The sequence below is a fragment of the Tenrec ecaudatus genome, chromosome 3 (genome assembly GCF_050624435.1).
Source record: "Tenrec ecaudatus isolate mTenEca1 chromosome 3, mTenEca1.hap1, whole genome shotgun sequence".
In the NCBI taxonomy this organism is placed as follows: Eukaryota; Metazoa; Chordata; class Mammalia; order Afrosoricida; family Tenrecidae; genus Tenrec; species Tenrec ecaudatus.
In genome coordinates this window covers 135,421,667-135,493,755 of record NC_134532.1, presented here as the reverse complement: position 1 = coordinate 135,493,755, position 72,089 = coordinate 135,421,667, and the positions used below count along the sequence as shown (strand labels likewise).

Below are 72,089 nucleotides of genomic sequence, written 5' to 3'. Positions count from 1 at the left end.
AGGGTAGAACTGCTCCAGTGAGTTTCTGAGACTTCAACTGTTCAGGGGCACAGAAAGCCCGGTCTTTCTCCCATAGAGCAGCGGGTAGTTTTGAACTGTTGACTTTTTGGATTGCAGCCCAACTTGTAACTACTCTGCCACCAGAGCCCCTCCTAGCAGAGGAGGATTCCAGAACAGAAGATTCTTTGGGTTCTGGAGACTACCAAGTTCAGTGCTATGTTACCTGAAATTTAGGTCTGTACCTTGGAGGACACAACCAATTTGCTCACTTCAAGTTAGAGGAAGAAATAGACATTTATTAGAGGGCGAATACGGTAAGGAGACTGATAGCAACATAGGCTTAAGTGGTGTCCCGACTGAGACCAGGATTTAGAGAGAATATATATCTTGTCCTTTGGCAGGTCATAGATACATATTTTACATTAACTCAGGTTTTGGGGTAAATATAAGAAACATTTGTTGACCATGAACAAGCAAACAGAATAAAGTTCTTTTCATTAGTCCAAGTTCAAGAGGTCTTTATTGGCTAACTAGATAGCAGAGTCCAGCTTTTAATCACTGATAGGAAAACAAGAGAAGATAATCAGCATTATTTGGTCCTTCTCAGTGACATCTGCATCCAACCGGTTTGTCTTTGAGCACTCTAATGAGTTATAAAAATTACAGAGACTGCATTAAGTAAAGCACTTTCAGCTAAGGGGGATTTTTTTTAACTACATTAAGTAAAATAACGTGGGGAAAAGTTATGCACTTAAAGTCCAACTAATAACCTTCACTCACAAGATTGCAGGGATATTAAATGACAAGCAGCCTGACATATTGTTAGCATTTAATAAAAGAAACCAATTACCATTCTGTAAGCATGGTAATGATATTTATCCAAATAGTTAATGTGAAAGTTCATTCAACTGTTAGTTTCTGACACCGTTGTTACGAGCCACAACAAGTTTACTGTGAAAGGGGAATGTGATTCGTTCACTTCAGGTCTGAATGACCTTAATGAAGTTTACTCAAAAGATTTCTTTCAGTTACTAACTCAAGATGATTGACAAGTTGACCTTGTCAACTTTGCTTAAAAAGATTAAACACTGGTGTCTATTTCATAGTTAAACTAAGGCATCTAGGTTCAACCCTCTGCTGAGAATTAAGTTTTAGGCATCAGGATCTAGTGACAGTACCAAGATTTCCAGATGACGCTTATGAATACATTGATATATAAGAAGCACCCAGGGATCTTTAAGACCTAGCAAGGGAATCTTGTTAATATGTAGATTCTAATTCAATTTATCTGGTGTGGGAAGGCAAATTTCAACCTTAGCAAGGGTTGAGTTGGCCCTGGTTCAAAAGAGACTACAGGGAGACTGAAGGAACCCTGGTGGGTTATGTGCCTGGCTACTAACAGCAAGGTAGGAACCCACCAGCTGCTTCTTGGGAGAAAATGAGGCCTTCTGTTCCCATCAAGATTTCCAGCTTCAGAATTCTACAGGTGCAGTTCTACTCAAAGGGGACTATGAGGTGAATGAGACTCAATTGCACTATTTGTTGGTGGTGTTTAAAATAAAATAACAAGAGGGAACACCTTCATTGTCATTCTCAGGGTATAGGATAGGTGTTTATGGAAATCTGTAAACTTTGTGGCAAGCCCCTTAAAGTACAGTCCTGATTAACCTTTTAATTGATACTAGAGGACAGTGTCTTTATGAATTAAATTCTAAGTGATATTATTCAAGGACAAGACTGTTTTTAAAAGCTAAATTTTTGACTGATATATATATATATTTATTAATAAAATGCAGAGTATAGTTAAAAAACAATCATATTTCAATGCTATGTTAAAAGATAATTGTTGCTAAGAAAGAAGGAAATTTCTTTTTCATCCTGAAAGTGGTGCCCCTTGAGGAATTTTTTTATTATACAATGGATAAGGAGTCCTAGTGGTACACCATTAGGCAGTTGGCTGCCAACTGAGAGTTGACTGGTGTCTACTCATTATTAGTGTCAGGAGAAAAGACCCAGTGATCTGCTCCCATATGCATCACAGCCTAAGAAACCCTCCGTGTAGTGGTTAAGTGTCTTTTTTCGTGGTAGGCTGAAATCTGCAATGTCAGCAGTTCAAAACCACCAAACTTCTGGGAGAAAGTCAGGCTCTCTACTTCCATTGGATTATAGTCTCAGAAACTCATAGGAGCAGTTTTAAAAAAAATTATTTTATTAGGGGTTTATACACCTCCCCACAATCCATACATACAACCATTGTATGTCAAGCACATTTGTACATTTGTTGCCATCATCATTCTCAAAACATTTGCTTTCTACTTAAGCCCTTGGTATCAGCTCATTTTTCCCTCTCTCCCCACTCCTCCTCCCTCGTGAACCCTTGAAAATTTATGTATTATTATTTTGTCATATCTTACACTGTTCGATGTCTCCCTTCACCCACTTTTCTGTTGTCCGTCCCCCAGGGATGAAGTTCTATGCAGATCCTTATCGGTACCCACTTTCTACTGCACCTTCCCTCCACCCTCCCAGTATCGCCATTCTCACCACTGGTCCTGAAGTGATCATCGGTTCTGGATTCCCTATGTTTCTAGTTCCTATCTGTACCAGTATACATTTTCTGGTCTAGCCGGATTTTTAAGGTAGAATTGGGATCATGATAGTGGGGGAGGGGGCAGGTGGGGAGGAGGAAGCCTTTAAGAACCAGAGGGAAGTTGTATGTTTCATCGTTGCTATACTGCACCCTGACTGGCTCATCTCCTCCCTGAAACCCTTCTGTCCTATTGCCTACAGATGGGCTTTGGGGCCCCAATCTGCACTCTCCCTCATTTACAATAATGTGGTTTTTTGTTCTTTGATGTCTGATACCTGATCCCTTTGAAACCTTGTGGTCACATAGGCTGGTGTGTGTCTTCCATGTGGGCTTTGTTGCTTCTAAGCTAGATGGCCTCTTGTTTACCTTCAAGCCTTTAAGAACCCAGACACTGTATCTTTGCTAGTCTGGCAGAATCAAATTTCTTCACCACATTTGCTTATGCACACATTTGTCTTCAGCGATTGTATCAGAAGGTGGGCACACAATCGTATGATTTTTTGTTCTTTGATGCCTTATACCTGATCCGTTCAACATGTCATGGTCACACAGACTGGTGGGCTTTGTTGTTTCTGAACTAGATGGCTGCTTGTTTACCTGCAAGCCTTTAAAAACCCAGCTGCTATATCTTTGATAGCTGGGCACGATCAGCTTTCTTCACCACATTTGCTTATGCACACATTTGTCAGGTAGGTGTGCATCATGGAATGCCAATTTAATAGAACAAAGTGTTCTTTCATTGAGAAAGTACTTGAGTGGAGTCCCAATATCCATCTGCTATCTTAATACTAAACCTATAACTATATGCACATAGATCTACTTCCCCATTATTATATATTAATATACTTACGTATGTACATTCCTGTATTTATACCTTTATAATTGCCTTGTAGTTCTTTCCTCTATTTCCTTTTACTTTCCCCTTGTGTCACTATCATGCCCAGCCTTCATTTGGGTTTCAGTAACTTTTCTTGGTTACATTGCCCTTGATCAATTCCTACCAGGCATCTCACACCCTCCTTGCCACTGATTTTGATCACTTGTTCCCTTCTCCTTGGATTGGTCAACACCACCTCCTTTCTCCCACCTCCCCGTCTCTCATGTCCTCCAGAACCATCAGTTCCATTGTTTTATCCTCCAGACTGTTCATCCAGGCTATCTTAGACCTGTAGAAATAATAATATGCACAAAAAACAAGACATAGCAAAACAAAGTGACAAAATAGAACAAAACAACAGCAGCAAAAAAACCCAACAATGACAATAAATTAAAATAATGGAAATTAAAAACGAGAAAAACCTGTAAATAGTTCAAGGTCTGTTTGTTGACCTCTAGGAGTGTCCTCCAGTCGAGTCCAGTCCAGCCATGCCCTGGTCCCAAAGTCTAGCCTTGGCACTTCCTCGGGACCTCCCTGCTCTGCCACACACCCTTAGTGTTTTGCCTCAGTGTGGTGGGGTCAGACAGGGCCAATCCTGACACTGTGTCTCCAGTGTTGTTCCCTGTAGGGCCATGGGTCAGCAAAGGATGTCGTGTCTCATAGTGGGGCCAGCCATATGGTCCACTCTGTGCACTGGCTGTTCTGAGCGGCGATATAGTCCTCCAGGCTTGGCGGGCCAGGAGGTGCTCCACTCTCTCTTCCTCCCCCTTCGTTTGGTCCCATGTGCTCTGATCAGACATGTCCCTCTCCCTGAGCTGTAGCTTCAGTGCTGTCCTCTGAAGTGAATTATTCTGGAGGGAGGAGAGGCTGTCCACGTAGTTGGGATTGGGACCGGGCCCTCAGACCCCTCCCCTGGTTCCCCATTCTATGCCAGCATTGAAGTCTGGTCCCTCTTTCCCTACGGAGATATAAACAATACCCTCTTCTTTGGTGAGTTCGTCGCTACTTTTTAGTGATGTGTAAGTACTCCATTGTATGTATGTACCACAGTTTTTAATGCATTCATGTTGATGGAAATTGAGGTTGTTTCCAACTCCTTGCAATTGTGAACTGTGCCGCGATGATCATTGGAGTAAGGATTTTGGCCGTGGTTTGTTTCTTGTCTCTTCTGAGTATATGTCCAGTAGGAGGATTGCTGGGTCACATGGTAACTCAATTTCCATCTCTTTTAGAAATCACCAAATTGATTTCCATAGTGGCTATACATACCTACAGGTCCACCAGCAGTGGATGAGAGTTCCTATCTCACCACAGCCCCTCCAACACTGAGTTTTTGAATTGGGCTATCTTTGAGGAGGTTAGGTGGTATCCCATAGTTGTTTTGATTTGCATTTCTCTTATGGCTAATGATCAGGAACATGTTCTCATATGTTCATTGGCCATTCATATTTCAGATTCTGTGAAACTTCTGTTCAGGTCCTTTGCCCACCTCCTCAGTGGGCATTTAGTTTTTCTCTTATTGTAAGCTTGCAAAGTATTGTCGATTTTAGTGATAAGGCCTTTGTCTGATGTGTCATTGCTAAAGATGTTTTCCCAGTCGGTGGACTCTCTAATTACTCTCTTGGTGAATTCTTTCAATGTACACAGGTGTCTTATCTTCAGTATATCCCACATGTCTATTTGTGGCTCCTCTGTGTTTGTATCCTTCCCTATTTCTGATAGCCTATGTATTCCCTGTGCCAAGGTTCTCAGGTTTGTCCCAATTCTCTCATTAATGGCCCTAATTGTTTGGGGTTTTATCTCAAGGTATTTGCTGTACCCCAAAGGTTGTGGTACGTTGTATTTTCATTCTCTTTGTTTTTTAGAAACTTCAGATTTCATCTCTGATCTGGGCCAATAACCACTCCTTTTGCAATAGAGAATTATTGATTCTCCAATTGTTTGCCTTTGTGTGTTTTTTAGCTCTTTTTAAAAGAAACCATTTTATTAGGGGCTCATACAACTCTTTTTACAATCTGTACATACATCACTTGTGTCCAGCACATTTGTACATATGTTGCCATCATCATTCTCAAAACACCCACTCTCCACCTGAGCCCCTGGCATCAGTTCCTCATTTTCTCCTCCCTCCTCCCTCACCGCTCCCCTCTCTCCCCTCCTCTGAACCCTTGATAATTTATAAATAATGATTATTTTATCATATTTTACAGCATCTGATATCTCCCTCACCCAGTTCTAATCTGTCTATCCTCCAGGGAGGAGGTTACGTGTAGACCTTGTCATCTGTTTCCCGTTTCTCCCTCACACTCCCTCCCTCCCTTCACCTTCCTGATATCGTCACTCTCACCACTGTTCCTGAGGGGCTCATCTGTCCTGGATTCCCCATATTTCCCATTCTTATCCATGCCAGTGTACATCTCCCAGTCCAGCCGGGTTATGTAAGGTAGAATTGGGATCATGATAGTGGGAGGGAGGAAACATTTAAGAACAAAAGGAAAATTGTATGTTTCATCGTTGCTACACTGCACTCTGGTTCATCATCTCCCCACAGCCCTTCTGCAAGGGGATGTCCAATTTTCCCCAGATGGGTTTGGGTCTCCACTTTGCACTCCCCCTCATTCACAATGCTATGATTTCTTTTGTCTTTGATGCCTGATACCTGATCCCTTCGATGGCTTGTCATCTCACAGGCAGGTGTACATTTTCCATGTGGACTTTGTTGTTTCTCAGATGGCCCCTTGTTTATCTTCCAGCCTATGGGACTCCAGAATCTATATATTTTGACAACTGCCACCATCAGCTTTCTTCACCGCACTTGCCCATGCACCCGCTTTGTTTTCAGCATTTGCGTCAGGTAGGCTGGTGTGCTTCTTCCTTGTGAGCTTTGTTGTTTCTTACTTAGATGGCTGCCTGATTGTCTTTAAACCTTTAAGACCCCTGATGCTATATCATTTGATAGCCAGACACCATCAGCTTTGTTTGCAACTTTTGCTTATGCACCCACTTTGTCCTTAGCAATCAAGTCGGGACAGGCCGGTGTGCTTCTTCCATGTGGGTTTTGTTGTCTCTCAGCTAGATGGCTGCTTGCTTTTCTTCAGGTCTTCAGCGACTTCAGGTGCTATATCTTTGGGTAGCTGGGCACTATCAGCTTTCTTCACCACAGTTGCTTGTGCACCCATTGTCTTCAGCGACTTCAGGTGCTATATCTTTTGGTAGCCGGACACCATCAGCTTTCTTCACCACATTTGCCTGTGCACCCATTGTCATCAGCAATCATGCCAGGCAGGTGAGCATCTCAGACTACCGAATTGTTAGAACAAAGTGTTGAGTGAGTACTTGAGCAGGGGCCCACTCTCCATCTGTTTCCTTAATACTAAACCTATAAATATATGTACATAGATCTATTCCCCCCTCGTAGTATATAAATATATTTACATCTTTATATATCTGTATTTCAATCTCTATGATTGCCCTTTGCCTCCTAGTTCTTTCCTCTGTTTCTTTGTTCTTTCCTCTTGTCCCACTATCATGTTCTGCCTTCATTTGGGTTTTAGGAATTCCTCTCAGTTACATTGCCCTTGATCCAGTCCTGCCAGACCTCTCATACCCTCCTTGAGACTGATTTTGGATCACTTGTTATTCCCTTGTCCCTGGGCTTGTTAACACCCTCTTCCTTTCCCCCACCATCCCTACCCCCATGTCTCCCTGGAACTGTTATCCCGTTGTTCTCTCTTCTGGCTTGTTTATTCCACCGATCCCTTCCAGGTAGACATGCTATGTACCATCACAAGATTGAGTACCATGAAGCACCAACAGAAAGTAAGACAATAGCTACAACAACAACAACACATATACACACATTAAACGTATGAATAGTTCAGGGTCTGTTTGTTTTCCTTCACAGGTGCTTTCCAGTCAAGTCTGATGGGGGTGCCATGCCCTAGCACTGCCTCTATCCCTGGGGACTTCATTGCTCTGCTTCCCCCCGCTGCTCTGCTGCATGCCCCCAGGGGCTGACTTAGGCGTGGTAAGCTCATGGTGGGCACAATCCCCACTGTGTGTCTCTATTGTTGTCCCTAATGGTGCTATGGGTCAATGAGAAACATCATGTCCCATGGTGGGGCTGGCCCTGTGGTCATCTCTGTACATTGCTTTTCTGAGCAGGAACATTGTCCTCAGGGCTTGGTGAGCCAGGATGTGCGTCACTCTTTCCTTTTTTCCCCTATGCTCCCTCGTTGGCTCCTGTGTGCTCTGAACAGACCAGTCCCTCTTCCCCTCTTCTTAAGCTGTAGCCTCAGTGCTGCCCTCTGAAGTGAATTCTTCTTTGGGGGAGGGTGGTGCTGTCCATTTAGTTGGTAATGTGCTGGCCCCTTGTTTGCCCTTGTTTTGTTCACCATACGTCTATTGATTTCCAGCCTTATGGCACAGTGATTGGAGAGAGATGTTTGCATAATCTCTATGTGCTTGAATTTACTCAAGTTCGACTTGTGTCCTAGCATGTGTTCTATCTTCAAATATATGCCATGTGGACTTGAAAAAGAATGTGATATTTTTTTAATTTGGAAAGCTCTGAAAATATATCAGGTCAAATTGTCCAATTGTGCTCTTTAAATCTGTAGCCTCTGTTGAGTTTCTTTCCCAGTGATCTGTATTTTTCAGAGGGTGGTGTATTAAAGTCACCTACTATAATTGTTGAGCTTGTGATTTCTTTTTCATCTTTTGAAGTGCTTGATTATGAATTTCGTGGGTTTCTCATTGGATATATATATATATATATATATATATATATATATATATATATATATATATATATATATCTCCTTGGTTCTTGTTCTACTGTTCTCTTGAGTATTATACAATGTCCCTCCTTGTCTCTTGTTATGGCCTGTACCTTGAGTTCATTTTTGTCAGATATTAAGATGGCTAACCCTGCTCTTTGTGCATTGCCCTTACCTTGGTATATTTTAATTCTCAACTTGTTTTTGTCTGCCAGCTTGAGATGTGTCTACTATGGACAGCAGATCAATGGGTTATATTTTCTAAGCCAGTCTGTTAGTCTCTGCCTTTTAATGCCTGAGTTCAGGCCATTGATTTTCAGTGTTGTTACATCCATCCATGCACTCTGTGATGTCATCTTGTACCTTTTGTGTTGGGTGTTTTCCTACCTACCTAGTTCATCCATTTGTGTTGTGTGTTTGTGTAGTTCATTTTTGCTCTCTTTCCACAATTAAGTCAATGCTATCTTGGGGACTGTTTTCTCTTTGTCGCCCTATCGTGGAGTTGTTGTATGTGATGGTCTCTTTTTTGCATTCGGCGAGTGTTGATATTCTGCCCATACTGGATTGGCAAGGATCTGTTGTAGGGCTGGGTATCGTTTTATGTATTCTTTGAGTTTTTTCCTTGTCTGGAAAGACTCTTACTTCTCCATTATCTTAATAGATAATTTTGCCATGTATAGTATTCTTGGGTTTGCATTATTTTCCTTCAATTTTTGGAATATATTACTCCATTCCCTCCTCTTCTTCATCATGTCTGCTGATAGGTCTGAACATACTCTTTTTGGGTACCTTTATACGTGACTATTTGCTTTTTCCTAACTGCTCTTATGATCCCCTTTTCCTCATAGTTGGATAATTTAACTATTATGTGTTTTGGTGACTTCTTCTTGGGATTCAATCTGGCTGGTGTTCCTTAAGCTTCCTGAATGGTTGCCTGATTTTCATTTATGAAGCTGAGGAAGTTTTACTCTAAGATTTCCCTTGCTATTTTCACTGTTGACTTCTTTGCTGTGTCTTGTTCTGGTAGTTCAATTATTCTAATAATGTTCCTCTTCATAGCATCAGACATGGCTCTCAGGTTTTCTTCAGTTTTTGATTGTCATATGTGACTGCTTTTCCCATTTGTTGAGGCCTGCTGGCTTATCCTCTAGGTCACTGGTGCGATTCTACGCCTCCTCAAGACTGTGGGCAAAGTCTGTCAATTTGCCACTGGATTTTATTTCATCCTTTAAATCTTGTCTTCCCTTTGGTGCATTGCCTTTATCTCCTCATTCTTGTTCTGTATTGCTTCCCTTATATCCTGTATGACTCCCAGCAGCATTCTGAAAATGTCTTTCTGTGGCAGGTCAATATCTGTTTCTGTGCACATTGTTAGTCTCATGACTTCTCCAGGCATTATCTTCTGTTGCTCCTGCTTTTTCATTGAGGCTGCTGGGGCGGAATTACCCTAGTCAGAGGGATCACTGTGGAGGTTAGGCAGATGTTCCTGCAGCAGCATGGAGCACCAGTAGCGCTGGGAAGGCGTTCCCCAAGTCACTTGTAGGGCCTTGAGGTTTACGCTGGAGTTCGCACAGATTTTTGAAGGGGAGAACCCGCAGCTGCTTGGGATATGGAGGAGGACAGGACTGGTGTGATTGCCCCAGCGGCATGTAAAGCCAACAAATGTGGGTGTGAGATCCCCTAAATGGGCCTTCAGAGTTGCCCTAAGCAGAGGGGAGTGGCCTGAAGTCTGATAGTGACTTGTGAAAGGAAAGATATGGAGAAGAGAAGAATAAGAGAAACGAGAAAACAAAAACAGGAGCAAAATACCAAGGAAACTAACACCCACTCACAAAAACATGCAAAGACTAAGGAAAAGTAAACCAGTAAAAAAATGAAAACAACAGAAAGGAAAACTGAATCTGCTGAGACTGTGACTGGAAAGAGAGCATAGATAGAAGAAGAGAAAAGAAGAAAAAGTGAAAGAACTACAAAATAAAGGGGGGAAAGCAAAGAAGAGAAAAAACAAAGCTAGTTGAGCCCCGTGTCATGCTATGTGCAGCACTGCCTCGTGCCGTGTGCAGCACTGTCACATGGGGCGGGCTGTAGCTCTCCTCACTGGTGCGCGGAGTTGCCCTAGGCAGAGGGTATGGGGCTGGAAACCAGCAGTGGCATGTGGAAGGGAAGAGACGGAGAGGAGAGAATCATAAAAGTAGAGATGAGAAGAGAATAAATAGCGAGAGAAGAAAGAAAAAGAAGGGGGAAAGCTCAACTGTGCTGTTTGACTGGGATGGTAAGAAGGAAAAAGTAAAGAATAAAGAGATAGCTGATCCCTGATTGCCTGAATGTGGAGCCGGAGGGGTTTAAACCCTGGCCCATGATGGCAGGTTGGCATGCCCTTTAAGTGCAGGGTTCCAGTGGTTCTGGGGAGAATTTCCCTAGTTGGCGAGATCACCTTTGAGGGAGGTCCGACGGAGGTTTCTTCAGCAGTGCGGATCAATGTAGATGGCTGTCACAGATTCCTTGTGTGATACGCAGCACTCGCACAGAGGCAGCCTGGAGTTCCCTCTGCTTTTGGGGTTAAGTTGCCCTAGGCAGAGGGTAGTGGCCTGGGATCCAGCAAAGGAGAGGAAGAGAAGAGGAAAAAGAGAGAAAAAGAAGAAAAAGAGAAAAAACAAAACAGCCCATTGAGACTGACTGTGGTGGGAGAGATAGAAAGGAGAAAGAATAAAGTAGGAAGAAATAGAGTGGTAAGTAAGGCGATAACTGAGGCTTGATCGCCTGACCATGGGGCTGGAGGAGTTCCAACTCTGCCTCGAGGTGGCAGGGTGGTGTTCCTGCTTGGTGTAGGGTCCCACAAATGCTGGGTGGGTTTACCCTCGAAGGCAAGAGCACAGCAGAGGTCAGGTGGCAGTTCCCACAGCGGCACTGAACGCTGGAGTTCACCTGTATACCTGCCTCGTGCTGTGTGTAGCACTACAGCAGGTTGGGGGTGTTTCCTCAGCCCTGTGTAGGGCCCCAGGACAGGCAGGACCTCCAAGTTGTGTGTAGAATCCCTGAGAGGGGAGCTGGGCTTATTGTCCTATCTAGACTCCTGATGCCCTACTAGCTCAGAGGGTTTTTTTGTTTTTTCCCTGGACCGCCAGAATAGAACTAAATTAAATTGGCTCCCTGGCTCTGGGCTTTGGATCTGGGCTCAGATCCAAACTGAGACTGAGACTTGCTCCAAGAGGGTCTTTGTTATGTTGAAAGCCTCCAGGCACGTGGCTAACTTCTGGCATTCCTTAGCAGGGGGTCCCTTTTTGTGCTAACGTATGTTAAGGGCCTCCTTCTATCAGATGCCTTGGAGTTGAGCAATGATCCTGGGATTTGCAGTTTTTACCAAGAAAATATTATTTCTCTTTTTTTACAATGGGCATATGAGGGGGGCTGTCATCCTCACCCCCAGAGGGGGAGATCCAGCTTATCAGGAAGATGATTTTCTTCTTAGCCTACTGGAACTGAATTTGCCCCCTGAACTATGAGTATCCACTTATTTTCTGCCACACCGCAACCTGACTTAGGTAAATTCCTGCTTTTCATTCTACTCCAAATTTACGGCTACCTGCCAACCCTGTTCCTAGGCTGTGAGCTCAAGGCCGCTAACTGTGCAGGGAGCTCTGGTGTGGGGTCCTGTGACTAGGTCTCAGAGGCTCTCCTCTTGTCTGTGATGATGTCCACTTTAGGGCATCAGCCCGGGGAAGTCGCTACTCGCCGAGGAACTAGGGCACAGGGAGCTCTTCAGCTGGAGCCCACAAGCCCAGCATGCCAAACCTAGAGTGATTTAATGTGTTCTTGGCTCTTTGTGAGTGGAAATCACAAAAAAGTGGGGTTCAGGATAGACCCTGGCACTCTAGGTCTAATTTCAGGACTGGGCCTCCCAATCTCCTTCACCTTACCTCCAAATTTTCTGGTCTGGCATCAGAAGCTCCAGGCGGGTGAGTCTTGGATGTGAAAACAGAATCAAAGACCCAATTAATGGAGTTTTAGAAGCAGGCTTTATTGAAAAACCAAGGGCATATGAGGGAGGGGGGAATGGGGAGGGAGGGGGGAAAAAAAAAGAGGACCCGATGCAAGGGGCTTAAGTGGAGAGCAAATGCCTTGAGAATGATTGGGGCAGGGAATGTATGGATGTGCTTTATACAATTGATGTATGTATATGTATGGATTGTGGTAAGCGTTGTATGAGTCCCTAATAAAATGTAAAAGAAGAAAAGAGAAAAAAATGATTAGTGCAAAGACTGTACAGATGTGCTTTATACAATTGATGTATGTATATGTATGAACTGTGAAAAGAATTGTATGAGCCCCAATAAATTGTTAAAATAAAAAAATGTAAAAAATTAAAAATAAATCTCTATCATAGTCATAAAAAAAATAAAATGAGTCTTACATACCCCCCCCCCAAAAAAAAAGAAAAGAAAAGCTTGCGGGCGGGTTCAGCAACTCAGGGTATTGAGCTATTGAAGCTGCGTGGGGGTGGGGGGGTGGGGGGAATTCTGGTGGCATTTTTATGCCCACTGCTGCAGGCACAGCTGGGGAGGATCAAAGCTGGGGAGGATCTGTGCACACAGGTGCTTCAGAAGGGAGAAGATCGTTAATCTTATCTATATGTCAGGGACAGGTGGAGTGAACATTTCTTCCGAAAACATTCTGGCTTTGGGACGAGCTGGTTCCAGGAATTTTGGGTTGAGCAGGGGAGGGGAGGTCAGTTAGGGGTCAGTCTTGAGAGCTAAGATAGAGGTGCAGGACTCAAAATGGAGTCTGTTGTGCCAAGACCGGACACTTATATCATATGAAACAGTGACAGGATACAGTCTTTCATTATATTTATTGAACTAAAAGCTTCAGATTCCAGCATTTTTGCACAAATAATGAGTATGCTACACCTTTTTTATATACCCCGGGCACTATGAGCTCATAAGGGCACTGCAATAATAATTTTTTACATGTTGCTGATTTCAGTCTCATATATTTTGTTATCCATGTCGCATCTTCATCTTGGTGCCTGTTGACATGCAGAGCTGGTTCCCAGCAGCAGACCTGCAGCTGCTTTCCATGAAGTTTCTAAAGCTGCCTGGCCGGATTCCTTCCTGGCTTTGCCAAGCGCCTTCTTCTATGAAGGAAGAAATAATTTTTCCCCTACCCTGGAAACAGTTCTCAGTAAGGTGGCAGTGTCCAACCCAGGAAATGGGGGAGTCTGCACACCCAGTTCAGAGAGGCCCTTCGGGGTGGAGGGTGGGGAGACCAGCTGTTGCTCTGGGATTGTGGGAATTTCCCACCCATGTGGCAGAGGCAAGGCAGGTGGGAGAGCCATGGGGACAGAGGGGACATCCCTTAGATGAGATTGGTCTGGCAAGACATCCAGACGCTCAACGGTCAGAACTGGAATGACCCTGCCGCCAGGCTTCAGGATCTGTGGGGCTGGGGCCCTTTATGACATGCTGTGTGGTATGTAGCATTCCACCCCTTCCCAGCACGACAGACTGGAAACATCACAGCTCCCGGGACCAGTGGCACCCTGGCCACAGCACATGCACAGTACCAACGATTTATTTTCCAGTTACTGGAGACTACCAAACTCACATCATGACTTCTTTGACCATGGCTCACACCTTGATTATACACATATGGTCAAAAGTAACCATGTTGGACTATTGAGTGAGGCCGACATTTAATGAGGCTGAAGTTCACTTGTGCATGATGTTTGCGTGGGCACGCTGAGCCAGAACTTTTGTCACCATTTAGATGCGTGTGCTCATTATTTGTTGCCGTGAGCTTTTGGAAAAAATGTGTAGATCGTGCATGTAGAACAGGAAAGGAAATATTTGAGTATTATGACATGTAAGTGTAATTAGAGATAAAATATATCTTTAACAATTGTACAATTATGCAAAGCATTCAGATGAGCCAGAAATCTTGGAAATGATTGCAAAAGAAAAAAAATTCCCCATAAAATCAATTCTTCTGGCATTTCTCTCTTGAAATCAGCTGTGTAATCAGTTATGAAATCAACTTCAGCTGAAGGGCAAGTGGTAGCAGTGACAACTGCCAAAGTCATGAGCGATGCTACGGAAGGGGGAAAAAAAGAGAGTTAGGAAAAGCAGAAGTCCACATGCATAGTAAGATTCTGATTAACTGATGAACTTAAAAATCGTGTGCCGATCCTTTTTCCAGAAAGGAAAATGCACTTATTGTCCTTTAGCTTTATATCCAATAACTGCATCAAACTTAATATTGATCCTTCGTCTTAAAAGTTTCAGGAAACGCTCAGGGAATATTCTAAAGAAAAACAAGATAGGCAAGCAATTAGAAAAGAACACATTTGTAAAATATTTTCTTTTTCTGTGTGTATGTTCAATTTCTATGGATCGATCCCATCTGCGTTCTTTCTGAACAGACCAGAAACAGTCATGGGGTGACCACTATCATCCTGCCCACGAGTCCCTTTCCTTCTCAAAAGGAAGGGTGACCCTTTTTAAAATAGTTGTGAGTGACCTAAAATACTTAGTTTAAAAAACAATTGTGAGGGTGCTTCCATGATCTTTTAATTCCATTTTTTCCCCATAAGCTTTTGGAAACTACCTTATATACTCTTTTGAACAATTGTTTTTAGACAAAGAAACCTGCTTGGAATCATCTTTCAACAATCTAGCAGAGGAGGAGTATAGAACTGAACCCCTGACCTGTTAGCACTTTTGAAAAAAGGGATCCTGACATTGAAAAGGAAGTGAGTGGAGAGCTAACTTTACATTTTATAACAAATATGGATATTAGTATACTCCCAGAAAAAGATGGGGAAGTAGAATTACTGACACTGCAGACACACATTTGGTTTTGAGCGTAATGCTGAACAAGGTATTTAACTTTTGAGTTGAAATCCCACATGCTTAAATGGAAGCTGTGGCCCCAGAGCCACAGGCAGCTCTTGGGTACATACAAGTGGCTCTGAAGTAAAGCTTAAAATAAAGCGATCATATTTTCATTTAAGGGATATTATTCAGATAATGGTGATTTCATTTGTTTGTAAAACTATATTTATGGCTCTCAAATACTTTTGATATTATTGTGAAGGATGGGATTGGTTCTTCTGCCTCAAAAGAGTGCCAACCCCTGGTCTACACATTGCTTTATCTTCGCCCACTGCCTTCCCCCTACCCCATTGGCAATATCCAAACTGAATTCCCTTTGGTATGAAAGTCTTTCATCTTGGATTTTGTTTTGCTTTGCTTTCTTCTCAATAATGCTGGTCTCATAATCATATCTGTCCTGTTGTGATTAAAGGCTAGGAATTACAATGCATATTTTGGGTGGACGTATTAAAATCATAACATCAGGGATACTTTTTTCTCCCCCCTCCCGCCCCTATACTTAAGGATATTTAGTAACTTGTCATGTTCTAATTCTCCTGAGAAAGCACATAAGTCCCTGTAACCCCGAGATATATACTCGTGTTTACAGAGAGAGCCAGATGGCATTACAGTAGGATTTGCAAATGGAACATCAAACTCTTGCAGTCAGAGGAAAAGTCTCACGCACTGCCGTGGGAGTCAATTCTGACTCACAGCGACCCTGTAGCACAGGGTAGAACTGTCCCTATGAGTTTTCCTGTGGAGCAGCTGGTGGTTTTGAACTGCTTACCTTGAGGTTACCAGCCCAATGTGTACCCACTACATCACAAAGGAGACCAGGACAGTGATAATAATGGTAGAAATTATCTTACCAATAGTATTTGGTATGATAATATCCATTATCATACTAATTGCCAACTCAAGGTGAGTCCATGGGTTGCAGAGTGGAACTGGTCATGAACTTTCAAAACAAGATCGACAAGCCTTGCTTTGGAGTCATCTCTGGGTGGATTCAAACCCCCAAGCTTTTTGGTTGGTGACTAAGCTGAGTGCTCAGCTGTTTGCACCAATCAGGGACTTGTAGGATTCATTGTATTACATATTGGCATGTGACATTGACTGGGTACTCACGGAGAATTCAGGAAGCTTGCTGGTGAGTGAATTGGGCTGTGAATCCAGCCTATTCTTATGGATCTCATGTAATCAATTGTTCTTTATCAACTACAGGATGTGGTCAGAAATCCCCCTAAAGACGTGATCTAGTTAAATCTTCATGTCTAACATTAACTGACTCTCCCCCATTTACTCTTACCTTTCCACTATTGTTAAAAGGCACACTGAGAATGGAATATAAATCATTTTCTTCTCAGTCAGGATTCCGTTCATCAGCTTATCGACCACTTCCTCGGGTTCTAGAGTGGGTCCCAAGCTGAAAGCAGAGACAGCCATCAGAAGAAGAGTTGGGTGCTAAATCAATATTACGAGCCATACGTATAATGGGCTTGTAGCATCATCCACACTTACCGCCATGGAGTCGATTACTGGTGCCCAATAAATGGCAGATTGCCTTGAGTAATTGTTATCACTCATTTAGTGCTTATTATGTACTGCACACGGTGCTAAGCATGCCACACAAGTTATCCCATTGAAGGCTTATTCCTGCGAGGGAGATACTTTTTCCCAAAGGACAATTTTAGGAGTAGCTAGGTCTCCAGAATCTCTTGGCAGCACCTGTCCAGAGCTCACAGTGTCTCAGTGGTTGTCAGGGGAGGAGGGAAGGGAAAGAAGGAGCCATCGCTTCAGGGGCTTCTGAGGGGTGCGAAGTGTCTCTTACAGGTGAGAAGAAAACTTTGGAACAAATCATGATGATAGGTGCCTGGCATACTGAACACAATAAATGCCACTAAATTGTACATTTATGAAATGTTAAGATGGCCTTCAGTGGGGGGCGGTATATATTCACCCAATAAAACCATAATTTAGCTTGATCAGAACCGACTAACTCAGTCTTAGACTTTTATAAAATCAGGAGAGAAAACACCACACATTTTCTTTGTGGTGTTGTTGTTGTTAGTTGTCATCAAGTTGTTTTCAACCCAGAAGAAGATTCTGCCTGGTCTAAAGGCATCCTCACAATTGTTACGTTCGAGCCCACTGCTGCAACGGCCATGCCAACCTCTCTGACGGCCTTCCTCCTTCCTGATGCCCTGCGACTTTGCCCAGGGACCATTCTCTCCAGACAGCAGGTCCACAGTATGTGAGACGGATTCTTGCCATCCTTGCTTCTAAGAAGCCTTCTAGTTGTATTTCACTATAAAAGCTTTATTCTACACTAAGATTCTATGAACAATTTCTAACATGACAGAGGGTGTAAGATAGAACAGGCATGTGTCCAGATCCTGGTCCTTGACCTTCATAACCAAACAAAACCCAAACCCACTGCCACCAAGTTGGTTGCAACCGTAGGTAGGGTTTTAGGCTGTGCAACTTTCCGGGGCAGACAGCTCATCTTTCTTCTGGCGATGTCTAGGTGTGAACTGATGACCTCACAAAGCACACCTGAGATGATGTGTGGGGAGAGGTGGCCGCAGCAGAGGCAGTGCACCCAAAGCCCAGCACACGGCCGAGCACATGCAGAGGCTTTTCTGGTCCATGCAGTGAGTTAAGCTGTGTGCCTTGGGCTCCGGGCAGCACCTCACAGAGCCTTTTTACACTTGTCCAAGTAGGACAGGCCGCAGGGCCATGTGGCTCAAAGGCTGAGGGAATCACAAAGAGAACTGCCCGCTGGTATGAGTGAAAGGAGACCCTGTGGACAAAAGAACTGTATCCTTCACATCTCTATCCTGATTTGCAACTTGTTAAACTCCCCTAAATAACGCCAAGATAATGAGTGTTGTCACTAGGTCCACAGGAACAGATTCTCACATCCAGCAGAGAATAGGGTGTGGCGGGAAGGTAGAGATACTTTTGGTGTAAGAAACAGAAGGTGTCAGGTATCAGGCATCAAAGGGAAAAAAAAATCACATCTTTATAAATGAGGGGCACTGAAGAGTGGAGACCCAAAGCTCATAGGTAATGAGACACCCCCATACAGAAGGGTCGCAGGGGGGAGACGCCAGTCAGTGTGCACTGTAGCAACAATGAGACACACAGTTTTCCTCTAGTTCTTAAGTGCTTCCCCCCGACCACTATCATGATCCCAAGTCTACCTTACAAATCCCATTAGACCAGAGGATGTACACTGGTACAGATAGGAACTGGAAACACAGGGAATCCAGGACAGATGATCCCTTCAGGACCAGTGGTGAGAATGGCAATACCGGGAGGGTGGAGGGAAGGTGGGGTGGAAAGGGGGAACCAATTATAAGGATCTACATATAACCTCCTCCCTGGAGGACGGACAACAGGGTGAAAAGAGACATTGGACAGTGTAAGACATGACACAATAATAATAATTTATAAATTATCATGGGTTCATGAGGGAGGGGGGGAGTGGGAAGGGAAGGAGAAAATAAGGAGCTGATACCAAGAACGATGAGGGCAATGAATGTACAAATGTGCTTCACACAATTGATGTATGTATGGACTGTGATAAGAGTTGTATGAGCCCCAAATAAAATCATTAAATAAAAAGAAAGAAAGAAAATATTTGGGAAGTGTTGATGGCGATATATGTACAAGAGTGCCTAATACAATTGAATGATGGATTGTCATAAGATTTGTAAGAGCCCCCAACCCTCAATAAAATGATTTTTTTAAAAAAGGCTGGAAGGTAGAGGTACTTTTCATTTCTGCCTCAAAGGCGCCATCCTTGGGCTGATGTGGAGTTGGATTCTCCACCCACCGTGTGTAGCAGCAAGAGGTCAGACATGGCCTCCAAGCTCGTTCTCCAAACGTACACAGAAACCACCCGCTTAGGTCATCTCAAAGCGAACATAATGTTTATCATATAGGTGACACAACTGCCTTAAGCATTTTGCTCATTAAAATCATTATGGACATGAGATCCAGTTGGCAAGCGCACTTTGAAAGGTGAGCTGTGCAGCAGGGGGGCAGTGGGTTGATATAATAGCGAGGGAATACTTTGGCAAAGGACATGAGGATGGTGGCACAGGTTCGAGAATGGGGTCAATGTCACATCCATGTACATGTGGGCACTACTGAACTGGTGTGTGGTTACCTGTGGACTTCAAAAAAGAAAAGGCAGCATTGCCTTTAGGACGAATACAAAAACACAGAAAGAAAAAATCTTGTAAAGCCAGACAGGAAAAACTGCAAAGTAGCATTGTACAGAAAAGTGGATGTAATAATTGTGTCCAGGAAGAACAACATAGACTAACAATTAATGATAGAGGATGTCCAATTGTCTACAAAACCCCTCACGGAGGGTCACAGGAAGAGATGAGTCAGTCAGGGTACAGTATACACCAATATAATGCTTCCTCCATCCTCCCCCAACTATCACAATTCTACCTTGCAAACCCGGCTAGACCAGAGCATGTACACTGGCACAGTTAAGAGCTTCCAACACAGGGAATCCAGGACAGATAAACCTGTCAGGATCAATAATGAGAGTAGTTATACCAGGAGGGTAAGGGGGAGATTGGCAGGGAGAGGGGGGAACTGATCACAATTATCTACATATAACTACCTCCCTGGGGGACAGACAACAGAACATGAAAAAAAATTATCAAGGATTCATGAAGGAGATAGTATGGGGAGAGGGAAAAATGAGGAGCTGATACCAAGGGCTCAAGTAGAAAGAAAATGTTTTGAAAATGATGATGGCAACATATGTACAAATGTGCTTGACACAAATGGATGGATATATGGATGTGATAAGAGGTGTAAGAGTTCCCAATAAAATGGTTTTTTAAAATTTAGTCTTTCATCAAAAGTATAACAACTTTTATGAAATGAAACACACATATTACAAGCAAAAAAAAAATCAAAGCTAGAGGCAAGCAAGAGGAGGGGCCATGTGGCAGCCAAAGCAGTTGCTTGCTCCTGACTCCAAGCCAGAAACCAACAGAACCAATTTTGGCAGGGCTCTGGAAAACAATCCAAGTCTCCAGCTACCAAGTGAATGCTGCATCACAAAATGGGCCAAGTCAAATGGTAGGGACACTTCAGTTTCCTATGAGCTTGTACCGAACTCTCTCCCTGACTTCTTGTGGTTACTGGAGAACCACTCACTGCCAAATTCATTGCCATCTAGTTGATTCCGACTCCTAGCGACCCTATAGAACAGGGCAGAACTGCCCCCGGTGGGTGTCTGAGATTGCAACTCTTTACAGGAATGGCAAGCTTGTCTTTCTCCCTCCTCGTAACCACTGTCCCACCAGAGGTCCTTTGTCGAGCTACAGTGATCAGTCTTTTCAAGGAAGGAAGCCTGAACCTGGTCTCTGGATAAAGAGGGAGCAAAGCAGGTGTGTTAGACAGGGTTCTCTAGAGAGACAAAACCAGATTGTTAGTAATTATATATATAAATATGTATTTATATATTGTATATTTATATAAATATATTTATTTATAAAGATAGATATATAATAAAAGAAATGAACCATTAAATTATATACAGATAGATAGATAATACCAGAAATGAACAGTTAAATTATAAAGCAGTGAGATACTAGCAGTCCTTTAAGTCTTAAGGGCCGCCAGTTCCTCTTCTGAAAAGAGAGCTGGGCTATATATACCCAGGCAGCAAACAGCAAGGCATGTCACCAACTGTCGGTCCCCAGCTCCAGAGATGAACATTCCAACTGTGTGGGCTTAAAGGGACCTTAACTTACAGCGACACAGTCCACAGACTAGGCGTCCCACAGGTAGTGTACCATTTAAATTGAGGCACAGAACAAGCAAGGCAGCCGCATGGTGGTCCGATGATTAAAGAGTGAGAGACAAGCAAGGCGAGGCTCACCAAGCCATTTATCTTTTTGCCCTTCAATTAATCCCACTTGTATTTTTCGGCCAGGCTGGCACAATAAACTATCGCAGCAGGCTATTTGAAAATTATTCAAACCTAGGTAGTGGCTACTTGAAAGGCTGCCACAAGGTGTTTATCTGTTAGCCCTACCCTATCTCAGAGGGCAGCAAAGTGACCAGCTGCCTGGGGTTTGGAAGTATGATGGAGACATATAACAGGAGCCAAAAGTCTGGGAGGAAAATCCAGGGGGATGGAAAGAGGCGCCAAATAAGAACTATGCCCAAATCTAAGCTCAGTGCAGGTCTGGCTATGTGTTGAGAAAGTGGGAAGTGCCCCATGGAGTTGATTTGTAAAGATAGTAGCAGGTGACTTGTTTTCCCACCCTGTGGCATTCAAGAAAACCTGCCCAAAGCCTAGCTGACCACAAGCTAAGGAATAGAGACTTTGGTGTCAATAGAAAAGCAGAAAAATAGTCAGGAGGAAGTCACTAAACCACGAGACCAATCCAGCCTTCAACCATTAGGAACAAAACAACCAGGGGCGGGGAAGGATCTGATGCTGGCAGGAGAGCCCAGTCTCTGGAGAAGGACAGCATGTGTGGTGAAGCAGAGAGGCAGCGGAAGAGAGGAAGGCCCTTGAGGAGATGGAGTGACATGGTGGCTGAAACAATGAAGCTCAGCACACAAATAATTGGGAGAATTGAGCAGGATGGGGCAGTGTGTTGTCTTGTGCATCAGGTTGCTGTGGGTGGGAGCCAACTCGGTGGTACCTAACAACAACATAAAGCTGCAGGGAGCCCTGGTGGTGTACTGAGTTATGCATTGAGCTGCTAAAGGCAAGACCAGAAGTTCAAAGCTACCAGCTGATCCTCTAGCCTCTAGAGGTTCTTAACCTGTGGGGTGTGACCCCTTTGGGGGGGGTGTTGAATGACCCTTTTACAGGGGTCACCTGATTCATAACAGTAGTAAAATTACAGTGATGAAGTGGTAACAAAAATCATTTTATGATTGGGGGTTACCACCACATGAGGAACTGTATTAAAGGGTCACAGTATTTGGAAGGTTGAGAATCACTGCTCTAGACACAGATGAGGCTTTTGGCTTCTGTAGAAGATTGACAGGCTCAGAAACTCACAGGGGGCAGGTCTACTCTGTCCTACAGGATGGCTGTGAGTCAGAAGGGACAGATGGCAGTGAGTTTGACATTTGATTGTATTGTTTTCCTATGAAACTACAATGACTCAAACAGCGGCTTCCCCACCTTCTCTTTCCCAGACTCATCATGGAAAAATTAGTTTGGTGGGAGTTACAAAGACTATGTCTCAAAGAACAGTATCAAATAATGCCCTGTACTCTACTGTGCGCATCTGCAGGCATGGTATAATCATTCACGCTCAGCATAGAACAGAATTAGAATACTCTTTCCCTTCCAATACGACAAAGCTGGAGTGTTCGATAGTTTAAAAGTTGGAGGTGTGAGAGGAGAGCACGTAAAACAAGGAACAACCCCTTGCAAGGGGCTTAAGTGGAGAGCAAATGCTTTGAGAATGATTGGGGCAGGGAATGTATGGATGTGCTTTATACAATTGATGTATGTATATGTATGGATGGTGATAAGAGTTGGATGGGTCCCTAATAAAATGTAAAAAAAGAAAAGAGGAGAAAAAAAATGATTAGGGCAGGGACTGTACAGATGTGCTTTATACAATTGATGTATGTATATGTATGAACTGTGATAAGAATTGTATGAGCCCCTAATAAATTGTTAAAATTAAAAAAAAAAGATAAAAAAAGAAAATGATTAGGGCAAAGAATGTACAGATGTGTTTTATACAATTGATGTATGTATATGTATGGATTGTGATAAGAGTTGTATGAGCCCCAATAAAATGTTTTTTAATTAAAAAAAAAACAAACAAGGAACGAAATGGCTTTTGCCCCAAAATGGAGATGAAAACCAAAGGCTGTGGAAGCCCAAGGATAACCAAGCAGCTCCTTATCCTGTGGTGTAGGCAGATACGAGTGCCGGTGAGGAGGGAATCCAGAAACTAAAGAATGCTTGCTCTTCTGAACAGTCTTCAGAGAGAAAATCTCTTTGCAGCATGTTGTTGCCAGACTCCCGTGTTCCCACACCCCATGACTTCTCCCAAGCACCTGTGTAAATAGTGCAGCACACCTCCTCTTTCCCACTGTGGTCTCTTCAATCTAGCGCTCAAACGGCACTGCAGGAACTGAGTCGGTCTTGATGCACTTGATCTCTGTCCCCAAGTCTTACCCCCAGTCGAAGAATTTCCAGCAAAATCTAATGTCCAAAATGATGTCTCTTCAAGAAGACTAATAGAAAGTGCCCCTCTGCCTCCCTGCCCCCCCAGCAAATAAAGAAACCGATTTCCTGGCCGAATAAAGTCCCGATCATTGAGACATCAGCAAGTGAAAAGCCTTCTTTTCCCTGACAGCCTGATATTAATATGAGTAGCAAATCTTGCTAAGCAAATGTTCAAAATGGATTTAGCATATGGGCCAATCTATTAGGGTAAAGAATTGAGATGCATGCGGGGAATGAACAAGTTAATAGAGTTGAAGTACTTTTTATAGGCAGAACGCCTGTATTTGATTGTTTATTCTACCACTTAGCTAAGTCAGCTGAGTAATTTGTGGGAAGGCATTTCTATTCTTTTAAAGCTCAGGGTGTTTTTTTGTTGTTTGGTTAGGTTTTGATTTTCTAACTGTACGAAATGGAGATCATGCATGGGTCAATAATTTTTAGGGGGGTTGTTGGCTTCATGGTAGAAATCTTGCTTTCCGTGCAGGTGAGCCAGGTTCCATCACCAGCCAATGCATCTCAGGCACACCCACCACCTGTCTGCTGGGAGGGAGACTTGCATGGTGCTACGATGCTGAACAGAGATCAGTGCAATTCTTAGACTGAAAGTAGGAAGAAAGGCCTGGCAATCTACAAAAAGTCAGTTAATGAGAATGTTATGGATTAAAATGGTCTGCTTGAGGTCCCCGGGTAGGCGCACAGTTTCATTGCTTTGTGTACGCAGAGTCATCATGAACCAGGAGTTGACTTGAGAGTAGCTGCAAGTAGCAACAAGTATGCCATTCATGGCTGATCTCACTCAATCCGCGTGATACCACTGAATGCCTGGAAGCTGGTTCTAGCACAGTACACCCTTTGGGTACTTTAATGATTGAATGGGATGACGCACAGACGATGTGCACACCATGCAAAGAAAGGCGGCTTTTGTTCCAAGACCAAAAATACCGTCCTAGTTTTCAGAGAGAAAAAAAACAAAAAAACGGGATCTGTTCCATGTAAGAAAATGGAAATTTTAGAAGATGTTCCACAAAAATAACTCTTACCTCTCAAAAAACATTACCTAGAACACCTGATTGCACATAACTCAATACATTCAGATCAAGCTGAAGTACTTCTATCATTAATTGACTTATTAAATTATAGCTGGAAGGCATTTCATTTAAAATCGTTCATAACAGAGAGGTCTACAGGACCAACCCCAATCAGAGTCAAACTGATCCCCCACTCCCCCCACCTAGAAGTATGTGCTCCAGATGACAACACTAAACCTGCAGGTTGGGGAGAGGGGCCGGCCCTCCATGCCCACATGGGAGCAAACAAGAAGGAAGAAGAGAGAGTGAGGAACTAGACTCCATCCTGACCCAACAAACCCTGAGGATGACGGCCCTGCATGGAGCTGCTAAGGCACAGAGAGGACTGTAGGGACTCAACAGCTCAAGACATGATGTCCCCTCACTGGAGCGCACCGAGACAGAGGGCAACACTGGGACACATGGCAAGAAGTGGGTTCAGCTTGACCACCCCCACAGTGGGGTGAACCAAGAAGAGAACATAACAGACCAGCAATAGGAGCAAAGTAAAGCCACAAAGCCTCTGCGGAGCCCCCCAAATTGACTTCAGGCTAGGAGGGGCAGTTCTCGAAACCATCCAGGACCAGTGGGGAGATAGTCATAAAGGTCAGTGGACAGACCTGGAGTTATCTGTGTGTTTTTTTTGAGGTGGGGCTAGTTATTTTTTTCTTTTTCCTCTTTTTATTCAATCTTTCCTTTTTTAAAAATTTATTTTTGCCTCTGTTAATACTGTTTTGCCTACCAATATAAGATAGGCATGGTAAGCAAGCCCGAGGAGACAGCAACGGGACTGAAGGTTCCAGCAGGACCTGTGGGGAGGAGGCTGGGGAAAGGAGTGGTGAGCTAGTAAAGCCATCGACAGAGGAACAACTAGCAAATTCAAAGCAACAATGAGAACTATGTAGAGATTCCGGTGGTATTGGAGCAATAGCAATCTAGCTGAGAGGAATTACTAAGAGGCAGAAGAAGGGCGAGTGTGATGGGGCAGGAGGAAGGTAAAAGGAAACAGAGGAAAGATCTAGGAAGCAAAACTATGTATAGAGGTATAAACATAGGAGTGTACTTATGTAAATATATTAATTCATAAAAATAGAGGTGTTGGCCCATATACATATATTTATATGGTAATACATTGAAGAAGTGGACAGACTTTGGGCCTCTGCTCAAGCCCTTCTTCAACACAAGAACACTTTGTTCTAACAACCTGGCATTATGTGATGCTCATGCTCCCAACAATGTCACTGAAGACAAAATGAGTGCATAAGCAAATATGGTGAAGACAGCTGATGGTGCCTGGCTATCAAAAACTATAGTGTCTAGGGTCTTAAAGGCTTGAAGTTAAACAAGCAGCCATCTAGCAGAGAAGCAACAAGCCTACATGGAAGAAGCACATCAGCCTGTGAGATCATGAGGTGTCGATAGGTAACAGGCACCAGAAGACCAAAAACAACAACATAAAAGCATATTGTTGAGTAACAAGGGGGTTTGGAGCAGAAAACCAAAACCCACTGTAGACAATAGGACATCCCCTCACAGAAGGGTCACAAGGAAGGGATAAGTCAAATAGGGTGCAGTATAGTACCAATGAAACACACAATAATCCTTTAATTCTTTGCGGCTTCCTCACCCACCACTATCATAACCTCAGTTCTGACTTTCAGTTCTGGTTAGACTGGAGCATGTACACCAGGACAGATAAGAGCTCATGACACACAGCATCCAGATCAGATAAACCTCTCAGGAACAAAATGGGAGTAGCAACACCAGGAGTGTAGGTCGAAGGTGGGGGAAGGAGGGGGAGGAAAAGAGAACTGATCACAATGATTGACCCATAATTTGCCCCTGCCCCCCCAACCCCCCCGAGGATGAACAACAGAAACCTGGGTGAAGGGAGACAGCAGTCACTGTCAGATATGAAAACCATAATAACTTATAATTTGTAAAGGAGTCATGAGGGTTGGGGGGTAGGGGAGGGAAAAATAGAGGAGCTGACACCAAGGGCTCAAATAGAAAGTAAATTTAGAAAATGATTATGGCAACATATGTAAATTTTTTTCTTTTTTCTCTTTTTATTCAATCTTTTCTCTCTTTTTTGTCTCTATTATTGTTTTACCTTGATATAACTGATGCTTGATATAATTGATGTATGGAATGTTATAAGACCTGAAAGAGCCCCTAATAAAATGAAAAAATAAAATAAAAATAAAACCTTCAAAAATTGTTCCAAAGTACACTGAAATAAGGATAAAGAATGTTCAATTACAATTAGTACTCAGAGAGAAATTAGATAGAAGCAAGAAACTAATATTGTTTTTTCAGACATTATATCCCAAATTTTCATCAAATTACTGAAAAAGAAAGATGATTAAAAGATTGTTTTGTGTAAAGGGGCCTTCTGTAGTGATTGTGAAATATTATTAATAGAAGAAAGAATAACCTTAGGAAATAGGAAAAAAACTATTAACCTAAAATAGTCAGTGTAGATAGAAATTATTAAAATTTGTAAAATCAATGCAATCTAATTTACATAAGCAGAGCAGGATTTGTTCACTACAAAGAGATACTTCAGTTTCTAACAATGAAAATTAAATTATGCTCATACAACCCAACCCACTGTGGTTGAGCTGGTTTGCAGCTGAGTGTGTTTACCAGGCTCCTTATCATCCTGGCAAGGATTAAAAATGTGCTAACATGGAAAGCTGGTAAAGGCAAGGGAAAGAGGCACTAGCCCTACACTAGTGTAGGGAGGGTATCCGAGACCAGCCAATGCCATATGTCAATCTGATAGTCTTTCAAAAGTATTTATGGTCCTACCCTTTGACCCAGCAATTTCATTTCCAAGAAATAATTATATCAGAATGGATATATACTTTTGTACAGAAGTTATAAAAATACATATGTGTGTTTACATATGTATGTGTTATGTATTCTTCCATCTTTTTCCAAGAAAAAGAAATATATTAAATTCTAACTGGTTAGGTTAGAAAGCAACCCAGAATTCTTTCTTTTCAGCAGAGCCCTGGTGGCACAGTCGTTCCTTAGGAGAAAGATGAAGCTTTCTGCTCCCATAAAGATTTAAGCCTCATACACTCACAGAGGCAGCTCTCCTCTGTCCTGCGGAGGGGGTGGCTAGGAATTGAAATCAACTAGACTCCAAGTCATTCAGAATACGTTGCATTATAAACTGCATCAAGCCAGCTCCTTCATCAAGCCAGTTTGTTACATGTGCAAATGTAATAAACAATAAACAATATCTTAGGAATACTTTAAAAGGGAATTTAACTTCCAACATGTTTCTGATGTTCATCATCCTGGGTGGGGGTGGGGGTGTTATACATCAATCATTGCAATTGGTTCCCCCGCTCTGCCCACACCTTCCCTCTACCCTCATGGTATCCCTACTCCCCTTACTGTTCCTGAGACATTTATCTGTCCTGGATTCTGTGTGTTGGGAGCTCTTATCTGTACCAGTGTACATGCTCTAGTCTAGCCAGATTAGTAAGGTAGAACTGAGGTCATGATAGTGCGGGGCAGGGAGTGGGGGAAGCATTAAAGAACTAGAGGAATGTTGTATGCTTCATTGGTACTATACTGCACTCTGGCTGGCTTGTCCCTTCCTTGTGACCCTTCTGTGAGGGGATGTCTAATTGTCTACAGATAGGCATTGGGTCTCTACTCCACGCCCCCTCATTCACAATGATGTGATTTTTTGGGTGGGGGGGGAAGGGGAGTCTCCTGATGCCAGATACCTGATCTTCACGACATCTTGAGATCACACAGGCTGGTGTGCTTCTTCCATGTGGGCATTGTTGTTTCCCAGCTAGATGGCTGCTTGTTTAATTTCAAGCCTTCAAGATCCCAGATGTTATATCTTTTAATAGCCAGTCACCATCAGCTTTCTTCACCACATTTGCTTATGCACCCAATTTGTCTTCAGTGATCATGTCGGGAAGGTGAGCATCACAGAATGCCAGGTTATTAGTATGAAGTGTTCTTGAGATGAGGGAGTACTTGAGAAGAGACCCAATATCCATCTGCTACCTTAATACCTAACATATAAATATATGTACATAGGCCAATATCCCTATCATTATGTATAAACATATAAACATATCTATATGAAATATAAATATATTTATATAAAATATGCACATGCCTGTATTTATACCTCTATAAATGTCTTTTGCCTCCTATTTCTTTCCTCTATTTCCTTTTACTTTCCTCCTGTCCCACTATCATGTTCAACCTTCATTCAGCTCTCAGTAATTCCTCTTGGCTACAAACCCCACCAGGAAGTTTATGCCCTCCTCCCCATCAATTTTAGATCCCTTGTTGTTCCCTGTCCCTGGGTTTGTTGGTTTCCCCCTTTCCATCCCCCACCTCCCCCTCTCCCATGTCCTCCCAGAACTGTCAGTCCAGTTGTTTTCTCCTTGGGATTGTTTATCCTGCCTAACTTATGTAGATAGGCACGGGGAAAAAAAGCCTATGAATAGTTCCAGGTCTATCTGTTGACCTTTATGAATGTTTTCCAATCGAGTCTGATGGGGTGCCAAGCCCTGCCCCCAAAGTCTATTTTTGGGATTTCTCGGGGCCTTAATTGCTTTGGCCCCTTTGCTGCTCTGTTGCACTCCCTTTGTGCTTCACTCAGGTGCTGGTGGGGGGTTGGGGGGTCAGACTCGGCACACTTCCTGCACTGTGTCTCCAGTGTTGCCTGCCATAGTGCTATGGGTTAGTAAGGGGATGCCGTGTCTCATGGTGGGGACAGCCCTACGGTCCTTCTTGTGTACTGGCTGCTCTGAGCAGGAATGTCATCCTCAGGGCTTGCTGGGCCAGGATGTGCTCCACAACATACCGGCATTAAGCAGTGAACTAGCAGAGAGGTCTGCAGGCCCAGCCCCAATCCCAGCTACATGGACCCCCTCCCCAGAGGAATGCACTACAGGGGACAGCACTGAAGATACACCCTAGGGAGAGGGGCACGTCTACTCAGACCACAAGGCCAGTTTGTTTGTTTGTTTTAAGGAGTACATCTCTAGATGCTTTTTCCTAATCTGTCTCATCTGGAAGCTTCACTGAAACCCATCCACCGTGGGTGACCCTACTGGTGTTTCAAGCATCAGTGGTAAAGCTTCCAGCATCAGAGCAATGCACAAGACACCTTAGTACAACGTGCACTCAGTCATTATTTCTGGGGGTAGAGGGCAGGACTCTAAAGCTTTACAAGCATGTTGGTGAAGGCTATAGTAAACACAGGTCTGAGAACCAATGCTCACAGAAGAAAACAGGACGAGCTAGCATATTCACCACGGTCATTCATATGCATATTCATATCCACTCACATTTCCCTGTCTCTCTGACAACTTACTTTCCCACACTCTCTAGAACCTGACGTTGAGATGTGCTAGAGGCATTGAATCTCAGGTACCTGGAGGATTAAAATATTTAGGGAAAACCAATATTGCTGATAGTCATAGCAGCCACCAATCCTTTTGTCTCCAATTTTATCTTCACTTACTTGGTCCTTGGATTTTTGATGAAGCCGGTGTTTATGAAATTTGGGCAGAGACATGTTGTTTTGATTCCAGTTCGTTCTAAGGCTTCTAGTTCTTCAGTCAGACCTCTGTGAAATCCAACAGCAGCAAACTTACTTGAACTGGAAATAAAGAGAAGTCACTAATTAGATTAAGAACAATGAGGTATGTATTTGAGACATCTGTTTTAGTTTCATCACGTGTGATCTGATGCCCGCCTAGGCCCTCAGCCCGGACCCAGCAAATCAGAATCTACATTTCACAAGAGCCTCGCGTAAGTCTGTAGCCATGCTGCCGTCTGAGAAGCAGGGCCACAGGCCACTAAAGCACACAAATTCATTTAGCACAAGAGTTCGTCATGGGAAAAGCAAGGGAACTGGCTCTGTTAATGATTTCTTATCGTTGGTGTCTCTATAAAACTTCACATCAGTATAGACTGATCGCTGTTGATTATAAAATGTTCACAACAGATTCACTTGACTAGCCCTGTTCTTCCGCCCAGTCTCAGCCTTCCTTCTTCTAAGAATCCAGAGTCTAAAATGATTTCCCTCAGTCCCATGCATGGCTGCATTAGCTACGATGTGCAACTGTATTTTTGTGTGACATTTCCTTAGCAACTTTTCTACAACTTGCACGAATGTCTTGGCTACTAGTGAACCTCCAAGGTTCAGCACAATCCTTAACGCAACAAACACGTGGGGGCTTCAAAGAGTTCACCAGAAAATCCCGTTCTCTCGCATCCCGGTTCCCCATGAACTCTCCGTGAAACCCCCTAGTGTTTGTTAAGTTAATGAATCAAAATTCCGAGCAATTGTTACTGAAGCTCCTTCATTTGGAAAGAGAGGTCAACAATCATATTCTAATCAAACTCTCTTTCCAGACCGGTGATTTTTATACTTTAAAGCCAGTGTAAATCAGCCAGTCATGCAAAATAGCCATCAATGAATTTGGGTTTTGGAAAACTGAAAGTTGTGGTGGAAATCTCTCTCTTTCCTTCTCTTTTTAAAGTTCAGATATATGTATTTAAAGCTTAAAAGAAGTAACTGCTAGATTTGATTATATGGAATGAAAATGTTCTATGTACTACCAACAACACAAATATGAATATTCATATCTAAAAATGTGTTACAATATGCCAGACACTAGCCTCAAGTATTCCGTGTGATCATTTAAGCATCACAACCCTACAAAATTAAAATGCATTATTCTCCCCATCTTCTTAGGAAGAAAATGGGACCAGGGAGGATTATGTAATTTTCCCAAAGGCAGAACACAAAAGAGTAGAATCAGATTTTAGCCCTTTCAATGAAACAAGTTAAGTTTATTATTATACCCTAATTTTATTACTTATATATACTCTAAACTTTATTATTTAAACCTTATTAGATACACCCCAAACTCTATTACATCCCAATCAAATTAAGATGCAAGAAACAAACTGGCAAAGCATTTGCAACATCTGAGACAAGGGTGTTGAGAAATGGGGCTTTCTACTCTTATGAAGAATTTCAGTCTTAGAAACCCCAGGGCAGTCCTATCCTGACCTTCAGAGTCGCTATGAGCCAGAATTGACTGGATAGCAGTGCGTGTACATTTTTGAGTTTTGTATAAAGGATGAGGGTTGGTTCGTGGCAACTTTTGTACAAATAGAATAATGAGTGCCTTCCTGTTCACAGCACATTGTGTGAAACAGACCCTTCTGTGACTTGGATGTTGTGAGCGACAGTATGTTCTTGTGTCCCTACTGCTCTGTAGCTGTTCTCAACCTGCCATTGAGTCAATGCTGACCCACAGCGACCTGGTCAGTCAGGCTAGAAGTGTCCCTGTGGGTTTCCAGCTGTAGCTGTTAGATGCTAGCAAATCAGTTCCAACCCATGGAGACCCTCCCTATGAAGGACACACTGCCTGGTGCCGTCCTCACAAGGGTGACATTGAACCCACTGCTGCAGTCACTCCATCAGTCGGTCTCACTGAGGAACTTCCACTTTTTCACTTCTCTCGACTTTACCATAATGATGTTCTCCAGGCACTCATCCCTCCTGGTAACATGGCCCAAGCACAGGCAGCAGTTTCATCATCCTACATCTGAGGACTGTTCTAGATGCACTTTGTTCATTCTTCTGGTAAGCTATTCAATGGACTTTACCAACACCATGATTCAAATGCACCAATTCTTCCTTATCCATATTCCAGCTTTCACAGTCTATGAAGCAGTTGACAATATCATGTCTTGGGTCAGGAGCACCTTACGCCACCGAAGTGACACCTTTAAAGAAGTCTTTTGTAAACGATCTGCCTCATGTGATTTTTTAACCTCGGTTTTCATGGATCCAAGTAAAATGATATTCTTATTTGTTTCATTTTTTTCTCCATTTGTCATGATGTATAATAAAATGCACAGCCAGTCCTTGTATGACCTGTAGTTCAATCCCCATAAACTCTATTACATTAAAACCTATGGGAGCCCACTGGACAAAGCTGTGTCCAAAGGATAGAAAAATCCAGTTTTGCTGGGTGAGTGGCTGACCTGGCAGAGGCTATGCGGGCAGCCAAGTTGGGACTTTGTGCTTGGAGGAACACGGCTGGTGGTAGAAGCCCTGGCTGCCACAGTCAAGTGCAACTGTCATCACCCTGCCCAGAGCACCAGTGCCCATAGCGGAATTCGAGGAGTCTTGGCAGGTGCATCCCTGCACTGGGAGGGACAAGGGGCACTGCAGGGATCAGTGTGCTTCCCGAAGCCCTGCTCTTGTCAGCTCTGGGGACTTGGGGGTGGGGTGGGGTCTTTAAACCATATGGGGAAGTGAAAACAAAAGGAGCTGCCTTTCCCTTTTCAAACTATTTACGTATTTGTGGTCGGATGTTCCCTGAATAGGGGTCAAGTGAAACATATCCATTCTCCAGTAAGTAAACAGCTAAAAGGCATTAGTAGGCAAGTCACTGAAAATAAACGATATCCATGGTCATAGGTTTATGAAAATATCTTACAACTGGAATGATTTACACACAAGACATACAGAATTTGTCTGGCTTCACATGAACAATATAGATATTAGCCAAAGTTGGTGCCATCTTTACTGAAGGCAATGTGGCAAAATGGATCAAGGTCTTTAGATGTGTGCCATACTTGGCTGGCTTTTACTGTGTCTGGTTCGTGCTTCTGCCTCATCATTTAGCCTCCAGTTCTTTGGACTTGAGCCAGCAGCCTGCCAACCTTATATCCCTTTCTCTCTACCATCAGCTGCCTGCCATCTGACCTGCCAGCCTTGGGTTCATCAGCCTCCGCAGCTGCACAAGTTCAGACAGCACCCAGCCTGGCATCTGATCTACTGATTTGTACCCTGATTGCTGTACAACTTGACTGCTTGTACATGTGTGTTCTGAAAGGTCTGCAGTTTGAAACCTTCAGTTGCTCCTTAGGGGAAAGATAGGGCTTTCTATGCCTGTGAAGCAGTGGTTCTCAACCTGTGGGTTGTGTGTGACCCTTTTGGGTGTAGAACGACCCTTTCACAGGAGTTGCCCGGTTCATAACAGTAGCAAAATTACTAGGAAGTATAACAAGGAAAATAATGTTATGGTTGGGTAGTCACCACAACATGAGGAACTATATTAAAGGGTCGCGAGGAGGCTGGAAAGATGGTGGACTAGGGACTCGCATACTCGGAGAGCTCTTTCGAACAAGGCGGGTTTGGTGTCCAGGCAGTCGAGTTGATGAGTGAAAAATCCCTCCGGGACAGCACCCCACCCCCACCCCATGCATTTGTCCTGAGCTGGGGCCTCGGTGATCCAGGTCCTGATTAGTGGGACATCTCGGGTCAGTAGGCTCCTGACATTGGGCGCGACTGACTATAGCCCCATTCCGTCCCCAAACTGGAATTCCGAGCCCAGAGATGCTTGGTTGCTCTGCGGAGACATGCGCAGTGTGGCGGGTTCCCCTACAGCAGCTGCCCACTAGCGGACCCCACTAGGAGAGAAGCTTCCCTTTCCTACGGTTCCCCTCTCCCCACGTGGCAGCGATCTGCCCTTGGGCACCCATCCCTCCCTCCATTCATCCAATGCCCGGGTAACTGACCTTCAGGCCACCGGGGGATGCCTAGGCGACCCCCATAGGAGACCATCCACTCCCATTGTTATGCTTGCCCCATCAACCTAGCTCCCACTCCACTCCCCACCCAGAAGCAGAGGTGCCCACTTCCCACTGGCGCTAGCCTGCAGCCGGAACTCATCCTGCTTTTATCCCCGACACTGCGTTTCTTCCTGAGCCACTTCAGGCTGGCCTGCACCACCGCGGAGCCCTGTGCCGGGCCCGGAGAGCTAGACCTGCCTGCCGGGGGGCACCCCTGCCGGCGCTGACAGCACCAGGCTCAACAGTGGGCGCCCCTGCCTACTGGGAGCGCGAGCGACAGGGCTTTGCACTCTTGCCAGAGTGGCATTGCCCGCCCCTGTGCGCTGCGGGGATTTCAGTGGCTGGCAGCTCCAAGATCCGAGGCTGCCATGACCCATTCCTCATGCCATTGCCGCTGTTTCCCGCTGTCCGATCCATCTCGGACGAAGTCTCTGAGGAGCTCACAGGGACCTCGGCTCAAGCGATAAACGCCACTTGCTAGGGAGCCTAGAACGTGGCTTTGCTGCCTCGCCAGAGCCGCCTGTGTGCTCCGCTGGCTCTGACCACCCCGGTGCCCTGCGGGGTGCCCTGCGGGTTCACCAGCGCCAACTTCTAAGCCTGCCCCAGCCCTTCCCAGCCGGCATAGGTGCCTCCCTCAGCACCCCTTACGGCCCCAGCTTTTTCCGGCCGATAAGGAGGTCTGTCCTGTGGGGCTTTTACCACCTGTGTAGCCTCTACCCACGGACTTAACTCTACAGGCCTGCAGGGACCTGGGAGTGCTTGCTGAACTGAAGACCATTTTACCCCCACATAGCCCAGCTCCGGAGTCCAGATCAGCACCATGTCCCGTGGCAGCGAGGCCTCACCCACCTCCACCTTCTATTAGGCATCACTAGAACTTGGAGGGAAAAGAAGGGGGGAAATTATATATATATATTTTATCTCATGCTTTTCTTTTACTTTCTGTGCTGTCTTTTCTCTCTTCTCTCGTCTCCCTTTTTCATGGTCGCTATTACTTCTCTTCGGCCCCTTTTCTGTAGGTTTCCCTTCTCTTTTTTTCTCCTTCCACTTCCACTATTATCACATCTTTTCTCTCATCTCTTATAGCTTCTTCTTATTTCTCTCTCCATTTTTTCTTTTTCCTCCCCAAATTTTGTTTAAAATGATTTTTAAAAATTTTAACCTTTTAAATTGTTCTTTTTTTATTACTACATAATAATAGGACTGCTCAGGGTACCCTGAAAAACCAGGTCAAAGCAGCCTGGGGGCACTCACTGAGGCTCCAGTACCCCCTCCAGTTGCTGAAACATCTCTCCACTGCGGGTCATTAAGCCTTCGGGGAACTCTGTCTACATTGCAGTCTGACCCATCCTTATAGTAGGACATAGGCAGCCGCCTGAAAGAATCTTTAAAAGTAACACAGATAAGGTTCCCCTGGCCTCCCAGAAGCATGGAGCCTATGAAAGGATCAAGGAAAAATCAACAGACCACATCACTCCTCCCCCCCAAAAAGACATGAAACATAGTAGCAGAGCTAATGTCTCTCATAGAAGAAACAGATACAGATCTGCCACAGAAGGAAATTTTCAGTCGTCTGCTTGCAGTAATACAGGCGCTGAGGGAAGCAAACCAGAATAAGGATGCAATGATAGAGGAGATGAAGTCCACAATAGAGGGGATGAAGTTCAACCAAAGGGAACTGCAGGAGCTAACAAAGGAGGTGGCAAAAACTACACACAAGGTCACAGAATTTACAAGGCTTGAGGAGGCAGAGAATTGTATAAGTGATCTCGAGGACACTCTAACAGACCTAAGTAAGTGAGAAAGACAGTCAGATAGGAAAATTAAAGAAACAGAAGATAGCCTGAGTTAAATGACAGATGCTATGAAGAGGAATAACATTCGAATAATTGGTCTACCGGAGCACAACACAACACACAAGTCGACAGCAAAGATAGCAAAGGAATTTCTGGAAGAAAACTCTCCCACCCTAACAAGGGAGAACCAGGCACTCATACACAAAGCAGAAAGGATACCAACTAGACTAGACCCCAAGAAGAACATGCCAAGACATATAATAGTAAAAATATCCAACTTAGAGGAAAATGCGAAAATTTTACAAGCAGCAGGAGAAAGGAAGACAGTCACATACAAAGGATCACAGGTAAGAATATGCTCAGACCTATCATCAGATACCATGAAGAGGAGGAGAGAATGGAGCAACATCTTCCAAAAGCTAAAAGAAAAAAAACGCCTCCCCCAGAATCCTGTACCCTGCCAAGTTATCCATTAAGATAGATGGTGAGATAAGAGTCTTCCAGGACAAGGAAAGACTCAAAGAATATGCTGCAAGACAACCAACCCTGTGGGAGATACTGGCTGACTCACTATGGCCAGAGGATCAACCTCCACCAATAACAAACAGGAGACCACCATACAGCCCATCTCCATCTAAAAGCCAACATGCCAGCAACAATTACCAGGACAACAGGGTCTCAGATGGAAAAGAAGACAAGACAGAAACTCTCCACTCAAACACAGCACACTGATATGAAGGGAGATAGGTAAGGACCCCAAACACAAAACAGGGTATGACAACTATGAATCCACAGCCAGTGATAATAACTCTTAAATCCAATGACTCAATTCGTACTGTAAAAGAAAAAGGCTTGAGGACTGGCTCAGAAAACATAATCCACCAATATGTTGCCTACAAGAGACATATCTTAAGCGCACAGACACGAATATGCTAAGAATAAAGGGTTGGCAGAAAGTTTACCAATCAAATTGTAATTCCCAAAAGGCAGAGGTGGCTATCTTAATCTCTGACAAAATGGATCTCAAGATCCAAACCATAAAAAGAGAAAAAGAGGAACACTACATAATGCTCAAAGGTTCAGTAAACCAAGAAGCACTTAGCATACTGAATATTTATGCTCCTAATAAAGGTGTGGTGAATTTCATTAAGCAAACTATGAAAAAAGATGAAAAAAGAAATCATGGACTCAACATGGAGGTTCTGGCTAACAACTAAGACAGCGGAAGGAAAGCAAAGGGATCCAAATGGGAGACAAGGAGGTGAAACTGTCGCTATTTGCAGACGACATGATCCTGTACATTGAAGACCCTAAAAGCTCCACAGCTGGAGTACTTATAGCGATAGAGGAATATGGAAGAGTGGCAGCATACAAGATCAATAAAGAGAAGTCGGTATGTTTTCTTTACACATTGGACAGGACCATTGAAGAGGGGATTAAGAAGGAAGTACCCTTCAGAGTAGCTAAGGATAAACTGAAATACCTAGGAATATATTTAACAAAAAATACTAAAGACCTATACAAGGAAAACTATAAGACCCTACTACAGGAAACCAAAAGCGACGTCCACAAATGGAAGAACATCCCCTGCCCGTGGATTGGAAGGCTTAACATAGTAAAGATGACAATCCTACCTAAAGCACTTTACAAGTTCAACGCTATACCAATTCAAATACCATCAACCTTCTTCAAAGAATTGGAAAACTGACCACCAATTTCATATGGAGAGGGAAGAAACCCAGAATTAGCAGAGAACTTCTAGAGAAGAAGGACACAGTTGGAGGGCTCGCCTTACCCGATTTTAAAGCCTATTACACAGCTACAGTAGTCAAAAGAGCACGGTATTGGCACAACGACAAATACTCAGACCAGTGGAAAAGAATAGAAAGCCCAAAAATAAGATCAAGGGTCCCAAAACCATCAAGTGGGAAGCGGATGCCCTTTTAAACAAGTGGTGCTAGAAACAAGGGTATCCACATGTAGAAAGATGAAACAAGACGTTTACCTCACCCCATGCACAAGAATAAACTCAAGGTGGATCACAGACCTAGAAGTTAAACCCCAAACCATCAGGACCATCAAGGAGGGAATTGGGACTAACCTCAGAGCACTGGCCCAGGGAACTCATAGGCTCATTGCAATAGGGAAGGGCTCACACACAGGTGAATTGAACATCGACAAATGGAACTTAATAAGAATAAAGCACCTGTGCACCTCAAAAGACTTCACCAAGAGGGTGACAAGACAACCCACAGACTGGGAGAGGATTTTTAGTAATGACACATCGGAGAAAGGGCTCATTAGTAAAATCTAAAACATCATCATGACCTGCAAAAAAGAGGAAAACAGATAACCCCCTAAGGAAGTGGGCAAAAGAACTGAAAAGCACTTTCACTAGGGAGGAGACCCATATGGCCAATAAGCATATGAGAAAGTGTTGTAGGTCATTAGCCATAAGAGAAATGCAAATCAAAGCAATCAATTTTATGCACATATTAATGTATCTGCAGGTCCACCTAGATAACATAGGCTGGACAAAAATTATGAGAAGAAAATAACGGGACCAACGGTCCCAGAGGGACATGAGAATGTGGGAGGTAGGAGAAGGGAGGTGTTGGCCAACACAGGGACAAGGGAACAGCGAGTGGTTCAAAACCAGTGGAGGGAGGTGATGCAAGGACTGGTAGGGAATGACCAAGGGCAAGGTAACTGAGAGGAATTACTGAAACCAGAATGAAGGCTGAATTGGTAGTGGGACAAGAGGAAAGTGTAAGGAAATTGAGGAAAGGAGGAGGGCATACATAGAAGACTAAATACAGACATGTACATATATAAATATATTTATGATTATGGGGGAAATAGACCTGTGTGCATATATTTATAGGTTCAGTAGTAGGGTAGAAGGTGGACATTGGGCCTCCTCACGTGTATTCCCTTAGTACAAGAGCACCTTGCTCAGCTAAACGGTCATTTCATGATACCCACATTTCCGACATGATCACTGGAGACAGACGTGTGCATGAGCAAATGTGGTGAAGAAAGCTGATGGTGCCTGGCTATCAAAAGATATAGGGTCTGGGGTCTTAAAGGCTTGAAGGTAAACAAGTGGCCATCTAGCTCGGAAGCAACAAAGCCCACAGAGAAGAAGCACACAAGCCTGTGTGAACATGAGGTGTTGAAGGGATCAGGTAGCAGACACCAAAGAACAAAAATCATCATTGTGTGATCACCTTCCCCACATAAACGCTGAAGACGAATGTGTGCATAAACGTGATGAAGAAGGCTGATGATGCCCGGCTATTGAGAGACATAGCATCTGGGAACTTAAAGGCTTGAAAGTAAACAAGCAGCCATCTAGCTCAGAAGCAACGAAGCCCACATGGAAGCAGCACACCAACATGTGTGATCATGAAGGGCAAAGGGACCAGGTTTCAAGCACCAAAGGCGGGGGGGGGGGGTGATATCATATAACTGTCAATGAGGGGACCACATGATGGGGACCCAATGCCCATCTGTAGACAGCTGGACATCACTTGCAGAGGAGTAGTGGGGAGGAAATGAGTCACTCAGGGTTCAGTGTAGCAACAATGAAACTCACAACCTTCCTCTAGTTCTTAAACGCTTCCTCCCCACAACTATCATGATCCCAATTCGACCTTGCAAACCTGGTTAGACCAGAGGATGCACAGCGGTACAGATGGGATCTGGAAACACAGGGAATCTAGGACAGATCAACCCCTCAGGACCAGCGTTGAGAGTGGTGATACTGGGAGGGAAGGAGTGGTAGAAAGGGGGAACTGATCATAAAGATCTACATATAAACTCCTCTCTGGGGGATGGGCAACAGAAAGGTGGGTGAAGGGAAATGCCGGACAGTGTAAGACAAGATAAAATAATAATTTATAAATTATTAAGGGTTCATGAGGGAGGAGCAGCGGGGAGGGAGGGGAGGGAAAAAAGGAAAATGAGCTGATTCCAGGAACCCAAGTGGAAAGCGAATTTTGAGAAGGATGAGGGCAACGAATGTATAAGTATGCTTTACTCAATTGATGTGTGTATGGGTTGTGATAAGAATTGCATGAGCCACAATAAAATGATTTAAAAACAAACAAAAAGAAAATAATGATGGCAACAAAGGTACAAATATGTTTGATACAATTGATGTATGGATTGTTATAAGAGCTGTACAATGATCATTTAATTAATTAAATTGTCTAAAAAAATAAAATAAAGGGTCACGGCATCAGGAAGGTTGGGAACCACTGCTGTAAAGAGCTACTGCCTTGGAAACTCACAGGGGCAATTCTCTCTTGTCCTATAAGGTTGCTATGAGTTCGCATTGCCTCGATTGTTTTTGCTTTGGTCTTCTCCTCCCATCCCTACGATTTTCTCTAATATTACTGGGAAACTCAGATTTAATAATTCAAAATTATCATAACTAGGAACTACTGGGTGGTGTAAACAGTTAACTTACTCAAGGCAGGAAGCTGGGGCTTGAGTTCACCCAGGGGCACTTGGAAGAAAGGCCTGGCAATCTGCTTATTTAAAGCATCACTGGTTTTGCTTCTCTCGAGAACCCAGCCTAAGACACTCACTATCTTTCTTTGTATTATGTAACAATCACCCCAGGGTGCCATGAGTCAGGAATAACACTTGCAAGTGGCTGCATTGGACCCACAGACTTTTGGCCTGTGACCTTCCTGCATTTAGCATCATTGCATATGGCTGTGTGTGTCTGAAGAGGGATCTATGGACTAGTATCAGACATATGGGCTAATATCGGACTTATGGGTCTGATCTGGATTGGGCTGGGCTGTTTTCTTGATATACAATTACTCTGTGATATAAAGCTCTTCTCATATATATTTGAGTGTCTCTGGATTTATCTCTCTAGTCAACCCGGCCTAATACACCTGGTCCGTGTCAGAACGGGTGATTTTTTTGGGTGGCAGACCACTAGGTCTTTCTCCAGAGTTGCCTCTGGGTGGCCTCAAACGTTGAACCTTTTATCTAACAACAAAGTGTAAGCCCAGGGATGCCCTTGTATAAATACCAATGTGAAGACTCTGTTTGGGACTGATGAATATTTACCTCTCGTGCAGATTAGCAGAGGCTTCCTTCCTCTTCCATCTTTTTTCCTTCCTCCCCTTCTCCTCCCATTCCCACTAGTTTCCCTCACACAACCAGGAAACTCAGTAGGATTTATTATTTTTATATCATGTAATCTATAACAGCATTTGACTATGGAATAAATAATTAGATGACTATATAAAAAAGAATAATCTAATATGACCATATAAATAAATATTAAAATGGGATACTATGAAACATAAGTATATTATAAATAAAAACTAATTATATATTGTATTATAATTTTAAAAATAATAACTATGGGTTGGTTACTGGGTGGCACAAAGAATTAATATGTTTGGTTGCCAGGCATCAGGTTGGGGTTCCAGACCACCCAAGGATAGCTGGGAAAATGGTGTGTCACCCTGCTTCTGAGAACATCGGCCCTGGGTGACTTGTGGGCACAGTTCCACTCTGACACATGGGGCCCCACGAGTCAAACTCGATTCCACAGCAAATGGAAAATCGTCCCGACAGGAACCTCAGCATTTGTGCCTCTCTCTATTTGACCTTCTAACTGTGATTCCCGGTACGATTTGAAGTCTCTTTCTTATCCCTTGACACTCACTCACTCGCCCTTTCTGTGTGTCTTTTACTGCAGCGCCTGCAAACCCCTTTCAGACAGGCAAAACATCTCTTTTAAATGAACACACGCTTGGTAAACGAACTGTTTGTAACAGACATGGCTGCGGTGCTGCTGGTGCTTCTAATAAACACGGAAAGTAACTGAATTCGTTAAAAGAAAAGTCTGCCATGTACTTTGATCTAGTGATTTCCTTTTGCGTGTTGACTCTCAGGAAATCAACAAGCACGCTCCCCCAAGATGCATGTTTCCTGAGAGCAAATGGCTGGAAACAGTTAAATGCCAGTCGTGGACACGTGTGGTGCATGCCCGCAGGATTCATCCCCTCTGCCCTGGTGGCATCTCTATGATTTAGCCTGCTGTTCCCACCCGTACACAGACTGGGTTCAGGCTGGTCCACTCAGAGTGAACTCCAGAATTAGAGCAGTGAAAGGCATGACTGGGAAGTCCCAGGCTGTTTTGTTTGTCCCTCCTGTCCCACTTGGAGTCGAAAGGATATCACTCAATCTAGGACAGCTTGCCACCACAGGAGAGGAGTTCACTGCAGAGGCTTTCGTCGTGGTGGCAGTTCGTTTCCATGGAGTCCCTCTAGACTCAGAGCGCCCCAGGGGACAGCGCAGACCTGCCCATGCCCATTGGGTTTCTTGGGTGTGCTCGTTACAGCACCGATTCACCCGGTCCTTCTCCTACCGAGATGTCGCTCAAGTTCACACCACCAAGCTTTCGGCTTATAGCCAAACGCTTAACTGCTCCAACAGAGCTCTGGATACTTTGATTAGGGGCCCTCAAATTCTGTTTGATCTAGTGTCATTTGAATTTCATGCTCCTTGCAACTGCAAGTGTTCTGATTAAAACAAAAAAAAGCTCAGCACGAATAGATGCATTTCATTAATGGTGGCACATATGGACAGAGGTATACCATGCAAAGCAATAAAACCCAAACCAAACTCACTGCCTTCGAGGCGATCCCAAAGCATAGTGACCCTATAGGAGACCTGGTGGTGTTGCTGGGTAAGCACTAGGCGGCTAACCTCAAGGTCAGCGGTTGAAACGCACCAGCTGCTCTGTGGGAGAAGGATGAGGTCACCTTCTCCCATAAAGATTTACAGCCTTGGGAACTCCACAAAGTGTCTTCATGAGTTGGATTCCAGTTGGTGGCAGTGGTTTTTCTTGGCCCTACAGGTGAGAGCAGAACTGCTCCTTAGGGTTTCTGAGACTACACCTGCAGCGGGGTGGTGCTTAGAGGAACCTTGATGGCGCAGTGGTTAAAGGATTTGTCCACTATGAAAAGGGCTGTCATAAAGATGAGGCCGTCTATTTCCAAAAAGATTTGTTGTGCTGGGGCGGTGTCATCAGTTGGTCTGACTCATAGCAACCTTCTGCACAATAGAGCCCTAGACACACTTGAAGGAAGCACTGTATGGTCCTGCGCCATCCACACAATTGTTTCAATACTGAGCCCATTGTTGCAGCAACGGTGTCAATCATCTCTTGAAGGGGCTTCCTCTTTTTCACCGCCCCTCTACTTCTCCAGGGACTGGTCTCTCCTGACAACATGTCCAAAGTACTTGCCATCCTTGCCTCATTCTGGCTGTACTTTGATTGGTTTGCTCTTTTGGTAGTCCATGGTAATTCCAATATTCTCCAGTACAATAATTCAATGCACCAATTCTTTTTAGGTCTTCTTTATTCAATGTTCAACTTTCACTTGCATACGAGGCGATGGAAAACACTATGGCTTGAGTCAGGTGCACCTTAGTCTCAAAGTAACATCCTTGCTTTTCAACACTCTAGACAGGTCTTGTGCAGCAGATTCACCAAAGCAGCGCATCATTTTAGTTCTCGACTGCTGCTTCCGTGAGCACTCATTGTAGATCCAAGCAAGGTGAAATCCTTGACAGCTATACTTTGCTCCATTTATCATGCTGCTACCTATTGGTCTAGTTCTGCAGGTTTTGGGTTTCTTTACATGGACTGTCGTCCACACTGAAGGCTGCGATTCTCGATCTTCATCAGCAAGTGCTTCAGTTCTGCCTCTTTCAGCAAGCGAGTCACTTTTGTGTCACCTGCATATCGCAGGCTTTTTAATACACCTTCCTCAAATGCTGATGCCACAAAGATTTTACAGCCTTAGAATTCTTATGAGGACAGTTCTACTCCGACCTATAGCATGGAATCCACTGGACGGCAGTGGATAAACCTGGTGGTTATCATCCTTTTGGGGAATGGGTTATATTTATTAAGATAATGAGACAGGATTAGTGAAGGATGTATCTGAGTCTATCTGTTTTGAGATATAAAAGAGATTGAACAAGCTAGAGAAGCAGAGATGAGGCAAGACTGATGCCACCTCACATGCATATCTCCAAGAAATTTGGAACAAACTGGAGAGTCAAGAATCCGCGCCCTCCCCCGCCCGCCCCCAGCCCCAGCTGACAGAGAGACAACACTTCCTGTAGGCTGAATGCAGACTCCTACCTTCCTGAAGTGTGAGAATATAAACTTCTGTCTGTGAAAGGCCCTCACCTGTGGTGTTCCTGTGACAACAGCCCCAATCAACTGTGACCAAGAGTAGTGTCCTTCTGTTGGTCAACATTTGCAGGAGGTCAGAGCCAGTGCTCATGTATTGCATTATTATAACAATCAACCTATGACCTCCTGACGCAATCAACATTGCTATCATTCGACTTTACACTGAGGAAGAAAACACAGAGAGTCCTGGGGTAACTTGCCTAAGGTCATGCTGCGAGGGACCTGGCTTTCTGAATAACCCTAGCCTGGAGCCCGACTCTTCAGAAATAAACAGTTGTCTAGTCACAAGAGCCCTTACTTTGCAATCATAAAAATGATGAAAGATCCAACATTGGCAGATTCATCAATGATGTTAAATTAGAAAAAGCTACCCATCTGAAGCTCGAGTCCCTGGGTGGTACAGTTAAGCCCTTGACTACTAACCTCAGTGTTAGTTGGTAGCACCCTGGGAGCAGATTTGGTGATCTGCTCCTAAAAAGATGCAGCCTCAGAAACCCTGTGGAGGGAGGGGAGTCTACTCTACATGCATTGGTCTGCCATGAGTTGGAATCCAAAAGCCCAGCGGCATTCTCTTATCCTCTAGATTTCCCTCAATGTCTGGTGAGGTAAGATAAGAGGTGAGATAAAGGGTGTGGAGTCTTGTGGCCTACCTGTAGTGCTGACAATTATTTTTGATCAAAGGAATGGAAAATACCTAATTGTATTAGCTCTTGATGGCTCAAAGCTAGTTTCATAACTTGCACTGGACCATTAAGAGTCAATGCACAAGTCTGTTCTGTGACTACCAATAAGTTTATCTTTGTTTGAAAAGTCAGCTTAAGTCCCTATTGATTTTTAAGCTTTAAAACATTTTTTAACCTTTTAATTATTAAACAAATGTATGTTCAAAGAGGGGGGGGAATAAACTATAGACAAACAAAAAGAACAAAATCGAAACAAAACAAAACACTTGTCTTTCTAAATCTGAGAGTAAACCGTTTGGCCCATATCCTTGCAAATTACTAAAATGCAAGACATATTTTATATAAAAACAACACAGCCATACTTGCCTGTGTTAACATATTAACCACATATCTAAAGTTACTAAAAACTATCATACAATATGCAAGGGACTTCAAAGAGTTCAGGAAAAGATTCCATTATCTTTTCCATCCATTTTTCTACACACTTTGTGGAGCCCCCTCATCTATCCATGCTTCTAGAATTTAATTTTTGATTCCCAAAGAACACAATATTGGAAACAAATGTGAGCACTGCATTTTTGTGAGCTGTAATTTAACATGTTAAAAGACATTCCTTATAGCCACATAGAAACAGCCAAGAACCATTAGTGTATGGTGCCAGTAGGATCGCTATGTCATGACATTAACGATGGTGGCCCCTTACCTATTATCATGCCTTGTTTGATGACAGCAGTGAGTTAAGTTATCACAATGCTTGTTCCTTTAAATAACCCATTATTATTTTTAGTCCACAGTTCAGATGTTTTTAGTAGTTAGAATTCCAGACACCACTCACTCTGTCTCTTTATATTTTTATACTTCCTTTTGTTTCTACAAAATCTCACCCATTGTGTTATATTATTACTATTAATTTTTATGCATGTTGAAAATCCTGCTCTTATTTCATCATTCCTTATTGCTAAAAGGGATGGGAAGGGTTGTTAGCTTTTTAGTTACATTGTTTTCCTACCTCAAGAACAGCCCTCAAACTAGGAGACTGATAATACTGTGGAACAAGCGACTCTGTGCAATTTTCCTGCCTATTTCAGCAACTTCAAATCACCCCCATTAAAGAGAGTCCTCAGTAGACAGAATAAGAAGTCACACACACTTTGAGCACAGGAACCAATGAAGGAAACACGTTCACTTACCAGTAGGCCATTAGGAAGGGGACTGTAATGTGTCCGCCTGCAGAAGCCACCGTGACAATATGACCATGATTATTCTTCATCATGGCAGGAAGAAATGCCTTTGTGGTCTAGAAATATTTTTTTTCAATCAAAAGATTAAAAAAAAGAAAGAAAGAAAACTGTTACTTTTGGTTCACAGACCAACTGGGAATATTTTGAAACAAAGGTATATTTTTGGTAATGTTGTTCATGGTATAAAAGAGAAGCTTAGGCTGATGGGCAAAATGTGGCAACAGAAGGCAGCTGGACTGGACGCCCAGGTGAGAACAACTGATATGGACACGACTGTGGAAAGCTTTGAAAATCCCTCTCATTTAAATTTAGTTCATATTCCATGCCCCTCTATCCTTCTCCGATTGTCTTTGATTTCTTCTATCCCTTTCTGTATTCAATGGAGCTAGTAATCTAGAATTATCCAAAGAATTGTCAGGTAATATGAATTCATGCCACAGTTAAGTAGTTATGTCATCAAAATACAGAGGTGACCAGCAATCTTCCAGTGGTCACTGGAAACAAAACTTACTGAGCATCAACTCTGGGCAGGAGCTCCAGAAACAAGTCATACATGGTTCCTACCCAAGCATCTTATACTTCAAGAGTGGCCTAAAGGAAGGGGAGCATGTCATACCAGTGTAAACACAGATGACAATGACTTGGGAATGTCAACATGAAATAAACCTGTGTTTTCACCAACCCAAATACTCTTTGTTAGATGGTTCACCCTAAAGTCACATCCAAGAACACTTTGAGGTACCCTTTTAGGCATTGGCCTTTTGAGCAATATTCAGCATCTTTAGATTCTAGGATCTTGAATGGTGAGGTTCAGGGAAAGTCTGCAATGTTGGGACCAGAACCTAACATGAGTGGAGCACTCAGGAGAAGAGGAAAGCAAACTTTTTATGCAGGGCTTGGGAATCTTCTCTTCTGACAAGGTCCATTTGGATATTTACAACATCATTTGTCGGCCACACACAATTATCCATTTGAAATTTAGCCTGCTATACGTGACCAAGCATTTCATTAACTCGCCCCTCTATGTGGAACTGTTTCGCATTGGTGAAGCATGTGATATTAGTTGGCATCGATGACTTCCTGGGTCTTATACAGCCCATGGACTGGACATTCCCCACCTCTTTTTTATACTACCAAGTGTGATTCAGATATCCCTAACTCTTTGTCTCTAAAAGGGATCGCATTGCAGTGTAAGAACATAGCTTGGAACGAAATACACAGAACTGCTGACATTAATCGTCAGTATTTTTATTTTCAGAAAAAGGAAGAACAAATGGACTAATTGATGGGATTGGAGGTGGCACAAAAGGATCGCTTTGTCTAATGTTGTCCGTGATCCCTGGAGAGAATGTTCGTTTGATTTGGTATTTCCTATATCTACTGAAAGGTCCATTTTAAACATAATCTTATTCAAATGGGAATGTTTTCTCAAATAAATCATACTTACCCAGAAATGGGCAAGTATATTGACTTCAAAAGTCCTTTCAATCTGGGGGTCCTGTGTAGCCATTATATCAGCTGTGAAGACTACACCAGCATTATTGACTAAAATACTCACATCTCCAACTTCTGTCTTCACCTTTAAAAATGAAATCAGAAAACATACACATCATTATCACAGTAGGCTTGCATGCAGTGGTTCTTAAAGAAAGATAGGTTTTTCTACTAGAGTAGAACATGTGTCACGTCATGTAGACACATGGGAAAAAACTCACTATTTTTAATTTAGGTGCTTATATGTGGGAGCAAAGATGTTTGCCCTTTAGGTGAATGGGACAGGAACACCACCTTCCATGATTCTTGGCCGATGGGAGAATGCTGATGGCTCAGCCATGGGAGCTTATGAAGCAATAGCTGACCTGTTTCTCCGCCTGGGATAAGTGGACATTACATCCTGTGCCCTTATCAGTTATGTCATGTTCCCAGCCTCATCAGCCCCTCCTATCAGTGAATAACTTGGCCCATGTGTTCATGCTTCTTTGTAAACCTTGCAATTGTGAACTACCCCTCTGTGTGCAAACCTGTCACACACTTGCTGAGAGAGTATTTAAACCTGGCCCTAATTAAGCTCTAGGCCCCGGAGTGTCTTACTGCAGGGACCCCTTCGTGCCTTAACTTTTGTCAGTCTCTTGTGTATGTATATAAATTTTCTCCTTGAAAATCATCCCCTCTTGAACCTGTTTGATTTGTAAGATAAGAACCCCCTGTACATTATCTTACACTTATTTGCCAAAAAAACTCAGGCTGTAAGACTACTAAGAAGTACCGTGCTGTTGCAATTTGGTCTTTTGGCTGTGATCTCTATTGATTACAGCTTGAGAGACATTTGGTTAACAGACACCGGAGTTTGCTATCAGTCATAAGCAGCATTTATTTTTCTTACTACTTCAAAAGGTAAGCACACGCAAAAAAAAATTAAGAAGTAATTGCTAACTGAAAAAGATTAGCGGTTGGAACGCATCAACAATTCCTTGGAGGAAAGATGTGCAACCTGGTTACATAAGAACGATAGCCTTGCAAACCCTTTGTAGCCATTCTCCTCTGTCCTTTGGGGTTGCTATTTCAGTATCCACTTGGTAGCAACAGGTTTGAATTTTTGTTTTTGTGTTTTTACACGTTTTGTTTTCTGGTGTGGGGAATTATGTAAATTTGATTACACCCTTAAGCTAACTACACCTACTTATTTTTTTTTCTATTTCTGTATTTTCATGGTCATTCCATGCTACCCTATTGCTCTATCTGTACATTCAGTTCTAATGCTCCATCGTGTGGTGAAGAACACAGGCCCCGTGGGCAACCTTGAGTTAGTCCTGGCTCTGCCTCTCACTGTTAGGCCTGGAACAGGCTGCTTAATCTCTCAAAATTTAGTTCCTCCTCTGGAAAACAGATCTAATAATACCGCGCTCTTGTGAGTTGTGGTGGGCACAAATGAAACAATATCTCATTTTTTCATTGTGAGTTGGCATTGTCTCTGGCACATGTAATATTTAACTATTATTTTCTATATTTATTAAATGTTCATCTATATAGGTTTATAAGTAACACCAGGAGCCCTGATGGGACAGTAGACTGAGGGTAGTAAGGTTGTTGGTTCAAACCCACCAGTCACTCCAGGGGAGAAATATGAGGTTGCCTGCTACTATAAGGATGGGAATTTCAGCTGAGAAAATTCATCTAAAAGGATGCTTCGAATGCAAGAGAGAGCATACTCTGAAATATACAGATGGTATGTACTCAGAAGGCAGGAATAGCAGGCAAAGCCATTTTAAAAACCTATCTTCATATCTTTCAAATGCGAATGTGATTAGTAGCAGTGTCTTCAAATAAGAAAGCTCTTAGATCTTGATACTTTTTATAATATTGGACAAACACAGATTCCCAAAACTCTATGAAGTAGCATAGTATGCCCACTGTGATGAGGTGAAATGACTTGGTCTGTTTCCTCTATACACAGTCTTTGTAATTCTCTCCAAATGACTGGGTGGTAGCATGCAAATAAGGTGTAGATGACTCGTCATAGGGGACTACTCAGTTTCGCCATCCCACTGGGTAAAGTGAGCCATCTCAGAGGCAGGAAGGGAGATCTCATGCCCAGCAAAAAAAGAAGAGTCAAGAAGGAAAGGTGGGGTGGGGGCTTCCTATATGACCCAGTAATCCCTGTACCTGGAATAGGTCCTAGAGAAATGAAAGCTGTGACATGGACTGAGTCACATGTATACCCCAAGCAGCACCATTCACAAAAGCATAAAGGAAATGCCCATCAATGGGAGAAGAGATAAGTAAATTTTGGTACCTATGCACAATGACGTGCTAGGCAATGTTAACCCATAGTGGTAAATCTGCTAAACGCCTCCTAACATGGATAAACCTGGATGAAATTATGCCCAGTGATATTAGGCAATCCCCAAAGGGCAAATATTACATGAAACCACTGCTATAAAAAGTAAAGAAAAAAGGTATGCACATGAACAGGCACAGTTTTGATGGTTATAGAAGTGACGGGAAGTCACGGGCTAAAGCGTAGAAAAATATTAACTTAGGTGAAGGAATAGACAATATACAATAAAGGAAGGTTAGGGGGAAAATTATGCTCAGTCAGAACCTGAGGCATAAATTTCAGTGACCGTTCTCATTCCCAAATCTTCTATTAAAATGGACTGAACCGAGCTCCAAGATAGTCCAGAAAATAGTCCATCAGTCTTCGAGCACAAGTGCACAACTTTTGTTGAAATTTTAGTCCATTCAGGAAGTTGATGGACATCCAGAATGATGTTAGTCATCAATTGACATTCCAACTTTTTGAAAACCACTCATACACTTGAGTTTTTCCTTCAGCACTGTTCTTGTAATCTGTGTTCAACATCACAACAGTTTCTGCAGAACTCTTCCCGAGCAGGAAACAAAATTTCACAACCTCACACTGTTTTCTTGGCCATCACAGTGTCTAGCTATTAAAAGATACAGCATCCAGTGTCTTAAAGGTTTGGATATAAACAAGCAGCCATCTAGCTGGGAAGCAACAAAGCTCAAATGGAAGAAGCACACCAACCTGTGTAATCATGAGGTATCAACAAGCTGAGGTATCAGGTACCAGAAGACCCAAAACACTTATCTCAATGCGAACAAGTCGGGCAGAGTGGAGATCCAAAGCTCATCTATACACAACTGGACATCCCTCACAGAATGGTCACAAGGAAGGGACAAGCCAGCCAAGGTGCAGTGTAGCATCGTGGACACGTACAACATTATTTTAGTTCTTTAAGGTTCCTCCAACCCCACTATCATGATCCCAATTCTACCATAAAAATCTGGCTAGACCAGAGCATGTACACTGGCACAGATATGAGCTCTTGACACATAGAATCCAGGACAGATAGACCCCTCAGGACCAATAATGAGAGTATCGAGACCAGAAGGAGAAGGGGAAGGTGGGAGTAGAAAGAGGGAACTGATTACCATGATCTAAATATAACCCCCTCCCAGGGGGATGGATAACAGAAAAGTGGGTGAAGGGAGACATCGGTCAATGTAAGAGATGAAAAAAAAAACTTATAAATTAACAAAGGTTCATGAGGAGGGAGGGAAGGTGGAGGACTGAGAGAGAAAAAAAAGGAGGAGCTGATACCAAGGACTCAAGTTGAAAGAAAATGTTTTGAAAATGATGAGGGCAGCAAATGTACAAATGTGCTTGACACAATGAATGTATGTATGTACTGTGATAAGAACTATACAAACCCTCAATAAAATGATTTTTAAAAACCCAAACCTGCCAGGTAATTCCAATGATTTTCTTTACCATTAAGGTGTATATGTTAAATGTATCTGTAAATATGAACTCAGGGCGATGCCCTGTGGTATACAGTACCTCTCCATTGTGTAGAGAAGAGACAAACAATGCTTTATAGAAAGGTATCTATCTACTTTAAAATCCAATGAAGAACCCAGACTTTCTAATCCAACTATTAGAAACTGCTTCTTTCCCAATATGCATTGCTTATGTGAAATAACTTGTTAGTATTGTGTCCCCTCCCCCACCGCCAAGTATCCCCACAAAACTACTTGCATCAGGACCAGACTGGCCAGGTGGAGGTGCTCAGTTGAAAGAGATACAGATTCCTGAGCCCCACTCAGACTTCCCAGGCAAAAATATCTGGGAGTGTACCCAAGAATATATATTTTTAAGCAAGTTTCCCGAGAAATTCCCAAACAAAACCTCTAGGTTCTAGTTCTGTATTCCCAATAGTTGGCTGAAAGACCTTGGCCTGGGGCAAATGACCAAGCTTTTCAGTTACCTCTCTGCTAACTGAAAGGCCTAGGTCAGCTCTAAAATTCCTCCGAGCTAGCATGGTATGATTCTAACCAAAAATAAATCTTACCTTCTTGGCTGCGCTGTAAATATCTTCTCGCTTACTGCAATCTACGACAAACGCATGTGCCCTCGCACCCAGTTTCCTGCATTCTTCAGCCGTTTCTTCAATTCCATTCTAGATGAAGCAAAAAGTGGGTGGAAGAACAGAATTAATGACATTTGCCTATTATATCGGGCAGCGAAAGATAATCAAGGCTAGGTGTATTTAAACATCAGTTGGGCAAGAAATTAACTGGTACATACTTTAGAGACACTCGGCTCACAGTAGCTTCTCTGATTTGATGCTGAATTCAGAACAACTTTTAGAAAATCTTAAAAGTGCTAGTTTTTTTGCATTTTAAATCTGTTGTGAATGAATGTTTGTGTACGTTCCATGTCAGCCTTTAAAAAAGCAGTAAGCTTTGTGCCATGAGTTCATTCCTTCAACTTTTTAAAGTGCAGATCATGCTCTCTGGGTTTGGAAGACATTAGAGACACAATTATGAATGATACGCAGCCTAGGAGAAAGGAGCGTGGGTTAAGTTTAATATTTAGATAGGACCATATTAAATTTTTATTATCGTAACAAAATAATTAATACCGATAGTTTCATATAGTTCATCCTAAAATATTGTGTTAAGTATAGAAATAGAGCTATCTACAAATGGGAATATCTAAGAGCAACACACAATATACAAGTTAGTTCTTAAGAGTGAGTCCAACGGCCAGGTAAAGTGTAAGCTGAAGGGTAGATAAGAGAATGGTCTTGGAAAGGAACCGTTACTAAATCTTTGTTGCTGAAGCACAGAACTCATTAGCAACTATGAGTCTGGATTAAGGGCATTCCATGTCAGGTGTTCCACAGTTAAACACTCTGCTGCTAACTGAAAGCCAGTGTTCTGAACTCACAGTAGGTACAAGGAAGAAAGGCCTGGTGGTATGCTTTCCTAAAACTTACAACTGAGAGGATAGGCAGTTCTACTCTGTCGATGGGATTGATAGGCTTGACAAACTTGACTCCCGGGAACCAAACAACAATATAATCACATTAAGTTTTATTCACCCCTGAGGAGGGAGCACTAGAACTGATTGGGATTACACAACTCATTTTAAGGGTGATTTAACCAATGGATGGTGGAGCTCTAATATTGATTGTACAATTCTTCTTGATATGATTGAACGACTGAAATATTGAATTATATGGTATGTGGATTAGGTGCCAATAAAACTGTTGGAAAGAAAGAGTTTTATTCATTCAATTATAAAATGGACAAAAGACTTGAATAGACATTTAACCGAAGAGCCTATTCAGATGGCCACCAAAGAGATGTTCAACATCATTAGCCATTAAAGACATGCAAATCAAAACAAGAATGAAGACATCATTTTTCTCCTACTAAGGAACCCTGGTGACATAGTGGGTAATCCAATTGGACTGCTAAGCACAAGGTCAGTAGTTCAAACTCACCAATTGATTTGTAGCATAAAGATGAGATTGCTTCCATAACGATTTATACTCCCATAAAGACGTACACCTTAGAGAAGTTAAACACTGTCCTATCAGGTCAGTACGTGGCAGACTCAGTGGTGGGATTTAGCTGGTTCACACCAGCTAACTGTTCCCTAATTTTTTGTGGTATTCTGCAGCCCAGTGGTTAAACTAGCACTTGTAATCCGGGTTCTTTCTAAGATGGGTGGCTGGGCAGTGGCCCAATGCAGAAATCACAAATTTCCATTCCTTACTCTCTTTTAACATTTATTTGCACAACAGCATATTCAAAGAGCTGGTAGTAAGTTCACGCCATTCCATAAGTATAAAAAACTATATGGAACGATGCTTGTAGTATTTATTTATTCAATCATTTCACAGAACTCGGTCTCCTTTTGATGAAATATTACATTTTTATTCTCATTTGTTACTTCAGTAAACAGACACATCCATAAAGAGAAAGAGTGTCAAACAACCAAAGGTTGACAGGCTGTCATTAGTTTCAGTTTCTGGCAAGACATTATCAGTGAATATTTAATATTTGGGGAGGAAAGTGTGATCAGAAAATCAATCTGTGCTTCTTAGAGTTTCTTTAGCATGTATGCAGGACAGTGAAAATATGACTTTAAAAAATTAAATCATTTTATTGGGGGCTCTTACAGATATAACAATCCATAAATCAATTATATCAAGCAAACTTATACATATGCTGCCATCAAAACACTATTTTTCTAATTGAGCCCTTATTATTAGCTCCTTTTTTTCCTTCCACCTTCATGAACCCTTGATAAATTCTTTATATATATATATATATATATATTACACCATCCACAGTATCCCTTCACCCATGTTTCTGTTGTTCGTCCCCCTTGAGGGGGGGTATTATACATCTTCATCTTTTCCCCACCTCTCCCCCTAACTCAGTAAGTCACTATTCCCATTACTGTTTCAGTGGGGGTGGGGGTATGGAACCTATCCTGGCTTCCATGGGTTGAAAGCTCTCATCTGTACCAATGTACATATTCCAGCATAGCAGGATTTTTTAGGTAGAACTGTATCATGATAGTGAGGAGGAGGAAGCATTAAGAAACCAGAGGAGTGGGTGAACAAGTAAATGTGGTGAAGAAAGCTGATGGTGCCCGGCTATCAAAAGAGATAGTGACTGGGGTCTTAAAGGCTTGAAGATAAACAAGCGGCCATCTAGCTCAGAAGCAAGAAAGTCCACATGGAAGAACACACCAGCCTGTGTGATCGAGTGGTCCCAAAGGGATCAGTTACCAGGCATCAAAGAAGAAAAAATCATATCATTGACTGCACACCTCCATGATAGGATCGCTGAAGACAAATGGGTGCATAAGCAAATGTGGTGAAGAAAGCTGATGGTGGCCGGCTATCAAAAGAGATAGCGTCTGGGGTCTTAAAGGCTTGAAGGTGAACAAGCGGCCATCTAGCTCAGAAGCAAATAAGCCCACATGGAAGAAGCACACCGGCCAGTGCGATCATGAGGTGCCCAAGGGACCAGGTATAAGGCATCATGCAAAAAAAAAAAGATATAAGTGTGTGTATGTATGTGTATATATGTGTATATGTATATATGTATGTGTATATATGTATATATATATCATATTAAATGAAGGGGGAAGTGCAGAGTGGAAAAAAAAAAAAGAAACCAGAGGAATGTTGTGTGTATGTTTGTTGTGTGTATGCATCCTGAGCCAAACTGCACCTTGGCTGAATTACCTCTTCTGTGTAACCCTTCGGAGATCCCCTGAGGGGATGTCCTGCTGTGTACAGATAGGCTTTGGGTCTCCACTGTGACACCCCTTGTTTGCATTGATATAATTGTTTGTTTTTGATCTTCTGAAACCTGATCCTGTTGACACCTGAGGATCACACAGGCTGGTGTGCTTCTACCACATGGGCTTTGTTGCTTCCTTGATAGATGGCCCCTTATTTATCTTCAAACCTTTAAGACTCCAGGCCCTATATCTTTTAATAGCTGACACCATCAGCTTTCTTCACCACATTTGTTTATGTACCTGTTTTGTCTTCAGTGATTGTGTCAGAAAGGTGAGTATCACACATTGCCAGGTTATAGGAACAAAGTGTTCTTGTGTTGAGGGAAGACTTAAGAGGAGGCCAAAAGTCCATCTGCTACCTTAAAACTTTAACATATAAATATATGTACATAGACCAATACCTCTATCCTTATATATTAATATATTTACAGATGTACATGATTATATTTATAGCTATGGTACCATTTCAGATGTTGGACATACTTGCAAAGAATTTTCAATTTAATAACAAGACGGATAAAATTGTGGGCCAATATATTTGTTTTTTGAACAAAATATAAAGATGCGAATTCATAGGCACACAGATCTACAGGTAATATAAAAGTATGGATTTTAACCTCTGAAAGGCATTTGGGAAAGGAGCCCTGGTGGTGTAATGGGTTACGAGATGGGCTGCTAACCATAAGTTCAGCAGTTTGAACCCACCAGTTATTCACTCGGAGGGAGAAAGATGAGGCTTTGGCACCTGGGAATGGTGCGACCTGTGGTCACACTGAAGACATTGAAATATATGTATTTCACACATATTCTATGCACACGTATATGCATACACTATCCATATATATATAATTTGTATGTCTTGTGCATAATAAAAAATACATTATGGATAAAGTATGCAATTACTGAAAGTATTCAAAAAGCTAAAAATATTGTCAGGACAACTACAGTAAATTAAGCAGAAGCAGAAAGGGGTTTTTCAAAGATGAACATGTGTTCAGAGAAGAGAAGTCTCTTGTTTGTAATATATCCAACCAAATGACTGTTGTCTAATTGGCCTACCTCTAAAACAGCGGTTCTCAACATGTGGGTTGCGACCTCTTTGGGGGTCAAACGACCCTTTCACAGGAGTCTCCAGATTCATAACAGTAGCAAAAGTACAGTTATGAAATAGCAATGAAAATAAAGTTATGGTTGGGGGTCACCACAACATGAGGAACTGTATTAAAAAGTCCTGTCATTAGGAAAGTTGAGAATCAGTGCTCTAAAGGAATGGGAACCGACACCAACAGTGAAAAGATGGTTAAAGACAAATCACAAATAAAGCCGATGCTCCTCAGATAAAAGTCAAAAATGTTGCAAGTGAGGACACCAATCAAGAAAGCAATATGGAAAATCTTAAAGAACAGTTTTACTGTTTTTATTTGGTATTATTGAATATATTTAATATTTTAAAGCTCTTATAACGTAGTTTTGTGTGCCTCTTTTATTGTTCTTATTTAAGTACTAACTGCATGAAATAATAAACTACCTTTCAGAGGATCTTTTTTTAAATACATAAAACCATCATCAGGGCAGCAAACCAGTTGGTGAATTATTTGACTACCACCACTGGCCAGCATCAGCTCAATGGCAGCAGTTTATACTGACAAAGAGAAAATAACAAATAGGGGTGAGGAATGTGGACGCCTTCTCCACCGTGAGTGGGAATGCAAAACAGGCAACTGCTCCTCATAAAACTTAAACCAGAACTATCATGTGACCCAGCAAGTCCACTGCTTGGTGTACAACCACCCAGCTCAACTCAGAAACAGAGACTCGGCGATTCCCTTGTCTATCAGCATTCATTGCAGCACTATTCGCAATCGAGAAATGGTAGAAACAACCTAAATGCCAATCAACAGACAAGGGAGTAACAAGATGTGGTACACACATACAATGGAACAGTACCCAACGAATAGGAGAAATAAAGGCTTGACATGCTACAATATGGCTGAAGCTGGAAGACATCATGTGGAGAGGAATAAGTCAATTCCTAAAGAAAAAATATCACATAACCTCTCAGTAAAGGGAGAAAGGTCCTCTCTGGCTACACAGGAAAAAGAATCCAGATCCAGTTCAAGGTCGAGAGCCACAAGGCAGAGGTCAGTCATGCCCTCACCCTTCAGCCTTCTGTCTCCCTGTCCTGACACCAACTGTTCTGCCCACAGCACTCGACTTCTCTGCTACATTCCACAATCCATTCCAATGGTCATGCAGAACTCACAGAAAATACAATTGTGAGGGTTCATTAGGAAAATGAACAGGCAACCCCAGGTCAGGAACAGTAAAGAGTAAGGATATACTGTATATACTCGTGTTTAAGCCGAGTTTTTCAGCACAAAAAATATGCTGAAAAACTGGGTTTCGACTTATACATGGGTCAGTGGTGCCCCAGCGAGGTGTAACATCTCGCTGCCCGGGATGAGCTCCCATTATCTAGTCTGTGATTGCCGTTTCTCCGTGTTCATTCAAAGCCTCGCTGACACTGCAGGGCTTTGAATGTTTGTTTACTCACATCTAACCAATCAGAGCCGTCCTATGATGTGTATCTTTGAATAAGCCTTTTAAAGACCGCGTGAGAAGGATGTGGCATGAATGAAATCTCATGAAGCCTGACATAGAGTTAATTGCAAAGTGGGCTCGAGATGCATGGGAAGACATTCCAGAAGACAGAACTATAGTCTTAGTAATGCTGTGGATGGCAGTGAAGACTGCGCTTTGCATGAAAATGACAGCAGTGATGGTGATGACGGCGATCTCAGTAAGGACAGCGTCTATGATGACCTCACACCAGCTGAAGCTCTGCACTGGGATACGGATGATGTTGAGGAATCCAGTTTTGAAGGATTTTAACTTTTTACATTTCAGCTTGGTTGCTGATTGAGCCCAGGGAATAGTACTTCTAAGGTATCATTGTTGATACCTTAGTGTTTTGTTGAACCTATTTTCCACTTACTGTGCTGATTTACTGATGTTAAATGACTTGTTGTTCTTTTATTTATGTTTTCTATTTAAAATAAATATTTAAATACATTACCCCAATGATGTCTCAGTTTTTAGTAATTTTATTTTCATTTGTTTTGATTATTGAAACTCACCAATAGCTTCTGCATTTCCCACCTTAGGCATATACCCGAGTGAATCAGTTTTTCTGGTTTCCCAGGTAATAATTAGGTACCTTGGCTTATACTCAGGTTGGCTTATATTCGAGTATATACGGTAGTCCTTGGTCCACAGCTGCACCTCTCTTCTGCCCTCAGCGGCTCAGCAACGGGGTTCCCTCCTCTGGTCTCCATCGGCCGGGAAGTCTGCCTGCTGCTCTGCCGCACAGTCTTGGACTCTGTGCTGCTCCTCTGTCCTGTCTTATTATCTCCCTGCCATGGCCTCTGGTCTTGGCATGGCATGATATCTGCTGTTTCCACCACTTCAGACAGGGATTTACATGCCGTCCTGGTGGTGCTTCTTCCTTGATGGTCCTGGGAATTTTCTTTCTCTTTTCTTTGAGGTAGCCCTCTTCTATGGAGGCATGGTCTTTGTCTTTCAGCGGATCGTGTTGTTATTTTTGTCGGTTCAACCCAGAGCGACCTTATGCATAGCAGAATGAAACACTGCCTGGTCCTGCACCATCCTCACAGTTGGTATTTTTGCTTGAGCCCGTTGTTGCAGCCACTGTGTCAATCCATCTTCTAGAGGACCTTCCTTTCTTTTGCTGCCCTTCTTCTACTTTACCAAACATAATGTCGTTCTCCAAGGCCTGATCTCTCCTGACAACATGTCCAAAGCATGTAAGACAAAGTCTTTCCATCCTTGCCTCTACGGAGCACTCTGGCTGTACTTCTTCCAAGACCGATCAGTTTGTCCTTCTGGCAGTCCATGGTACTTTCAATATTCTTCTCTAGCACTACATTCAAATGTATCGATTTTTCTTTAGTCTTCTTTAGTCAATGTCTAACTTTCACATGCATATAAGGCAATTGAAGATACCATGGCTTGGGTCAGGCATATTTTAGGTCTCAAAGCAACACCCTTGCTTTCCAATATTCTTAGGAGGTGCTGTGCAGCAGATTTGCCTAATGCAACGAGGCTTTTTGATCTTTTGACTGCTGCTTCCTTGAGCACTGATGGTGGATCAAGGCCAAGTCCTTGCAAAGACATAAGAGACCAATTATTTTGTGTAGGATAGCAGCATAGGATAGTATGCAGAGGCTTAACAGTACCATTTAGCAAGTAGGTGCCACAGGCATACAGACCCAGGTCCACTTGGTGGCAAAGCCTCCACCACTATTCTCCATGCACCTTTGAGCTTAAACACTTAGAAAACAGTTAAAGAACTTGTGCAAGAGAATGTGTGGATGTGTAGGAATTGTCTGCCACCATTGTTTGGATATTAGTGTTGAGTCCAAGTGGCACTCTTTGTTAGACATTGGCCTGCTAACCTTAAGGCTAGAGGTTCAAATCGACCATGTGCTTTCTGGAAGGACGGGGAAACTGTCCGCTCCCATAAGGAAGTACAGTCCCCGAAACCCTCTATGAGGTCCCCATAAGTCGGACAGGACTGAATGGCAGTGGTTTTAGGGTTGATGAAAGCATCTACAATATTGTAGCCACTGTTTGTCTGTCAGGGTGCAGTACTGTGGTGGCTTCTGTGTGGCTGTGATGCCGGAAGCTGTCTCTAGTATGTCAGCTACCATCAGAGTCAGCATGACCCAGGGCAGGTTGCAGTGGCGTTTCCAAGCTGAGAAGAGACTACACACAGGAATAGACTGTCCACCCTGCCCAGTGAAAACGCAATAAATAGCAGCAGGACATTACCAGAGATAGTGCCAGAAGAGGAGCCCCTTAGGTCAAAAGGTTCTCAAGACATATACAATTCTCTTCAGAAGCAACTTAACTATGGAAATGTATGATATATGAATTTTATATCAAGAAATTATGAAGAAAGGAAGAAACCAAAGTTGACCAATGGTTACCAAAGGCATAGGAGGAAGAGTTTTTGCTTGCGGACATTGAGCGAAGGGTGTTTGGAATAATCTGGAAAGAGGAGATCAATGATGGCTGCCCAACATGAAGTGTATGGTCAACAGCACTGGATCATACATGGAGAAGTCACTGAATCAGAGAGTATTTTGTTGTGTGTATTTCACTGGATCATACATGGAGAAGTCGCTGAATCGGAGAGAATTTTAATTTTTTTTTAAATTATTATTTTTTTAAACAATTTATTAGGGGCTCATACAACTCTTATCACAGTCCATACATATACATACATCAATTGTATAAAGCACATCTATACATTCTTTGCCCTAATCATTTTTTTCTCCTCTTTTCTTTTTTTACATTTTATTAGGGACTCATACAACTCTTATCACAATCCATACATATACATACATCAATTGTATAAAGCACATCCATACATTCCCTGCCCCAATCATTGTCAAAGCATTTGCTCTCCACTTAAACCCTTTGCATCAGGTCCTCTTTTTTTTTCCCCTTCCCTCCCTTCTCCCCCCTCCCTCATGTGCCCTTGATAATTTATACATCATTATTTTGTCATATCTTGCCCTATCCGGAGTCTCCCCTCCCCCCCTTCTCTGTTGTCCCTCTCCCAGGGAAGAGGTCACATGTGGATCCTTGTAATCAGTTCCCCCTTTCCAACCCACTCACCCTCCACTCTCCCAGCATCGCCCCTCACACCCTTGGTCCTGAAGGTATCATCCACCCTGGATTCCCTGTACCTCCAGCCCTCATATGTACCAGTGTACAGCCTCTGCCCTATCCAGCCCTGCAAGGTAGAATTCGGATCATGGTAGTTGGGAGGAGGAAGCATCCAGGATCTGGGGGAAAGCTGTGTTCTTCATCGGTACTACCTCGCACCCTAATTAACTCATCTCCTCTCCTAAACCCCTCTATGAGGGAATCTCCATTGGCCGACACTTGGGCCTTGGGTCTCCACTCTGCACTTCCCCCTTCATTTAATATGGTATATATATATATATACATATATATATCCATATATATACATATACACATACATACATACACACATATATCTTTTTTTTTTGCATGATGCCTTATACCTGGTCCCTTGGCACCTCGTGATCGCACTGGCCAGTGTGCTTCTTCCATGTGGGCTTTTTTGCTACTGAGCTAGATGGCCGCTTGTTCACCTTCAAGCCTTTAAGACCCCAGACACTATCTCTTTTGATAGCTGGGCACCATCCGCTTTCTTCACCACATTTGCTTATGCACCCATTTGTCTTCAGCGATCCTATCATGGATGTGTGCAGTCAATGATATGATTTTTTTGTTCTTTGATGCCTGGTAACTGATCCCTTCGGGACCACTCGATCACACAGGCTGGTGTGTTCTTCCATGTGGACTTTGTTGCTTCTGAGCTAGATGGCCACTTGTTTATCTTTGAATCGGAGAGTATTTTGTTGTGTGTATTTCACTGATCATACATGGAGAAGTCGCTGAATCGGAGAGTATTTTGTTGTGTGTATTTCACTGGATCATACATGGAGAAGTCGCTGATTCGGAGAGTATTTTGTTGCGTGTATTTCACTGGATCATACATGGAGAAGTCGCTGAATCGGAGAGTATTTTGTTGTGTGTATTTTTATAACAATTGCAAAGAAGAATGCCACAACACGTACAGAAAAAAATAAAACGAGTATAACAAAGAAGAAACGTCTCTAAAATCGACTGTGGCAATGATTGTACAGCTCTGGAATTATATGATATGTGGATGAAATGCCAGTAAAACTGTTAAAAAGAACCAAAACACTAACTCACTGCCATCATGTCGATACTGACTGGTTGTGCAACTTGAAAAAGGTGAGCAATGTCACTACATTTTACATGTAGAAACTTACAGTGGTAAATTCTTTGCTGTATAAAGAAGTCCTGGCAGTGTAGTGGTTGTGCAATGGGCTGCTAAATGCAAGGTCAGCAGCTCGAATCCATCAGCTATTCAGTGGGACAAAGATGAGGCTTTCTGCTCTTGTAAAGAGTCACAGTATTGGAAACCCATAAGAACAGTTCTACTCCATTCTACAGGGTTGCTATGGGTTGGTATTGCCTTGATGGCAGTGAGTTAAGAGTAGTACTTGGTTTGACTGTGTATATTCTCAATAATAAAATTAAAAATTCTAAAAAGCTTTTCCAAATGAATGAGCAGCCACTGATTATGTTATAGAGTAGCTTTTATAATCATATAAAGTATTCATATACCACAGACTACCAAAGTATGTACAAATCTGTCTTGGACAAAGTGCAGCCTTAGAAGCAACAAAGGCGAAGACCCAGAAATAAAAACATCAGCATACAGGCAACTGATCTTTGATAAGGGCCCAAAAATATTAAATGGGAAGCAGATGCCATCTTCAATTAGTGGTGCTGGAAAAAATGGATATCTACCTGCAGAAAAATGAAGCAAGACCCTTACCTCACTCCATGCACAAGAAAAAACTCAAGATGGATGACAGATCTTGAGATAAAACCCCAAACAATTAGGGCCATTAATGAGGGAATTGGGACAAACCTGAGAACCTTGGCACAGGGAATACATAGACTATCAGAAATAGGGAAGGATACAAATACAGAGGAGTCACAAATAGACAAGTGGGATATACTGAAGATAAGTCACCTGTGCACATTGAAAGAATTCACGAAGAGAGTAATAAGAGAGTCCACCGACTGGGAAAACATCTTTAGTAATGAGACATCAGACAAAGGCCTTATTACTAAAATTAACAATACTTTGCAAGCTTACAATAAGAGAAAAACTAATTACCCACTGAGGAGGTGGGCAAAGGACCTGAACAGAAATTTCACAGAATCTGAAATCTGAATGGCCAATGAACATATGAGAAAATGTTCCCTATCATTAGCAATAAGAGAAATGCAAATCAAAACAACTATGAGATACCACCTAACACCCTCAAAGATAGCCCAATTCAAAAAATCAGAAAGCAACATGTATTGGAGGGGCTGTGGTGAGATAGGAACTCTCATCCACTTCTGGTGGACCTGTAGGTATGTACAGTCACTGTGGAAATCGATTTGGTGATTTCTCAAACAGATGGAAATAGAGTTACCATATGACCCAGAATCCCTCTACTGGGCATATACCCAGAAGAGGCAAGAAACAAACCAAGGCCAGACATCTGTGCTCCAATGTTCATTGCGGCACAGTTCACAATCACAAGGAGTTGGAAACAACCCAAATTTCCATCAATAGGTGAATGGATTAAAACACTGTGTTACATACATACAATGGAGTGCTATGCATTGCTAAACAGCAGTGATGAACGCATGAAGGATATCAACACAAGGGAAGAATTGGAGGAAATTATGCTAAGTGAAGTAAGCCAAGCACAAAAAGACAAGTACAACATCTGTCCGCTGAGGTAAGTTTATATATATATATAAGAGAGAACAGAAAGGTAAGTGCAAAAGGGGCACAGGGAAAAAGCTACTGTATACAAACACTCAAGGGGTGAGGTCCAGGTAGTATGGCAGGGGCCAAACCAAATCCAGGGATACATATGGTAGCCAACTACAAAGGAGGTGGAGGGAGGAAAGGGGAAAGAAAGAAAAAAAGATGTGTGATGGGGGAATAGGGCACTGACCCAACCAAGGGGAGGGTATTGTTTGTGTCTCACAGGGAAAGAGGGACCAGATATAAAGCCAGTGGCAGATGAATGCAGTGTGCCGGCAAAGAGTGAGGAGCCCGTGGAGAGACTTGAGGGCTCAGCCCCATACCAGCTACGTGGACAACTGCCCCTCACCCCAGAATAATTTACTTGAGAGGACGGCACTGAAGCTGCAGCTAGGGGAGAGGGGCATGTCCGATCAGAGCAAATGGGAGCAAATGAAGGGGGAGGAAGAGAGAGTTGCGTACATCCTGGCCCATCAGGCCTGGAGGACGATATGCCCGCTCTGAACAGCCAATGGACTGAGTGGAAAATATGGCTGACCCCACTATGAGACACACCATACCTTGATGGCCCAGGGCCCTAATGGGACAACACTGGAGACTCAGTGTTGGGACTGGCCCAGACTCACCCTCTGACACCGAGACAAACCACTAAAAGTATGCGGCAGAGCAACTGTGGGAGCAGAGCAGGGAGCCCCCAAGGGAGTACAAAGGACAGAATCTGGGGCCAAAGCATGGTACCCCATTGGACCTGACTGAAGGACATGCCTAGAGATAAAAAAAATCAGACCTTGATCTATTTACAGGTTTTTCTTTCTTTTAAATTTTTTTCTTTTAATTAATTTATTCTTCTATGGGTAGTTGGTTTCCTCTTTTGTTGTCATCGTTGTGTCCTCACACATCGCCTATCTTGCTATGGCTTGATTTTTGGTGCATATTATTATCTCTACAGATCTATCTAGATAAGACAGACTGGATGAATAGTCTAGAGGAGAAAACAACGGGACCAATGGTTCCAGGGAGACATGGGAGAGGGTGAGGAGGGGGTAAGGAGGTGGTGCTGACCAACCCAGGACAGGAGAGCAACAAATGATCTGAAATCAGTGGCAAGGAGGGTGTGAGAGACATGGTAGGGATTCAGCAAGAGTAAGGTAACTGAGAGAAATTACTGAAATCCAAATGAAGGCTGAGCATGATAGTGGGAAAAGAGAAAAATAGAAGGAAATAGAGGAAAGAACTAGGTGACAAAGGGTATTTATAGAGGTCTAAATACTGGAATGTACATATGTAAATATATTTATATAAGAGTGTGGGGAAACAAATCTATGTACATATATTTATAGGCTTAGTATTAAGGCAGCAGATGGACATTGGGCCTCCACTCAAGCACTTACTCAATGCAAGAACACATTGTTCTATTAAATTGGCCATTCCAGGATGCACACCTTCCCCACATGACCACTGAAGAAAAAATGTGTGCATAAGCAAATGTGGTGAAGAGAGCTGATGGTGCCCGGCTATCAAAAGATATAGCATCTGGGGTCTTAAAGGCTTGAAGATAAACAAGCGGCCATCTAGCTTAGAAACGACAAAGCCCACATGGAAGAAGCACACCAGTCTGTCTGACCACGAGGTGTAGAAGGGACCAGTTATCAGACATCAAAGAACTAAAAATCATATCAGTGGGTGCCCACCTTCCTGATACAATCACAGAAGACAAACATGTGCATAAGCAAACATGGTGAAGAAAGCTAATGGTGCCCAGCTATCAAAAGATACAGTGTCTGGGGTCTTAAAGGCTTTAAGATAAACAACTGGGCATCTAGTTCAGAAGCAACAAAGCCCACATGGAAGAAACATGGATGGATGGATGGATGGATTATGATAAGAATTGTATGAGCCCCCAATAAAATGATCTAAAAAGCAAAAAAAAAAGAAGAAGAAGAAGAAGCAATAGAGGCCATACTTTGTCTCCTGTTCTTTGGACTCATGATCAAAAGGGATCAGTCACTGGAAACAACATCATTCTTGGTAAAGTAGAAGGACAGTGATGAGAAAAAGAGGAAGACCCCCCCAGTGGGATTAACTGACACAGTGGCTACAATGATGGGCTGAAACCCAACAATGGATTAAAACATAACGATTGTGAAGATTCGGCAGTGTTTCCTTCTGTTGGATACAGGCTTGGCAAGAGTCAGTCTGAACAACTCATAAGAATCTTTGTCTTGGGATCCATCTTGTGACATAACTTAGTTAGATACTCTGTCATTATCCCATGTAATCAATCTCCTCCTCCTCCTCACTGGCATCAAGTCAATTCCAACTCACGGTAACTCCACAGGGCAGAATAGATCTCTCCCTGTGGGTTTCTAATTCTGTAAATCTTTAGGGGAGTAGAAAGCCTCATCTTTCTCCCACAGGTAAGCTGGTAGGTTCGAACTTCAGACTGCTGACCTCACTACGAAGGCTTCTTAATAACCAATCTAAGACGTCTACATACGTACTGTAAGCCAATCAGCATATAAGCCCTGCTTCAAGTCAGCCCTTCTTTATTCACTACCAGTCAGAAAATAAGACTGTTATCACCTGGTTTTATTGTCTAGATCTGACAAATAGATGAAATTTTGTTTTGAAGCACGGTGTAGTATGGGTAACAGTCTTCACACTGGGTACTTGTATGTGGCGGTATCTGCATGTGGGCAGACCCACCTGGAGACAATTCCTAAGACCATTGGAAATATGGGTTTTCGGATGGTGTTAGGTGACCCCTGTATAAGCCTTTGAGACCCACAGGATGAGAACCACTGCCTTAGAAAGTCCCTTGAAGACCTGTTGGATTATTTACCCTAACATCTTTGATTCGGTTTTCAGATCCTCATCCTGAGCTCTTCCTTTGTCTTGACTTAATCTCTCTTTTTAAAATCATATTATCCCACAACTAAAGTTTCTACACAGATACTAGTACAAGAGTACTAGAAATTTTAATGTTTTTCTGATTCCTCTCATTTGTTTTTTTCACTTACACATTCACCTTTTCATAATCGCTCACACACATTCCCATAATCTGTTCTCAGCACTTACTACAATAGATCTTGTCTTCATTCACGAAGAGGCCTGCTTAGGTTCAGCACGAGTTAGGGAGTTCCACATAGATTACCTTCAGAAACGGAATAACTAGCCCATAGCACTCCTTCAAGTTTAGTCCAACAACAAAGCAAACGAAGTCACCACTCATTTCCTCATCAATTCATGTTCCTTCTTTGCAGACTTAATGATGGGTTTGAACAACGTCAGTTCTGGACATCCTGAGATTGTTGCACCTTCGGACTATTTCTCCACATGCCATCTTCCCTCATAAATTGGGCGAATCTGAGAAATAGTCTCTGGAGACAATTTGTCTTTGTACATTAGGTGAAAGAAACTTTGCTCTGACCCCTCCCTATCATTCCAGATCGATCCCAAGATATTCTCAAACTCTATTCCACTTTCTTACTTTTCTACCACATACTCACCAGACCAGGTGTTTATTACATCTCTGGTTTCGCCTCCCTGAACTGCCCAAACCCCCCATTAGTCCTTCTCAGCGCAACCTGGATCAGTGGCTCTCAGACTTTGGAATTTAAAATCTGTTTAAAACCAAGAAAATTAGAGTAGGGTGTGTACACTGAGCTGATATTACCAACCTTTTATTTTGCGAAATAAGGACATTGAAGGCTACCAAAGCCGCTAACATAACTACAAACACGAACAATTTTATTTTTAAAATATATCCTGCCAACAAAATGACTGGAAGGCTATCTCAAAATAAACGATAGATGATTTTAATTAAACTGATTTATTGGTGTGTGCCATTGGGCCAATTCTAACTCTTGAGCTAATTAAACTTCACCTGATATGTCCTTCATTTTCTGACTACTTCTCACCTCTGCTACAACTACCGTCATGGTCAGCCACACCACCATCACCTCTCCTGAGTTATGACATCAGTCTCCTAACCATCTCTGTCCTCCTACCCCCACCTCTCGCTCTTTAATAGAAATCTGTTTGAATCTTTCCACGGCATTTTGTTAAAAGCCTAAATTTAACAAGAGCCTCTCTGGCGTGGAGCTCCTATCCCCCGAGATCAATGATCTCGTTAAAAGCATGTGACCTGTGCATTAATTTTTCATTTTTCCAGCAGCTGCATTAAACATTTTAATAGCAGAATGTGGACGAAGGGAGGCAGCACTTGATGTAATATATGAAAATAATAAATAGTAATTTATCAAGGGGTTACGAGGATGGGAGGGGGAGAGGGAAAAAAGAGGAGCTCTTTGATACCAAGTGCTCAAATAGAAAGTAAATGTTTAGAAAATGATGGTGGCAACATATGTACAAATATGCTTGATACAACAGATGTGTGGATTGTTATAAGAGCTTAAGAGCCCCCAATAAAATGATCTTTTAAAAATAGTAATAATAATAAAATGAAGAACTAAAATAAGAATTCCTTTAAAAAATTTTAATGGCATTTTATTTAATACAACATACCTCTAAAAGTGTCATCTTAACATGTAATCAATATAAAATGCACCATATGCTAATGCCTACAATCTCCTAGTGTATTGGACAGGATGGATCTATAGACCATTCTTAAACAGAGGAACCTGCGAGAGCCAAAATTCAATGGGTCTGCTTATTGATCCAGGCCTCCTAAAAACGTTTCCACCTTTCACAGGGTGCAATCTTACTACCTTGCTATCTACTAGTGGAAAATGGCTTCATTTCCCTTCTCTGACAGGTTTCTGACTTACACTTTTTTCTCTCCCTTCCTTCACTCTGGGACTTGTCCCAGGGTTGAGGGTGCCACGCTCTCCACAGAGATAACAGCCAAGCTCATGAAGTCCTCACCTTCTTCTGATGTATGTTCAAGGATCCAAGGGAGCTTTCCCAGTCAACTTGTACAATTTCAATACCTCCTCTACAATGTCAAAGCAAGTCCCTGTTTCCTTTTATGTTCTAATCTTTCCTTATAATGTATTACTATTCAGCAAAGTTACACAGGTTTACAGAGTACCTTATCTGCTTTGCATCCCCACCTCCTAGGGCTGGTGGCGGGATTGACTTTTTTGTTGTTTTGGGCTCGCTGCTGCATCCTCAATTTTCTATCAGAAGAGTATCTGTCAGATAAGATACCCTGAATTATCTGTTGGTTAAATGCATCCAATCCAGATTAGAGAAAAATTTGTACAAACTAGCACTGGGTATTTAGAGACAACCATCTACCAAACTCTTTTACATTTTATCTCAAACAGAAATAATGACTCATACCTCTTACTTGTGCCTACCCTGAGCCAGGCAGTGTACTAATACTTAGGTGCATTTGTGTGTAAACCTCCCAGCTCTGTGAAGTCTGTTACAGTCTGGTACAGTTGTTGTTAGGTCAGTTCTGACTCATAGGAACCACTGGGTTCTACAACACCCTCACAATTATGGCCTTTGAGCCCCTGGAGCTACTGTGCCACATCCATTCATCTGGTTAACCCCTACTTTACCAAGCATGGTGTCCTTTTCCTGATACAACCTCCCAAAGAGTAAAAAACAAACAATAAAAATGAAAAACTAGCAAGCCTAAGTTCTATGTTCAATGATCAATTAACCAAGCTCAGTATGCAATTTCTTTTATTACTAGTAAAAAGTCTGAAGGCACAAGACGCTTTTTTTACCACTAGGAACTCTTTAAAGTTTGCTAGATAAGTGAACTACATCAGACAGGCACTCTTAATTTATCCACTTTGCAGAAAGGAAAGCTGTTGTTGTTGTTTTTGTTTTCTTTTGTTGCTTTGTTTTGCTCTGTCCTGTTTTTGTGCATATGATGATCTCTGCAGGTCTATCTAGAGTAGGCTGGTAAACAATCTGGAAGAGAAATCAACGGGACTGACTATTCTGGGGAGACGTGGGGGAGGCGGGATAAAGGAAATGGGCGTTAATAAACCCAGAGATGAGGGAACAACAAATGATCTAAAATGAATGAGTAGAGGGTGTAAGGGGCCTGGTAGGGCTTGATCAAGGGCAATGTAACCGAGGGGAATTCCTGAAACCCAAATGGAGGCTGAACTTAATAGTGGGACAAGGGGAAAGTAAAAGGAAATACAGGAAAGAACTAGGAGGCAAAGGGCATTTACAGAGGTCGAAATACAAGCATGTACATATGTAAATATATTTATATAGGATGGTAGGGAAATAGATCTTCATACATATATTTATAGGGTTAGTACTAAGATAGCAGATGGACATTGGACCTCTAATCAAGTACTCCCACAATGCAAGAACACTTTGTTCTACTAACCCGGCATTCCATAATGCTCACCTTCCCTGCAGGATCGCTGAACACAAAGCGGGTGCATAAGCAAATGTGGTGAAGAAAATTGATAGTGCCCAGCTATCCAAAGATACAGTGTCTAGGGTCTTAACAGCTTGAAGTTAAACAAGGGGCCATCCAGTTGAGAAACAACAAAGTCCACATGGAAGAAGCACACCAGCCTGTGTGATCACGAGGTTTCAGTGGGATCAGTTATCAGGCAGCATCTTTTAACAATGGTCAGACTTTTTAAGAGGTACAAGCTAAAACAATACTTGCCCTGGTGCTGACAATAGAGGGATCTGTGATTACAGCTTAGAGATAAAAAGTGAGGCTAAATTTGCAATATCAAAGAACAATGGGGGCAGTAAGTGGGTGGTTATCGGTTGTGGTGATCACAAACACGTTAACCAATTGACACCCCCCCCCCCACTTCTGTTAGAGGACAGTAGTAATTTTTTCTCTGTCCTCCACAGAGAATTTCTTGCAAAACGTGGACGTGTGCTCGAATTAAAGGTCCCGGAAAACAAAGCAAAGGGAACCCGATTACCTTATTTATATCCCACAGGACCAGTTTGCTTTTACGTTTGGCAAATTCATAGGCAGTCAGTCTCCCAATTCCATGTCCAGCTCCCGTGATCAGGACGATTTCTCCGGCGACGGATTTCCTCTTTTTGGGAATAAAAAGCTTCACGAAAGATTCCAAGGTGAAGAGGATGAGGAAAGGGAGCAGCAGAAGGCAGTCTAGCACGAGTCTCAGCATTTCGCTGGGTACTCGACCCCTTACAGTTCCCCCGGAATCGCTTGGGGGCTCGCTGGTTTCAAGGACCCAGAGTAAGCGCCAGAGCAGCCGTGAACTCCAGCATCAAAGAGAAACCAACAAGCCCGGACCGCGCCTTCCGCGGGGCTGGGCTTTGTGAGGTCCCCTGCCATTGGCCCGGGCCACCCAGGGACAGCTCGCTGGCTCAGCCAGCTGGGAGGGACAAACTCCAGACCCGCGCACAGCTTCCTCGTTCTCTTCGGCTCAGAGCCAATGATGTTTGGGCAAAGACCATCTTTTCGGTACGTTCTCCCGTTCTCGTGAAAGGATGGTGAGCACTTCCTTGCACACTTAGGTTCCCCAACGTCATCAATTCCCATCTCCCTCAAGAACAGCCACGATTGATTCCCGAGTCCGGAGGCAACTGGCGGTTGCCGACCTCTGGATAGACAATGCAAGGGCGGCTTCCTGGTTGAAGGCTCCCGAGAGACCAGTTGCTGGGTGCTCCCTGCTGAGAAACACTTGTTGTCTGCGTTACACACGATTTCTGGAGGAGACCTAAAGGCAAATCTAGGGGCAGTTCTACAGGGTTCTATAGGCAGTTCTGTAGTCTTGAAACAAACCCACAGGGGCAGTCCTATAGGGTTGCTGTGGGAGAGAAAAAAATTATTTGGAAAGATTGTAAACCATCACCTTTTTGAAATGCCAGTCCTGGAAAGTCCTGCCTGGCCTTTCTTCTCCTTTGAAGGAGGGTTATCTGAACCCCAGCTGGCCTGGACCCCAGATTGCAAATCTACCTCCACGCATCAAATCTAATGATTTGTATCCACTCAAGTCAAATGTAAGACAAACCTACGTCTTCAGTCTCTTGTAGTGGTTCTCAATCTTCCTAATGCCAGACTCCCCCCAAACATAAAGCTATTTTCATTGCCACGTCATACTGTAATTTTGCTACTGTTATGAATCAGGTGACCCCTGTGAAAGGATCATTGGACCCCCAAAGGTGCATGGCCCACATTTTGATAACCACAGCTTTAAGGGATTACCTGTGATCATCACGTTCTCGCCTAATGCTGTTTTCTTTCTCTTCTTTCTTTTAATTAAAAAATGTTTCATTGTAATGGTATTGAGGTTAAGAGTATATTTTGTTTTTATTTCTCCGTACAGTAGCAATTGAATTTGGTCTTGACCCTCCAGGGCTAGAAAAGAAATATGTGTCACGGTGGTCAACTTTTCGAATCAAGAGTCGAAGTTCACAGAATTGGAAATTCATAACAAAGGTGCCACTAAGGGATGCAGGGAATGGGAAGGACGTGGACC

The 72,089-nt window shown here is 42.9% G+C and overlaps 1 protein-coding gene across 1 annotated transcript; it reads right to left on the bottom strand.

The window, feature by feature from the left end:
• Nucleotides 1-13,075: 13,075 nt before the first annotated feature.
• On the bottom strand, nucleotides 13,076-70,893 carry HSD17B11 (hydroxysteroid 17-beta dehydrogenase 11). The gene is made up of 7 exons (XM_075544044.1): nucleotides 70,560-70,893; nucleotides 51,931-52,038; nucleotides 47,502-47,633; nucleotides 46,004-46,110; nucleotides 29,951-30,088; nucleotides 16,427-16,543; nucleotides 13,076-14,545 (listed from the first exon to the last, which is right to left on the bottom strand). The coding sequence occupies exons 1-7, from the start codon at nucleotides 70,770-70,772 to the stop codon at nucleotides 14,455-14,457; spliced, it is 906 nt and encodes a 301-aa protein (XP_075400159.1). The 5' UTR covers nucleotides 70,773-70,893; the 3' UTR covers nucleotides 13,076-14,454.
• Between the last annotated feature and the right edge of the window lie 1,196 nt (nucleotides 70,894-72,089).

Coding starts and splice junctions, on each gene's coding strand:
- HSD17B11 (XM_075544044.1), bottom strand. CDS start 70,772: ATGCTGAGACTCGTGCTAGACTGCCTTCTGCTGCTCCCTTTCCTCATC. Junction 16,544..29,950: donor ATCAAAAATCCAAGGACCAA/GTAAGTGAAGAT, acceptor CTCTGCTTTCAG/CTTGGGACCCACTCTAGAAC. Junction 14,546..16,426: donor CTTTTAACAATAGTGGAAAG/GTAAGAGTAAAT, acceptor GTTTTTCTTTAG/AATATTCCCTGAGCGTTTCC.